Source organism: Triticum urartu, chromosome 2 (genome assembly GCF_003073215.2).
Source record: "Triticum urartu cultivar G1812 chromosome 2, Tu2.1, whole genome shotgun sequence".
NCBI lineage: Eukaryota > Viridiplantae > Streptophyta > Magnoliopsida > Poales > Poaceae > Triticum > Triticum urartu.
The window spans coordinates 632161868-632233956 of record NC_053023.1 but is presented as its reverse complement, the minus strand read 5'-3'; the positions used below and the strand labels follow the sequence as shown (position 1 = coordinate 632233956).

The following is a 72089-nucleotide window of genomic DNA, read 5'->3' as shown; positions in this document are numbered from 1 at the left end:
GATGCGGACTAGCTCCGTGATCTAAGGATTATCCTCATTGCTGCACAGAAGAATTATGTCCTTGATACACCGCTAGGTGACACCTATTGCAGGAGCAGATGCACACGTTATGAGCATTTGGCAAGCTCGGTATGATGACTACTTGATAGTTTAGTGCGCCATGCTTTATGGCTTAGAACCCGGACTTCAAAAACGTTTTGAATGCCACGGAGCATATAAGATGTTCCAAGGGCTGAAATTAGTATTTTGGACTCATGCCCGGGTCGAGAGGTATGAGATCCCTGACAAGTATTTTGCCAACAAGATGGAGGAGAATAGCTCAACCAGTGAGTATGTGCTCAGAATGTCTGAGTACTACAATCGCTTGAATCGAGTGGGAGTTAATCTTCCAGATAAGATAGTGATTGACAGAGTTCTCTAGTCACTATCACCAAGTTACTAGAACTTCGTGATGAACTATAGTATGTAAGGGATGACTAAAACAATTCCCGAGCTCTTCGCAATGCTGAAATCAGCGAAGGTAGAAATCAAGAAAAACATGAAGTGTTGATGGTTGACAAGGCCACTAGTTTCAAGTAAAAGGGCAAGGGAAAGAAAGGGAACTTCAAGAAGAATGGCAAGCAAGTTGCCACTCCCATGAAGAAGCCCAAAACTAGACCCAAGCCTGAAACTGAGTGCTTCTACTGCAAAGGAAATGGACACTGGATGTGGAACTGCCCTAGATACTTGGCGAATAAGAAGGATGGCAAAGTGAACAAAGGTATATTTGATATACATGTTATTGATGTGTACTTTACTAGTGTTTATAGCAACCCCTCGGTATTTGATACTGGTTCAGTTGCTAAGAGTAGTAGCTTGAAACGGGAGTTGCAAAATAAACAGAGACTAGTAAAGGGCGAGGAGATGCTGTGAGTTGGAAGTGATTCCAAGGTTGATAAGATCACCATCGCACACTCCCTTTACCTTCGGGATTAGTGTTGAACCTAAAATAAAAGTTATTTGGTGTTTGCGTTGAGCATGGATATGATTGGATCATGTTTATTGCAATACAGTTATTCATTTAAGTCCAAAGAATAATTGTTGTTCTATTTACATGTATAAATCCTTCTATGGTCATACACTCAAAATAAATGGTTTATTGAATATCGATCATAATGATACACATATTCATAGTATTGAAGCCAAAAGATGCAAAGTTAATAATGATAGTGCAACTTATATGTGGCACTGCCGTTTAGGTCATATTGGTGTAAAGCGCATGAAGAAACTCTATGCTGATGGATTTTTGGAATCACTTGATTATGAATCTCTTGATGCTTGCGAATCAAGCCTCATGGGCAAGATGACTAAAACTCCGTTCTACGGAACAATGGAGCGAGCAACTGACTTATTGTAAATAATACATACTGATGTATGCGGTCCGATGAGTGTAGAGGCTCGCGGCAGGTATCATTATTTTCCAACCTTCACAGATGATTTGAGCAGATATGGGTATATCTACTTGATGAAACATAAAGTCAGAAACATTTGAAAAGTTCAAATAATTTCAGAGTGAAGTGGAAAATCATCGTAACAAGAAAATAAAGTGTGTACGATCTGATCGCAGAGACGAATATTTGAGTTACGAGTTTGGTCTTCATTTGAAACAATGTGGAATAGTTTCGCAACTCACACCACCTGGAACACCACAGCGTAATGGTGTGTCCGAACGTCATAACCATACTTTATTAGATATGGTGTGATTTATGATGTTTCTTACCGATTTACCACTATTATTTTGGGGTTATGCATTAGAGACAGGTACATTCATGTTAAATAGGGCACCATCTAAATCCGTTGAGACGACACCATATGAACTATGGTTTGGCTAGAAACCTAAGCTGTCGTTTCTTAAAGTTTGGGGCGGCGATGCTTATGTGAAAAGGTTTCAACCTGATAAGCTCGAGCCCAAATCAGAGAAATGTGTCTTCATAGAATACCCAAAGGAAACTGTTGGGTACACCTTCTATCACAGATCCAAAGGCAAGATCTTTGTTGCTAAAAGTGGATCCTTTCTAGAGAAGGAGTTTCTCTCAAAAGAAGTGAGTGGGAGGAAAGTAGAACATGATGAGGTAATTGTACCTTCTCTCGAATTGCAAAGTAGCTCATCACTGAAATCAGTTCCAGTGATGCCTACACCGATCAGTGAGGAAGTTAATGATGATGATCATGAAACTTCAGATCAAGTTACTACCGAACTTCATAGGTCAACCAGAGTAAGATCCGCACCAGAGTGGTACGGTAATCCTGTTCTGGAGGTCATGTTACTTGACCATGTCAAACCTACAAACTATGAGGAAGCGATGATGAGCCCAGATTCCATGAAATGGCTTAAGCCATGAAATCTGAGATGGCATCCATGTATGAGAACAAAGTATGGACTTTGATTGACTTACCCGATGATCGGTGAGCCATTCAGAATAAATGGATCTTCAAGAGGAAGATAGACATTAATAGTAGCGTTACTATCTAGAAAGCTCGAATTATCGCAAAAGGTTTTCGAGAAGTTCAAGGTGTTGACTACGATGAGATTTTCTCACTTGTATCGATGCTTAAAAGTCTGTCCGAATCATGTTAGCAGTTGCCGCATTTTATGAAATCTGGCAAATTTATATCAAAACTACATTCCTTAATGGATTTACTAAAGAAGAGTTGTATATGATGCAACCAGAAAGTTTTGTCAATCTGAAAGATGCTAAGAAAGTGTGCAAGCTCCAGCGATCTATCTATGGACTGGTGCAAGCATCTTGGAGTTGGAATATACGCTTTGATAAGTTGATCAACGAATATAATTTTAAGACTTGCGGTGGAGACTGTATTTACAAGAAAGTGAGTGGGAGCACTACAACCTTTCTCATAAGTATATGTGAATGACATATTTGTTGATCGGAAATGATGTAGAATTTTCTGGAAAGCATGAAGTAGTGTTTGAAAGGAGTTTTTAAAAGAAAAACCTTGGTAAAGCTGCTTACATATTGAGCATCAAGATCTATAGATATAGATCAAGACGCTTGATAAGTTTTTCAATGAGTACATACCTTGACAATGTTTTGAAGGAGTTCAAAATGGATCAGTCAAAGAAATAGTTCTTGCCTGTGTTGCAAGGTGTGAAGTTGAGTAAAGACTCAAAACCCGACCATGGCAAAAAATAGAAAGAGAATGAAAAGTCATTCCTTATACCTCAGCCATAGGTTCTATAAAGTATGCTATGCTATGTACCAGACCTATTGTATACCTTAGCATTTTGGCAAGGGAGTACAATAGTGATCTAGGAGTAGATCACTGGACGGCGGTCAGAATTATCCTTAGAGGACTAAGGGAATATTTCTCGGTTATGGAGGTGATCAAAGAGTTTGTCATAAAGAGTTACATCGATGCAAGCTTTTGACACCAATCTAGATGACTCTAAGTCTCAATCTAGATACATATTTAAAGTGGGAGCAATTAGCTAGAGTAGCACCGTGCAGAGTATTGTAGACATAGAAATTTGCAAAATACATACAGATCTGAATGTGGCAGACCTGTTGACTAAACTTCTCTCACAAGAAAAACATGATCACACCTTAGTACTCTTTGGGTGTTAATCACATAGCGATGTGAACTAGATTATTGAATCTAGTAAACCCTTTGGGTATTAGTCACATGGAGATGTGAACTAATCACATAAAGATGTGAACTATTGGTGTTAAATCACATGACGAAGTGAACTAGATTATTGACTCTAGTGCAAGTGGGAGACTGAAGGAAATACACCCTAGAGGCAATAATAAAGTTGTTATTTATATTTCCTTATATCATGATAAATTTTTATTGTTCATGCTAGAATTGTATTAACCGGAAACTTGATACATGTGTGAATACATAGACAAACAGAGTGTCCCTAGTATGCCTCTACTTGACTAGCTCGTTAATAAAAGATGGTTAAGTTTCCTAGCCATAGACATGTGTTGCCATTTGATGAACGGGATCACATCATTAGAGAATGATGTGATGGACAAGACCCATCTGTTAGCTTAGCACTATGATCGTTTAGTTTGTTGTTATTGCTTTCTTCATGACTTATACATGTTCCTATGACTTTGAGATTATGCAATTCCTCAATATCGGAGGACACCTAGTGTGCTATCAAACGTCACAGCGTAACTAGGTGACTATAAAGATGCTCTACAGGTGTCTCGGATGGTGTTTGTTGAGTTGGCATAGATCAAGATTAGGATTTGTCACTCTGTGTATCGGAGAGGTATCTCTGGGCCCTCTCGGTAATGCACATCACTATAAGCCTTGCAAGCAATGTGACTAATGAGTTAGTTGTGGGATGATGCATTACGGAACGAGTAAAGAGACTTGCCGGTAACGAGATTGAACTAGGTATGATGATACCGACAATCGAATCTCGGGCAAGTAACATACCGATGACAAAACGTATGTTGTTATGCGGTTTGACCGATAAAGATCTTCGTAGAATATGTAGGAACCAATATGAGCATCCAGGTTCCGCTATTGGTTGTTGACCGGAAGTGAGTCTCGGTCATGTCTACATAGTTCTTGAACCCGTAGGGTCCGCACGCTTAACGTTCGATGATGATTTGTATTATGAGTTTATGTGTTTTGATGTACCGAAGGTTGTTCGGAGCCCCGGATGTGATCGTGGACATGACGAGGAGTCTCGAAATGGTCGAGACATAAAGATTGATATATTGGATGACTATATTCGGACACCGGATGAGTTGCGGGGGTCACCGGGTACATACCGAAGTGCAGGAAGGGTTATCGGAACCACCGGAGAAGTAATGGGCCTTATTGGGCCTAGGGGAGAGAGAGGGGCTACCAAGGGCTGCCCCCCCATGGGCCTAGTCCGAATTGGACTAAGGGGAGGGGCGGTGCCCCCTCCGTCCTTCTCTTCCCCCTCCTTCCTTCTTCTCCTAGTAGGACTAGGAAAGGGGGGAGTACTACTCCTAATAGGAGGAGGATTCCTCCCCCCTTGGCGCGCCTATGAGGGCCGGACGGCCTCTGTCGGTGTCAAAACCAGCAGATCTCGGGTAGGGCGTCCCGAACTATGTGTCTGAGGATCGAAGGTAACAGGAGACAGGGACACGATGTTTACCCAGGTTCGGGTCCTCTTGATGGAGGTAATACCCTACTTCCTGCTTGATTATCTTGGATGAATATAGGATATACAAGAGGTGATCTACCTCGAGATCGTAATGGCTAAACCCTAGTAGTCTAGCCTGTATGATTATGATTGCCTCTACGGACTAAACCCTCCGGTTTATATAGACACCGGAGGGACCTAGGGTTGTATAGAGTCGGTTTACAGAGGAAGGAATCTTCATATCTAAATGCGAAGCTTGCCTTCCACGTAAAGGAGAGTCCCATCCGGACATGGGAGGAAGTCTTATGTCTTGTATCTTCATGGCACATTAGTCCGGCCCATGTCACATAGCCCGGACGCCCGAGGACCCCTTAATCCAGTACTCCCTCAGTAGCCCCTGAACCAGGCTTCAATGACGATGTGTCTGGCGTGCAGATTATCTTCGGCATTGCAAGGCGGGTTCCTCCTCCGAATACTTCAAAGTAGTCCTTGAACACAGAAAATGTGTCTGGTTCTGTGAAACAGACACCACATACAACCACAACAGGGTATAATATTTAACAAGTCCCATCTACTGAGGGCTTTCATGGCGAGACGTTTCGTCCCTTGCCTGGTTATTATTTCGAACCGTCTTTCAGCCTCCCGCTCCACGTTAGGAGACACGGTCTTTACTGGCACTTCTTTTTAAAGCAGAGATCGTGCCCCTTTATCACGGGATTCTTACCAATATGGGCGTGGGTAATTCAACCATGTCGTTTGCACGATCCCTTCGGAATAGGCGAGCTTTAAGGCCTGTGAGGAGGCGTTCAATATCCATCACCTTTATAAAGGGGTACAGACCCGTCTTTGTCCCCCACACCTACCTCTTCCTCAGCCCTTCCAGCCCCAAGCTCCAGCGCCTAGGTCTCGATTTCTTTCATTGCTACCAAGCCTTCTGGTCATGTCCGGACCCCACTCCCAAGGCAGGTGGACAGCCTCCTCGGTCACCGAGGAAGATATCGTGAAGCTCCGGGAGGCTAGGTACCTGACTGCGGAAATCCCCCACAGACTCCCTGCCAAGGGGCAGGTTATCCCCACGCCTAAATCCAGCGAGAGGGTTGTATTCCTCTCTCACTTCCTGCGCGGGCTAGGGTTCGCTCTCCACCCCTTCGTACATGGCCTTATGTTCTATTATAGGCTAGATTTTCACGATCTAGTTCCGGACTCCTTTCTCCACATTTCGGCGTTTATCGTCATGTGTGAAGCTTTTCTCCGCATCCCCCCACACTTCCGCCTATGGCTTAAGACCTTCAACGTGAAGCCGAAAATAGTCGATGAGGAGTAGGCAGAGTGCGGTGGTGCTATGGTGAGCAAGCTCGCCAATACTATCTGGCCAAAAGGCACCTTCATGGAAACCTCCAACTTATGGCAGCGGGGGTGGTTCTATATCACCGAACCCCGCGGTACCAAATGGGCAACTGATAAGTCTCCAACGTATCTATAATTTTTTATTGTTCCATGTTATTATATTATCTGTTTTGGATGTTAATGGGCTTTGTTTTACACTTTTATATTATTTTTGGGACTAACCTACTAACCCAAGGCCCAGTGCAAATTGTTGTTTTTTGCCTATTTTAGTGTTTCGCAGAGAAGGAATATCAAACGGAATCCAAATGGAATGAAACCTTCAAGAGAGTTATTTTTGGAACAAACGTGATCCAAAGGACTTGGAGTGGACGTCAAGAAATAAACGAGGAGTCCATGAGGCAGGGGGCGCGCCCTCCCCCCTCCTGGGCCCCTCGTAGCTCAACCGACCTACTTCTTCCTCCTATATATGTCCACATACCCCGAAAACATCCAGGAGCACCACGAAACCCTATTTCCACTGCCGCAACCTTCTGTACCCAAGAGATCCCATCTTGGGGCCTTTTTCGGAGCTCCATCGGAGGGGGAATCGATCACAAAGGGCTTCAACATCAACACCATAGCCTCTCCGATGATGTGTGAGTAGTTTACTTCATACCTTCGGGTCCATAGTTATTAGCTAGATGGCTTTTCTCTCTCTTTGGATCTCAATACAAAGTTCTCCTCGATCTTCTTGGAGATCTATTTGATGTAACTCTTTTCGTGGTGTGTTTGTCGAGATCCGATAAATTGTGGGTTTATGATCAAGATTATCTATGAACAATATTTGATTCTTCTCTGAAATCTTTTATGTATGATTTGTTATCTTTGCAAGTCTCTTTGAATTATCAGTTTGGTTTGGCCTACTAGATTGATCTTTCTTGCAATGGGAGAAGTGCTTAGCTTTGGGTTCAATCTTGCGGTGCTCGATCCCAGTGACATAAAGGGAAACGACACGTATTGTATTGTTTCCCTCGAGGATAAAAAGATGGGATTTATATCATATTGCTTGAGTTTATCCCTCTACATCATGTCATCTTGCCTAATGCGTTACTTTGTTCTTATGAACTTAATACTCTAGATGCATGCTGGATAGCGGCTGATATGTGGAGTAATAGTAGTAGATGCAGGAAGGAGTCGGTCTACTTTGTCACGGACGTGATGCCTATATTGTTGGGGAACGTAGTAATTTCAAAAAAATCCTACGCACACGCAAGATCATGGTGATGCATAGCAATGAGAGGGAAGAGTATCGTCCACGTACCCTCGTAGACCGTAAGCGAAAGCGTTATGAGAACGTGGTTGATGTAGTCGAACGTCTTCACGATCCGACCGATCCAAGTACCGAATGCACGGCACCTCTGAGTTCAGCACACGTTCAGCTCAATGACGTCCCACGAACTCCGATCCAGCATAGCTTCACGAGAGAGTTCCATCAGCACGACAGCGTGATGACGGTGACGATGTTGCTACCGACGCACGGCTTCGCCTAAGCACCGCTACGATATGATCAAGGTGGATTATGGTGGAGGGGGCACCGCACACGGCTTGGAACAATCAACTTGTATATTCTAGGGTGCCCCGTATATAAAGGAGCAAGAGGGGAGGCCGGCCAGCCCTCCTAGGGCGCGCCAGGAGGAGGAGTCCTCCTCCTAGTAGGAGTAGGACTCCCCTTTCCTACTCCTACTACGAGGAGGAAAGGAAGGAGGAGAGGGAGAAGGAAGGAGAGGGAGGAAAGGAGGAAAGGGGGCCGGCCCCCTAGTCCAATTCGGTTTGGGCTAGAGGGGCCGCGCGCCCTTGCCTCCTCTCTTCCACTACTTGGCCCATGAGGCCCAATACTTCTTCCCCGTATTCCCGTAACTCCCCGGTACTCCGAAAAATACCTGAATCACTCGGAACTTTTCCGATGTCCGAATATAGTCGTCCAATATATCGATCTTTACGTCTCAACCATTTCAAGACTCCTCGTCATGTCCCTGATCTCATCCGGGACTCCAAACTACCTTCGGTACATCAAATCACATAAACTCATAATACTGATCGTCACTGAACGTTAAGCGTGCGGACCCTACGGGTTCGAGAACTATGTAGACATGACCGAGACACGTCTCCGGTCAATAACCAACAGCGGAACCTGGATGTTCATATTGGCTCCTACATATTCTACGAATATCTTTATCGGTCAAACCGCATAACAACATATGTTGTTCCCTTTGTCATCGGTATGTTACTTGCCCGAGATTCGATCATTGGTATCTCAATACCTAGTTCAATCTCGTTACCGGCAAGTCTCTTTACTCGTTTACGTAATGCATTATCCCGCAACTAACTCATTAGTTGCATTGCTTGCAAGGCTTATTGTGATGTGCATTACCGAGAGGGCCCAGAGATACCTCTCCGACAAACGGAGTGACAAATCCTAATCTTGATCTATGCCAACTCAACAAGTACCATCGGAGATACGTGTAGAGCACCTTTATAATCACCCAGTTATGTTGTGACGTTTGGTAGCACCCAAAGTGTTCCTCCGGTAATCGGGGGTTGCATAATCTCATAGTCATAGGAACATGTATAAGTCATGAAGAAAGCAATAGCAGTAAACTAAAACGATCAAGTGCTAAGCTAACGGAATGGGTCAATTCAATCACATCATTCTCCTAATGATGTGACCCCGTTTATCAAATGACAACTCATGTCTATGGTTAGGAAACATAACCATCTTTGATCAACGATCTAGTCAAGTAGAGGCATACTAGTGACACTCTGTTTGCCTATGTATTCATACATGTATTATGTTTCCGGTTAATACAATTCTAGCATGAATAATAAACATTTATCATGAAATAAGGAAATAAATAATAACTTTATTATTGCCTCTAGGGCATATTTCCTTCAGTCTCCCACTTGCACTAGAGTCAATAATCTAGTTCACATCTTTATGTGATTAGTTCACATCTCCATGTGACTGATACCCAAAGGGTTTACTAGAGTCAATAATCTAGTTCACATCGCTATGTGATTAATACGCAAAGAGTGATCATGTTTTGCTTATGAGAGAAATTTAGTCTATGGGTCTGCAACATTCAGATCCGTATGTATTTCACAAATTTCTATGTCTACAATGCTCTGGACGGAGCTACTCTAGCTAATTGCTCCCACTTTCAATATGTATCCAGATCAGGACTTGGAGTCATCTAGATCGATGTAAAAAGCTTGCATCGACGTAAATCTTTACGGCGAACTATTTTATCACCTCCATAACCGAGAAATAATTCCTTAGTCTTCTAAGGATAATTTTGACCACTGTCCAGTGATCTACTCCTAGATCACTATTGTACTCCCTTGCCAGAAAGATGCTAAGGTATACAATAGGACTGGTAAACAGCATAGCATACTTTATAGAACCTATGACTGAGGCATAGGGAATGACTTTTCATTCTCTTTCTATTTTCTATCGTGGTCGGGTTTTGAGTCTTTACTCAACTTCACACCTTGCAACACAGGCAAGGACTCCTTCTTTGACTGTTCCATTTTGAACTACTTCAAAATCTCGTCAAGGTATGTACTTAGTGAAAAAACTTATCAAGTGGCTTGATCTATCTCTATAGATCTTGATGATCAATGTGTAAGCAGCTTCATCGAGTTCTTTCTTTGAAAAACTCTTTTCAAACACTCCTTTACGCTTTCCAGAAAATTCTACATTATTTCTGATCAACAATATGTCATTCACATATACTTATCAGAAATGTTGTAGTGCTCCACTCACTTTCTTCTAAATACAGGATTCACCACATGTCTGTATAAAACCACATGCTTTGATCACTTTGATCACTTTGTTAGCACTTTTAGGATCGACAAAACCTTCTGGTTGCATCATATACAACTATTCTTTAAGAAATCCATTAAGGAATACAGTTTTGGCATCCATTAGCTAGATTTCATAAAATGCAGCAACTGCTAACATGATTCGGACAGACTTTTAGGCATCGATACGAGTGAGAAAATCTCATCGTAGTCAACACCTTGATCTTGTCGAAAACATTTTGCGACAATTCGAGCTTTGTAGATAGTAACACTACTATCAGCGTCCGTCTTCCTCTTGAAGATCCATTTATTCTTAATGACTCAACGATCATCGGGCAAGTCAATCAAAGTCCATAATTTGTTCTCATACATGGATCCCATCTCAGCTTTCATGGCCTCAAGCCATTTCGCGGAATCTGGGCTCATCATCGCTTCCTCATAGTTCGTAGGTTTGTCATGGTCTAGTAACATGACTTACAGAAAGGATTACCGTACCACTCTGGTGTGGACCATACTCTGGTTGTCCTACGAGGTTCGGTAGTAACTTGATCTGAAGTTTCATGATCATCATCATTAGCTTCCTCACTAATTGGTGTAGAGATCACTGGAACTGATTTATGTGATGAACTACTTTCCAATTCGGGAGAAGGTACAATTACCTCATCAAGTTCTACATTCCTCCCACTCACTTCTTTTGAGAGAAACTCCTTCTCTAGAAAGGATCCACTTTTACTAACAAAGATCTTGCCTTTGGATCTGTGATAGAAGGTGTACCCAACAGTTTCCTTTTGGGTATTCTATGAAGACACATTTCTCCGATTGGGGTTCGAGCTTATCAGGTTGAAACTTTTTCACATAAGCATCGCAGCCCCAAACTTTAAGAAACGGCAGCTTAGGTTTCTAGCCAAACCATAGTTCATATTGTGTCGTCTCAACGGATTTAGATGGTGCCCTATTTAACGTGAATGCAGCTGTCTCTAATGAATAACCCCAACATGATAGTGATAAATCGGTAAGAGACATCATAGATCACACCATATCTAATAAAGTATGGTTATGACGTTCGGACACACCATTACGTTGTGGTGTTCCAGGTGGCGTGAGTTGCGAAACTATTCTGCATTGTTTCAAATGAAGACCAAACTCATAACTCAAATATTCTCCTCCACGATCAGATCACAAAAACTTTATTTTCTTGTTACGATGATTTTCCACTTGACTCTGAAATTATTTGAACTTTTCAAATGTTTCAGACTTATGTTTCATCAAGTGGATATACCCATATCTGCTCAAATCATCTGTGAAGGTCAGAAAATAACGATACCCGCCGCGAGCCTCAACACTCATCAGACCGCGTACATCAGTATGTATTATTTCCAATAAGTGAGTTGCTCGCTCCATTGTTCCAAAGAATGGAGTCTTAGTCATCTTGCCCATGAGGCATGGTTCGCAAGCATCAAGTGATTCATAATCAAGTGATTCCAAAAACCCATCATCATGGAGTTTCTTCATGCGCTTTACACCAATATGACCTAAACGGCAGTGCCACAAATAAGTTGCACTATCATTATTAACTTTGCATATTTTGGCTTCAATATTATGAATATGTGTATCACTACGATCGAGATTCAATAAACCATTTATATTGAGTGTATGACCATAGAAGGTTTTATTCATGTAAATAGAACAACAATTATTCTTTGACTTAAATGAATAACCGTATTGCAATAAACATGATCCGATCATATTCATGCTTAACGCAAAACCAAATAACATTTATTTTAGGTTCAACACTAATCCGAAAAGTATAGGGAGTGTGCGATGATGATCATATCAATTTTGGAACCACTTCCAACACACATCTTCACTTCACCCTTAACTAGTCTCTATTCATTCTGCAACTCCCGTTTCGAGTTACTAATCTTAGCAACTGAACTAGTATCAAATACTGAGGGGTTGCTATAAACACTAGTAAAGTACACATCACTAACATGTATATCAAATATATATTTGTTCACTTTGCCATCCTTCTTATCCGCCAAATACTTGGGGCAGTTCTGCTTCCAGTGACCAGTCCCTTTGCAGTAGAAGCACTTAGTCTCACGCTTAGGTCTAGACTTGGGCTTCTTCACTTGAGCAGCAACTTGTTTGTCGTTCTTCTTGAAGTTCCCCTTCTTCCCTTTGCCCTTTTCTTGAAACTAGTGGTCTTGTCAACCATCAACACTTGATGCTTTTCTTGATTTCTACCTTCGTCGATTTCCGTATCATGAAGAGCATGGGAATCGTTTCCATTATCCCTTGCATATTATAGTTCATCATGAAGTTCTAGTAACTTGGTGATAGTGACTAGAGAATTCTGTCAATCACTATCTTATCTGGAAGATTAACTCCCACTTGATTCAAGTGATTGTAGCACTCAGACATTCTGAGCACATGCTCACTAGCTGAGCTATTCTCCTCCATTTTGTAGGCAAAGTACTTGTCAAAGGTCTCATACCTTTTGACATGGGCATGAGTTTGAAATACTAATTTCAACTCTTGGAACATCTTATATGCTCTGTGGTGTTCAAAACATTTTTGAAGTCCCGGTTCCAAGTCGTAAAGCATGGTGCACTAAACTATCAACTAGTCATCATACCAAGCTTTGCCAAACGTTCATAACGTCTGCATATGCTCCTGCAATAGGTTCATCACCTAGCGGTGCATCAAGGACATATTCTTCTATGCAGCAATGAGGATAATCCTCAGATCACGGATCCAATCAGCATCATTGCTACTAACATGTTTCAATTTCTTTTCTCTAGGAACATATCAAAATAAACGGGGAGCTACATCGCGAGCTATTGATCTACAACATAGTTATGAAAATACTATCAGGACTAAGTTCATGATAAATTTAAGTTCAATTAATCATATTACTTAAGAACTCCCACTTAGATAGATATCCTTCTAATCATCCAAGTGATTACGTGATCCAAATCAACTAAACCATAACCGATCATCACGTGAAATGGAGTAGTTTTCAATGGTGAACATCACTATGTTGATCATATCTACTATATGATTCACGCTCGACCTTTCGGTCTCGGTGTTCCGAGGCCATATCTGTATATGCTAGGCTCGTCAAGTTTAAACCGAGTGTTCTGCGTGTGTAAAACTGGCTTGCACCCGTTGTATAAGAACGTTGAGCTTATCACACCCGATCATCAAGTGGTGTCTCGGCACGACGAACTTTTGCAACAGTGCATACTCAGAGAGAACACTTGTACCTTGAAATTTTTAGTGAGAGATCATCTTATAATGCTACCGTCGAACTAAGCAAAATAAGATGCATAAAGGATAAACATCACATGCAATCAAAATATGTGACATGATATGGCCATCATCATCTTGTGCCTTTGATATCCATCTCCAAGGTACCGTCATGATCTCTATCGTCATCGGCATGACACCATGATCTCCATCATCTTGATCTCTATCAATGTGTCGTCACATGGTCGTCTCGCCAACTATTGCTCTTGCAACTATTGCTATCGCATAGAGATAAAGTAAAGCAATTGTTTGGCTCTTGCATCTTATGCAATAAAGAGACAACCATAAGGTTTCTGCCAGTTGACGATAACTTCAACAAAACATGATCATATCATACAACAACTTATATCTCAACACGTCTTGACCATATCACATCACAACAAGCCCTGCAAAAAACAAGTTAGACGTCCTCTACTTTGTTGTTGCAAGTTTTACGTGGCTGCTACGGGTTGAGCAAGAACTGTTCTTACCTATGCATCAAAACCACAACGATAGTTCGTCAAGTTAGTGATGTTTTAACCTTCAACAAGGATCGGGCGTAGTCACACTCGGTTCAACTAAAGTTGGAGAAACTGACACCCGCCAGCCACCTATGTGCAAAGCACGTCGGTAGAACCAGTCTCGCGTAAGCGTACACATAATGTTGGTCCAGGCAGCTTCATCCAACAATATTGCCGAACCAAAGTATGACATGCTGGTAAGCAGTATGACTTGTATCGCCCACAACTCACTTGTGTTCTACTCGTGCATATAACATCTACGCATAAACCTGGCTTGGATGCCACTGTTGGGGAACGTAGTAATTTCAAAAAAAAATCCTACGCACACGCAAGATCATGGTGATGCATAGCAACGAGAGGGAAGAGTATCGTCCACGTACCCTCGTAGACCGTAAGCGGAAGCGTTATGAGAACGCAGTTGATGTAGTCGAACGTCTTCACGATCCGACCGATCCAAGTACCGAACGCACGGCACCTCCGAGTTCAGCACACGTTCAGCTCGATGACGTCCCACGAACTCCGATCCAGCAGAGCTTCATGGGAGAGTTCCGTCAGCACGACAGTGTGATGACGTGATGATGTTGCTATCGACGCAGGGCTTCGCCTAAGCACCGCTGATACGTCTCCAACGTATCTGTAATTTTTGATTGCTCCATGCTATATTATCTACTATTTTGGACATTATTGGGCTTTATTATCCACTTTTATATTTTTTGGGGACTAACCTATTAACCGGAGGCCCAGCCCAGAATTGTTGTTTTTTTGCTTGTTTTAGGGTTTCGAAGAAAAGGAATATCAAACGGAGTCCAAACGGAATGAAACCTTCGGGAACGTGATTTTCTCAACAAACAAGACCCAGGAGACTTGGACACTACGTCAAGACACAAAAGAGGAGGCCACGAGGTAGGGGTGCGCCTACCCCCCCCAGGCGCGCCCTCCACCCTTGTGGGCCCCCTGTTGCTCCACTAACGTACTCCTTCCTCCTATATATACCTGCGTACCCCCAAACGATCAGATATGGAGCCAAAAACCTAATTCCACTGCCGCAACTTTTTGTATCCACGAGATCCCATCTTGGGCCTGTTCCGGAGCTCCGCCGGAGGGGGCATCAATCACGGAGGACTTCTACATCAACACCATAGCCCCTCCGATGAAGTGTGAGTAGTTTACCTCAGACCTACAGGTCCATAGTTATTATCTAGATGGCTTCTTCTCTCTTTTTGCATCTCAATACAAGGTTCTCCCCCTCTCTTGTGGAGAACTATTCGATGTAATCTTCTTTTTACGGTGTGTTTGTTGAGATCGATGAATTGTGGGTTTATGATCAAGTCTATCTATGAACAATATTTGAATCTTCTCTGAATTCTTTTATGTATGATTGGTTATCTTTACAAGTCTCTTCGAATTATCAGTTTGGTTTGGCCTACTATATTGATCTTTCTTGCAATGGGAGAAGTGCTTAGCTTTGGGTTCAATCTTGCGGTGTCCTTTCCCAGTGACAGTAGGGGAAGCAAGGCACGTATTGTATTGTTGCCATCGAGGATAACAAGATGGGGTTTTCATCATATTGCATGAGTTTATCCCTCTACATCATGTCATCTTGCTTAAGGTGTTACTCTGTTTTTAACTTAATACTCTAGATGCATGCTGGATAGCGGTCGATGAGTGGAGTAATAGTAGTAGATGCAGGCAGGAGTCGGTCTACTTGTCTTGGACGTGATGCCTATATACATGATCATACCTAGATATTCTCATAACTATGATCAATTCTGTCAATTTCTCAACAGTAATTTGTTCACCCACCGTAGAATACTTATGCTCTCGAGAGAAGCCACTAGTAAAACTTATGGCCCCCGGGTCTATCTTCATCATATTAATCTCCTACTACTTAGTTATTTCCTTTGCTTTTTACTTTGCCTTTATTTTACCTTGCATCTTTATCACAAAAATACCAAAAATATTATCTTATCATATCTATCAGATCTCACTCTTGTAAGTGGCCGTGTAGGGATTGACAACCCCTTATCGCGTTGGTTGCGAGGATTTATTTATTTTGTGCATGTACGAGGGACTCGCGCGTAGCCTCCTACTGGATTGATACCTTGGTTCTCAAAAACTGAGGGAAATACTTACGCTACTTTACTGCATCATCCCTTCCTCTTCGGGGAAAACTAACGCAGTTCTCAAGAGGTAGCAAGAAGGATTTCTGGCGCCATTGCCGGGGAGGTCTACACAAAAGTCAACATACCAAGTACCCATCACATACCCTTATCTCCCGCATTACATTATTTGCCATTTGCCTCTCGTTTTCCTCTCCCCCACTTCACCCTTGCCGTTTTATTCGCCCTCTCTCTATCCTCCCTCTCTTTCTCTATTTGCCTCTTTTTGCATGCTTGTTTGATTGTGTTAGTTTGCTTGCTTGTCGTTATGGCAAGTCCCTTATCTTCTCCGCTATCTCCCGAGAGTGAAATTCTAAATTTTAAGCAAAGGGAGGGAGAAAATCAAAAGGATGCTTGGTATAGAATTTGCAATGCTCAAAATAGATCTACCAGGAAGCAATCTACTTCCGTTCTTATTCACAATTTTTATGTAGGCATAAGTCCCTGGCACATATATATCCTTGATACTATTACCAGAGGGAACTTCTTGGGTAGCCATACTTTTGATTCTTATAATGCTATGATAGATTTGTTTGGCTCACCCCCTCTTTTGGTTAATGGAACTGTATTAACTTTGGAGCATGTAATGCAAAGGCTTGAAATTATTGAAAATAAGGTTGCCACCATAGAGTTAATTGAAAATTTGGATAAAAAGATTCACAACCGAATCTCCCAATATGGATCTAAAGTAGGAGTCACTTTGAAAATATTAAAGAGAAGGAACCCATAGTTAATGAGAAAATAAATCACGATTCCACTAGAATTGATAAACTTGAGGATATTATTACCAACTTGGGAACCGCTTTTTCTTCCGTAAAGAACACTCCAAGTCCTATCGCTAAAATTTCCAAGCTTATGCATGTTCCTGAGAATAAGGGTGAAATCCTCTAGTAAGGAAACTGCGGATCTCAAATCTGTAAGTGTTCATCCCAATCTTTTTGCTATCATTAAGGAACCATTTATTAGAAATGATTTTTTCGATCTTGTGCCTAAAAATTTGATAATCAATAAAAATAAAGAAATTCCTAAATATGGTAGATGCCTCATTGAAGAATTTCCTACCAAAGATGGCAATACCTAGATCTATCCTTGCTTGTTATGCCTAGCTAGGGGCGCTAAACGATAGCGCTTGTTGGGAGGCAACCCAATTTAATTTTTATTCCTTGCTTTTTGCTCCTGTTTAGTAATAAATAATTTATCTAGCCTGTGTTTTGGTTGTGTCTTTTGTGTTTAATTAGTGTTTGTGCCAAGTAGAACCGTTGGGAAGACTTGGGGAAAGTCTTGTTACACTTGCTGTAAAAAACAGAAATTTAGCGCTCGCGAGAAATACTGCCATTTTTATTTGGAAAGTGATATTTAGTTAATTATTTGTGCATATGATTAATAGATAAATTCCTCACGTCCAGCAATTTATTTTAGAATTTTTGGGGTTCCAGATCTTGCACTAGCTACAGATTACTACAGACTGTTCTGTTTTTGACAGATTCTGTTTTTCGTGTGTTGTTTTCTTATTTTGATGAACCTATGGCTAGTAAAATAGTTTATAAACCATAGAGAAGTTGGAATACAGTAGGTATAACACCAATATAAATAAAGAATGAGTTCATTGCAGTACCTTGAAGTGGTCTTTTATTTTCTTTCGCTAACGGAGCTCACGAGATTTTCTACTTTAAGTTTTGTGTTGTGAAGTTTTCAAGTTTTGGGTAAAGATTTGATGGATTATGGAACAAGGAGTGGCAAGAGCCTAAGCTTGGGGATTCCCATGGCACCCCTAAGATAATCTAAGGACACCTAAAAGCCAAAGCTTGGGGATGCCCCGGAAGGCATCCCCTCTTTCGTCTACTTCTATCGGTAACTTTATTTGGAGCTATATTTTTATTCGCCACATGATATGTGTTTTGCTTGGAGCGTCTTGTATGATTTGAGTCTTTACTTTTTAGTTTACCACAATCATACTTGATGTACACACCTTTTGAGAGAGCCATACATGATTTGGAATTTGTTAGAATACTCTATGTGCTTCGCTTATATCTTTTGAGTTATATAGTTTTGCTCTAGTACTTCACTTATATCTTTTAGAGCACGGTGGTGGATTTATTTATAGAAACTATTGATCTCTCATGATTCACTTAGATTATTTTGAGAGTCTTAAATAGCATGGTAATTTGCTTAAAATCCTAATATGCTGGGTATACAAGATTAATAATAAAACTTTCTTATGAGTGTGTTGAATACTATGAGAAGTTTGATACTTGATAATTGTTTTGAGATATGAAGATGGTGATATTAAAGTTATGCTAGTTGAGTAGTTGTGAATTTGAGAAATACTTGTGTTAAAGTTTGTGATTCCCGTAGCATGCACGTATGGTGAACCGTTATGTGATGAAGTCAGAGCATGATTTATTTTTTGATTGTCTTCCTTATGAGTGGCGGTCGGGGACGAGCTATGGTCTTTTCCTACCAATCTATCCCCCTAGGAGCATGCGCGTAATACTTTGCTTTGATAAATTGTAGATTTTTGCAATAAGTAGTTCTTTATGACTAATGTTGAGTCCATGGATTATACGAACTTTTCTCACCCTTCCACCTTTGCTAGCCTCTCTAATACCGCGCAACTTTCGCCGGTATCATACACCCACCATATACCTTCCTAAAAACAGCCACCATACCTACCTATTATGGCATTTCCATAGCCATTCCAAGATATATTGCCATGCAACTTTCCACCGTTCCGCTTCATCATTGTCATATTGCTTAGCATGATCATGTAGTTGACATCGTATTTGTGGCAAAGCCACCATTCATAATTCTTTCATACGTGTCACTCTTGATTCATTGCATATCCCGGTACACTGCCGGAGGCATTCATATAGAGTCATATTTTGTTCTAAGTATCGACTTGTAATTGTTGAGTTGTAAGAAAAATAAAAGTGCGATGATCATCATTATTAGAGCATTGTCCCAGTGAGGAAAGGATGATGGAGACTATGATTCCCCCGCAAGTCGGGATGAGACTCCGGACAAAAAATAAAAAAAAGAAAGAAAAGAGGCCATAAAAAAAGGGAAAAGGCCCAAATAAAAAAATGAGAGAAAAAGAGAGAAGGGACAATGTTACTATCCTTTTACCACACTTGTGCTTCAAAGTAGCACCATGATATTCATGATAGAGAGTCTCCTATGTTATCACTTTCATATACTAGTGGGAATTTTTCATTATAGAACTTGGCTTGTATATTCCAATGATGGGCTTCCTCAAAATGCCCTAGGTCTTCATGATTTCTCCATGCTATATTATCTACTGTTTTGGACATTATTGGGCTTTATTATCCACTTTTATATTATTTTTGGGACTAACCTATTAACCGGAGGCCCAGCCCAGAATTGCTTTTTTTGCCTGTTTTAGGGTTTCGAAGAAAAGGAATATCAAACGGAGTCCAAACGGAATGGAACCTTCGGGAACGTGATTTTCTCAACAAACAAGACCCAGGAGACTTGGACCCTACGTCAAGACACAAAAGAGGAGGCCGCGAGGTAGGGGGGCGCGCCTACCCCCCCAGGTGTGCCCTCCACCCTTGTGGGCCCCCTGTTGCTCCACCAACGTACTCCTTCCTCCTATATATACGTACGTACCCCCAAATGATCAGAGACGGAGCCAAAAACCTAGTTCCACCGCCGCAAATTTCTGTATCCATAAGATCCCATCTTGGGGCCTGTTCCGGAGCTCCGCCGGAGGGGGCATCGATCACGGAGGGCTTCTACATCAACACCATAGCCCCTCCAATGAAGTGTGAGTAGTTTACCTCAGACCTACGGGTCCATAGTTATTATCTAGATGGCTTCTTCTCTCTTTTTGGATCTCAATACAATGTTCTCCCCTCTCTTGTGGAGAACTATTCGATGTAATCTTCTTTTTGTGGTGTGTTTGTTGAGACCGATGAATTGTGGGTTTATGATCAAGTCTATCTATGAACAATATTTGAATCTTCTCTGAATTCTTTTATGTATGATTGGTTATCTTTGCACGTCTCTTCGAATTATCAGTTTGGTTTGGCCTACTAGATTGATCTTTCTTGCAATGGGAGAAGTGCTTAGCCTTGGGTTCAATCTTGCGGTGTCCTTTTCCAGTGACAGTAGGGGCAGCAAGGCACGTATTGTATTGTTGCCATCGAGGATAACAAGATGGGGTTTTCATCATATTGCATGAGTTTATCCCTCTACATCATGTCATGTTGCTTAAGGCGTTACTCTGTTTTTAACTTAATACTCTAGATGCATGTTGGATAGCGGTCGATGAGTGGAGTAATAGTAGTAGATGCACGGAGGAGTCGGTCTACTTGTCTCAGACGTGATGCCTATATACATGATCATACCTAGATATTCTCATAACTATGCTCAATTCTGTCAATTTCTCAACAGTAATTTGTTCACCCACCATAGAATACTTATGCTCTTGAGAGAAGCCACTAGTGAAACCTATGGCCCCCAGGTCTATCTTCATCATATTAATCTCCTACTACTTAGTTATTTCCTTTGCTTTTTTACTTTGCCTTTATTTTACTTTGCATCTTTATCACAAAAATACCAAAAATATTATCTTATCATATCTATCAGATCTCACTCTCGTAAGTGGCCATGTAGGGATTGACAACCCCTTATCGCGTTGGTTGCGAGGATTTATTTGTTTTGTGCAGGTACGAGGGACTCGCGCGTAGCCTCCTACTGGATTGATACCTTGGTTCTCAAAAACTAAGGGAAATACTTACGCTACTTTGCTGCATCATCCCTTCCTCGGGGAAAACCAATGCAGTGCTCAAGAGGTAGCAACCGCTACGATATGATCGAGGTGGATTATGGTGGAGGGGGGTACCGCACACGGCTTGGAACAATCAACTTGTGTGTTCTAGGGTGCCCCTGCCCCCGTATATAAAGAAGCAAGGGGGAGGCTGGTCGGCCCTCCTAGGGCGCACCAGGAGGAGGATTCCTCCTGCTAGTAGGAGTAGGACTCCCCTTTCCTACTCCTACTAGGAGGAGGAAAGGAAGGAGGAGAGGGAGAAGGAAGGACGGGGAGGAAAGGAGGAAAGGGGGGGCGGCCCCCTACTCCAATTCGGGTTGGGCTAGGGGGGCCGCGCGCCCTTGCCTCCTCTCTTCCACCACTTGACCCATGAGGCCCAATACTTCTTCCTCGTATTCCCGTAACTCCCCGGTATTCCGAAAAATACCCGAATCACTCGGAACCTTTCCGATGTCCGAATATAGTCGTCCAATATATCGATCTTTACGTCTCAACCATTTCGAGACTCCTCGTCATGTCCCCGATCTCATCCGGGACTCCGAACTACCTTCGGTACATCAAATCACATAAACTCATAATACCGATCGTCATCGAACGTGCGGACCCTATGGGTTCGAGAACTATGTAGACATGACCGAGACACGTCTCTGGTCAATAACCAATAGCGGAACCTGGATGTTCATATTGGCTCCTACATATTCTACGAAGATCTTTATCGGTCAAACCGCATAACAACATGCATTGTTCCCTTTGTCATCGGTATGTTACTTGCCCGAGATTCGATCGTTGGTATCTCAATACCTAGTTCAATCTCGTTACCGGCAAGTCTCTTTACTCGTTCCCATAATGCATTATCCCGCAACTAACTCATTAGTCGCATTGCTTGCAAGGCTTATAGTGATGTGCATTACCTAGAGGGCCCAGAGATACCTCTCCGACAATCGGAGTGACAAATCCTAATCTTGATCTATGCAAACTCAACAAGTACCATCGGAGACACCAGTAGAGCACCTTTATAATCACCCAGTTATGTTGTGACATTTGGTAGCACACAAAGTGTTCCTCCGGTAACCGGGAGTTGCAGAATCTCATAGTCATAGGAACATGTATAAGCCATGAAGAAAGCAATAGCAGTAAACTAAAACGATCAAGTGCTAAGCTAACGGAATGGGTCAAGTCAATCACATCATTCTCCTAATGATGTGATCCCGTTTATCAAATGACAACTGATGTCTATGGTTAGAAAACATAACCATCTTTGACCAACGAGCTAGTCAAGTAGAGGCATACTAGTGACACTCTGTTTGTCTATGTATTCATACATGTAGTATGTTTCCAGTTAATACAATTCTTGCATAAATAATAAACATTTATCATGAAATAAGGAAATAAATAATAACTTTATTATTGCCTCTAGGGCATATTTCCTTCATATATATATGATCATGCCTAGATATTCTCATAATTATTTGCTTTTCTATCAATTGCTCGACAGTAATTTGTTCACCCACTGTAATACTTATGCTATCTTGAGAGAAGCCACTAGTGAAACCTATGGCCCCCGGGTCTATCTTTTTTCATATAAGTTTCCAATCTATTTTATCTTGCAATCTTTATTTTTCAATCTTTATCATAAAAATACCAAAAATATTATCTTATCATCTCTATCAAATCTCACTCTCGTAAGTGACCGTGAAGGGATTGACAACCCCTTTATCGCGTTGGTTGCGAGGTTCTTATTTGTTTGTGTAGGTATGAGGGACTTGCGTGTGGCCTCCTACTGGATTGATACCTTGGTTCGCAAAAACTGAGGGAAATACTTATGCTACTTTGTTGCATCACCCTTTCCTCTTCAAGGGAAAACCAACGCAGTGCTCAAGAGGTAGTAGCAGCCACGCCTGCGTTCCGATCTGGCCCTCCATTGCGACTTGCATCATGGATTAATAAGGGGCTTGACTGGGGATCAACTGATGAAGTGCAGATACTGCAAAGTCGTATCCAGAGCATCCTCGAAAAGGACACTGGCATCATTAATGTGATCCAGGTGATGCTAGTCCGCCGGATACTCCCATGTTAGCGACGGCCTCTCCGCATGTGGGAGTTCAATCTGGAAGGACCGCAGACCCTTCTGCAATTCTTCGACACAACGCACAGAGGGATGTGGAAACTATTCTTCAAGACCCAAAAGCAGTGGTCGGACACATTCGAGGACATCGGCCTCGACTGCAACCATCTGGATACTTCGGTAAGCACCCAACTTCTGAACGCAACTCGGTTGATTATCCCATAGCGATGTACTGAGAAACCTATCTTCGACTAGGGGTGGATAAAGAAGGTGGAACGAATTAGGTGTTTGGCTCCACTTCCCGAAGACTCAGCTGATCCTGTGTTAATGAGGATGCTGGCCCCGGTGCCGTACCAAATGCCGGCGAGGGAGGGCAAGAAGAAGAACAAGAGGGCTGAAGGTGGACTCCGCTCTAAAGTTATACTGGACGCTATGTCCAGGGAGACTAAAGCTCCCTCTTCTGAAGATGAAGACAAAGGGGAAGAAGAAGAAAGGGATATCCCTTCCCCCCATGGGAAGAAAAGGATTGCCTCCGAAGACTTGGAGGTGGAGGCACCCAACAGAGGGAAGATATCCCTATCAGATGGTTCGGGTTCGGAAGCCGGTGTTGACGCAGAGCTCCTCTCTAGGGACAAGCCCTTTGCCGAATCGTAAGTGAACAAGGATGCTCTAGACATATCTCGTTCTTTTTGGTTTGCAAGGGTAACATTTAAACCATATGTTTGCAGTCCGGCCTGCTATCTACCTCAACAGTCCTCCTCATCGGGGGACTTGCCTCCGGAGATGATGGAAAGCGAGACGCCTCCATAAGCTTCATCGCCCCTAAGGGCGGACGACTTTGAGGTGTCGTCCCGGAGGATCTCCCCTGACCATCCAGCGGCGCGGGGGACAATGGAGACAGCACCTGAAGGTGATACTTCGACCGTCAAGGGTCCAGGGGAGGAAGCCCCCACAGGGACCAAAAATGAGGGCCCCAAACTATCCATTTTACAGCCGAAGACGATTCTAGGGTCGAGTAAGCGTACCCTTTTGAAGGGAGTTTGTACTCCCGCAACAGCCTTCGGGAATCCAGAGGTGCCGGATACACTGATGGGAACATTGCAACGTGCGTCAATCTCAGAGGAACATCATACCTTAATGGGTACGGTAGTTGAGAGGATTATGTCCGTGAGAAGCGGATTGAATGAAGCCTTCACGAGCCTGATGAGAGGCTTCGAGGTATGCAATGTAATATCTTTAACCGCTCTTTTCATGAAAAATGCGCCTATATAGATAGTAGCCCCTGAGACTATGGTCGGTTTCCACAGGGAGGCGATCAGAGGATCAAAAAAAGATATGCTTAGGAAGTAACATAATTAATTTGAAAACAGGCTGTTATGTCAAAGGCGACTGCCCAAGCTGCGAAAGTTGCAGATTTAAAGCATAAACTTGAATTAGCTGATGAGGACATTACCCTCATTAACACGCGGCTCGACGAGGCACAAGGTATGTTTTGGGATAGCCCGCTTATGCATGTATAATAGTATGAGCATGAAGCTGAAAATTATACACTGTGACATGCATAACTATAGATGGTGCTACCACGGTTGAGACCCTTCGGGCCGAGCTTGCCCAGGCCAAGGAGCAGGCCAGAGTGAGTAATGCGGCTGCCAAGAAGGCGGCTGCTGATTTAAAGGCCGAACAGGCCACTCGGCGCCAGTGCGAGGAGAGAATATCTACCATGGAGTGAGAGCTAAAGGATGCCACTGGCAAATGCAAATCACTCGAGGAGGATAACAAAGCCAAGGCAGCCGAACTCGACAAGGCCTTACAAGAGGCCAGAGAAGCACGGTCCGAGTCTAGAGAGGCTCGGGAGGAGATCCGGCAAGCTGGGGAGATAGCGGCTGGTAAGCCCTTTCTTTTACAGACTAAGTTCGGCGACCGGAAGTATGTGCTGCTTAACCAATTGTGGAGTTCTCCAGACGCATTCTTGGACCTGCCGAAGAGTGTCTCCGACGCGGCGCAGTTCTTCCAAGTGCAGGAAGGACGTGTTGCGGAGAAGCTTTTCTGGTCACAATTCAACATGCCACGGCGTCCGGCGTTGCTGAACGAACAGATGGCGCAGTGGGCCGAGCTCCACAAGATGTCCGGAACCGCCATGAAGGACGTCGTGGTCCGGCTATGGCCGGCTGAACCCATTCCGAACAGCTATTTTGGTTTGGTGCAGCGACTTGTCGATGCAGTGCCGCATATCGATGCTGTCAAGCGGTCGGCATGCATAGAAGGTGCCCGGATGGCCTTCGCCCGCGTCAAGATGTACTGGACAAAGATGAAGGCCACCGATGTTGCAGCTAAGGGCCCACCCGGAGGCAAGGACCATCGCACGCCGGAGCATTATTTGGAGGACGTCCCAGAGGGCGCTCGCTTGATAGAGGGTCAGTGCTCGAAGGATATTATGTTCGAATAAATGCACCGGAATTGTGAGAACAATATTATGATACATTAAGGTTGTGTTATATTCGTTTCTTTGCCTAAAAGTTATTTCCTCCTGTGCGGCCGTCTTTTGTAATCTGAAAGTTTGCCAATCGTCGGCTTTGGCCCCCTCGCATATAATGCGGGGGTGTTCGGAATAGCACCTGATTACTCTTGACCCAATGTCTTGGTCCGTAACGGAGGTGTCAGTGCGGCGAACTAGGCAATCGGACTATAGGGCTTTAACACTTTCACTTAGCCATAGGAATTTTACGGTGGGTCTACTATGTAGCCCCTGGTATGTACGCGGTTATGCTAATACGGTCGCGTTACATAGGTGACCAAAAAATAAAGAACGGTCCTTCATGTAGCATGGAAGAAATCGCAAAAGATTCTAATAAGTCTCTGAGTGGTTGACCAGCTCTCGCCGCATCATGACAGTCAGTTTTCAGCTTTCTCTACTGAGGCGTTTAACCAGGTGAACTGGAAACACAATCGCAGTAGTTCTCCCTTTACTACCCTAGCCGATAAGACAAAATGTAAGGTAGTAAGCACAGGAGCCGGGCAACCCAACTATTGACCAAAGACATGATTCGGAGCTGATGCATATAATGCCAAACTCGTGACGCCGAAGTATGCCATAGAGCTGTTCGGACTTTTCGGTAACCCATATGTTGCCATATCGAGCCCCTGGTGATTTGTGCCGAGGTGTGTGCGTGAAACAACCGAAAAATGCAGTTCTATGAGGAAAAGCAAATGCTGAAGACGGATTATGTTCATTGGAATCTGATTGATACGTCGAACGCAATCTTACAGATTATAACACCACTACCCAGGCCATTTTATATGCCAGGGGTCGAAGGCTGAGGAAAAAGGCTCTATACAGGTTTTAAATAGAGTGTTTGGTCTACAGAAAATCTTTTAGACCTCCTGTCGCATGTCTGCGCTGCCGTTGCCTCAGCGAAAAGTATTCCTTAAAAGGAGTAATCTTTGGTTATTTGTACGAAACCGGGCTCAAAAAGAGTCCATGTAGGTCAGTAGGATGAACCGTTTTTGATTCACCTGTGGCAAAAGATAAGATATAGTTAGAAAATAGAAAAAGGCTGTAGGAGGGCGAACCGCATTGTAGGCCTGCTCGTATTGTGCCTCCGCCGATGACCAAGGTATTTAAAGTGCATAATTATGCATGCACAATACGAACTTCGCGGGTATATGTGGCGAATGGAGGCGGAACTGCTAATCCAACTCTAGAATTGGCCGGTCCTGTGTAATAGAGGCCGGCAGCTTAATGGCCGATGAGATATGCGACTTGACGGGGCCGCTTTGTACTTCAGCTGTGATGGCCGCGGTATGCTCCTCGGCATGGGGGGAGCATTTCATGTTTCCGTTGATCGTGATAACGCCGCGTGGACCGGGCATCTTAAATTTTAGATAGGCGTAGTATGGGACCGCATTGAAACGAGCAAAAGCGGTCCGCCCGAGCAGTGCATGGTAGCCACTGCGGAATGGGACAATATTGAAGATCAAGTCTTCGCTTCCAAAGTTGTCCGATGAACTGAAGATGACTTCCAATGTGATTGAACCCGTGCAGTGAGCTTCGACGCCAGGTATTACTCCCTTGAAGGTAGTTGTGGTGGGCTTGATCCTTGAGGGGTCAATGCCCATCTTGCAAACAGTGTCTTGATAAAGTAAATTAAGGCTACTACCGTCGTCCATAAGGACCCGTATGAGATGGAATCCATCAATAATTGGATCGAGGACCAGAGCTGCCAAACCTCCGTGACGGATATTGGTTGGGTGGTCCTTGCAATCAAAAGTGATCGAGTAGGCCGTCCATGGGTTAAATTTTGGGGCGACCGGTCTTATGGCATAGACGTCTCATAGTGCGTGCTTGCGCTTCCTTGTAGGGACATGTGTCACCAGGGACGATTTCAAGGAGGGATGAGGGGGGGCGAGACCCCCCCCCCCAACGATCACGTTGGCCCTTGATAGCGATTAGGTTGCAGTAGTTTTTTGTGTACGCAACGATTTGTGGCTTGTGTCGCCCCCCTGTGCCTCCCATAGTCAAAGCCCATGTAGCCTGCAGGTCAAAGGCCCAAATACAAGGAGAAGGAAAGAAGAAAAACAGCCCACCGTGAATGAGAAGGACACAGGCTCAACCATGACGCATGCACACGGCAGTTGTTCTTTCTCCTCCGGTCGCTTGGTTTCCAATCTATTAGTTCCTGCATCGGAAACAACCTGCTCGCTGATGCCGCCCATCTAGTAGATTGTATACTGTCGAGAAGGGAAGGAGACACGCAAGAGCCGTCGCGCTGATCCATAGGCGCGTTTCGATCGGCCGGCGACACGGATGAGCGCCCCAACAAGAAAGAAAAGGTCAGTTTATTTTCAGGATTAGATTACTTTCTGCCTTATAATGTAATTGTAGACATTGCAAAGTAATTAAAAAATTCAATTGTATAATTGTATCTATGTAGAGATGAAGAGGAAGAGAGGGATTGGGGGAAGCACGGTCACCATGAACGACCATGGATTTAAGGATGCATGAGCATGACCGTCCTCTATGCCTCCATGGTACGCCATTTTTTTTGCCTAACATGAATGATCATTGATTGATGGAGATGAAAATTGGATTGGAATCAATTATTTATACTACAGTGTAGCGAATTTGGCTATATAAACTAGCAAACTGAATATGTCTTGGCAAAGATTGATAATTTGGTAGTCTTCTTCTGGTACATACTAGATTGATGAAAACATGATTTCAGTTTAGGCCTTTTTCATGGTCAAAATGTTTTATGGCTGGGTCAATCAAGTGTAGAACTCGCCCCCCCCATACCAAATTTCTGGCTCCGTCCCTGTGCGTCACATACACTTCGTTTACTGTTTTGACTTCCTGGGGAAATTGCTTCTGACCATCGTTCTTTGGTTGGTGAGTCTCTTCGTCTTTGCTGTCACTGGGCGACCCCTTCCCTTTGTGTTCGGCATTGAGCTTGCCGGCTTGTTTGAAAACCCAGCAATTTCTGTTGGTATGGTTAGCGGGTTTGTCAGGGCTGCCATGAATCTGACAAGGCCGATCCAGTATCCTGTCTAAACTGGATGGACCATCTCTGTTTGCCTTGAATAGCTTCTTCCGTTAACCGGATTTGGGGCCACTGAATCCGACATTGACCGCCGTGTCTTGGGTTCCTGCGTTATTGTTTCGACGCTTGTTTTTATTGCGTCGTGGCTTGCCGTTGCCTCCTGGCTTCAGAGGTGCCGGGATTGAAGGAAATATGCCCTAGAGGCAATAATAAAGTTGTTATTTATAGTATTTCTTTATATCATGATAAATGTTTATTATTCATGCTAGAATTTTATTAACCGGAAACTTAGTACATGTGTGAATACATAGACAAACAGAGTGTCACTAGTTTGCCTCTACTTGACTAGTTCGTTGAATCAATGATGGTTATGTTTCCTAACCATAGACATGAGTTGACATTTGATTAACGGGATCACATCATTAGAGAATGATGTGATTGACTTGACCCATCCGTTAGCTTAGCACGATGATCGTTTAGTTTGTTGCTATTGCTTTCTCCATAACTTATACATGTTCCTATGACTATGAGATCATGCAACTCCTGAATACCGAAGGAGCACTTTGTGTGCTACCAAACATCACAACATAACTGGGTGATTATAAAGGTGCTCTACAGGTGTCTCCGATGGTATTTGTTGAGTTGGCATAGATCGAGATTAGGATTTGTCACTCCGATTGTCGGAGAGGTATCTCTGGGCCCTCTCGGTAATGCACATCACTATAAGCCTTGCAAAAATGTGACTAATGAGTTGGTTGCGGGATGATGCATTACGGAACGAGTAAAGAGACTTGCCAGTAACGAGACTGAACTAGGTATTGAGATACCGACGATCGAATCTCGGGTAAGTAACATACCGATGACAAAGGGAACAACGTATATCGTTATGCGGTTTGACTGATAAAGATCTTCGTAGAATATGTGGGAGCCAATATGAACATCCAGGTTTAGCTATTGGTTATTGACCGAAGATGTGTCTCGGTCATGTCTACATAGTTCTCGAACCCGTAGGGTCCGCACGCTTAACGTTCGATGACGATCGGTATTATGAGTTTATGTGTTTTGATGAACCGAAGGTAGTTCAGAGCCCCGGATTTGATCATGGACATGACAAGGAGTCTCAAAATGGCCGAGATGTAAAGATCGATATAGTGGAAGCCTATGTTTGGACATCGGAATGGTTCCAGATGAGTTTGGGCATTTTCCGGAGTACCGGGAGCTTACCAGAACCTCCGAGGGAGTATATGGGCCTTATTGGGCTTTAGGGGAAAGAGAGAGGGGCTGCCTAGGGCAGGCCGCGCGCCCCCCAAGTCCAAGTCCGAATTGGACTAGGGGGAGGGGCGGCCCCCCTCCTTCCTTCTCTTCTCTCCTTCCCTTCCTTCTCTCCTACTCCTACTTGGAAAGGGGGGAATCCTACTCCCGGTGGGAGTAGGACTCCCTAGGGCGCGCCATAGTAGAGGGCTAACCCTCCCCCTCCTCCACTCCTTTATATACAGGGGAGGGGGGCACCCCATAGACACACAAGTTGATCATTGATCTCTTAGCCGTGTGCGGTGCCCCCCTCCACCATAATCCACCTCGGTCATATCGTAGCGGTGCTTAGGCGAAGCCCTGTTCCGATAGCATCATCATCACCGTCATCACACCGTCGTGCTAACGAAGCTCTCCCTCGACACTCTGCTAGATCGTGAGTTCGTGGGACGTCGCCGAGCCGAACGTGTGCAGATCGCGGAGGTGTCGTACTGTCGGTACTAGGATCGGTCGATCATGAAGACGTAGGACTACATAAACCGCGTTGTCATAACGCTTCCGCTACGGTCTACGAGGGTACGTGGACAACACTCTCTCCTCTCATTGCTATGCATCACCATGATCTTATGTGTGCGTAGGAAATTTTTTGAAATTACTGCGTTCCCCAACAGTTGCATCTGAGCCATGTCTATGCGTAGATGTTATATGCATGAGTAGAACACAAAGGAGTTGTGGGCGTTGGTATATACATATTGCTTACCATCACTAGTTGATTCTTGATTCAGCGGTATTGTTGGATGAAGCGGCTCAAACCGACATTACGCGTACGCTTACGCGAGACTAGTTCTACCGACGTGCTTCGCACACATGTGGCTAGTGGGTGTCTGTTTCTCCAACTTTAGTTGAATTGGATTCAATGAACATGGTTCTTTCTGAAGATCGAAAAGCAATCACTATACCACGTTGTGGTTTTTGATGCGTAGGTAAGAACGGTTCTTGCTCAGCCCGTAGTAGCCACGTAAAACTTGCAACAACAAAGTAGAGGACGTCTAACTTATTTTTGCAGGGCATGTTGTGATGTGCTATGGTCAAGACATGATGCTAAATTTTATTGTATGAGATGATTATGTTTTGTAACACAGTTATCGGCAACTGGTAGGAGCCATATGGTTGTCGCTTTATTGTATGAAATGCAATCGCCATGTAATTGCTTTACTTTATCACTAAGCGGTAGCGATAGTCATAGAAGCAATAGTTGGCGAGACGACTGCGATGCTTTGATGGAGATCAAGGTGTCAAGCCGGTGACGATGGTGATCATGATGATGCTTTGGAGGTGGAGATCAAAGGCACAAGATGATGATGGCCATATCATATCACGTATATCGATTGCATGTGATGTTTATCCTTTATGCATCTTATTTCGCTTAGTTCAACGGTAGCATTATAAGATGATCTCTCACTAAATTTCAAGGTATAAGTTTTCTCCCTGAGTATGCACCATTGCTACAGTTCGTCGTGCCGAGACACCATGTGATGATCAGGTGTGATAAGCTCTACGTTCACATACAACGGGTGCAAGCCAGTTTTGCACACGCGGAATACTCGGGTTAAACTTGACGAGCCTGGCATATGTAGATATGGCCTCAGAACACTGAGACCAAAAGGTCGAGCGTGAATCATATAGTAGATATGATCAACATAGTGATGTTCACCAAGGAAAACTACTCAATCTCACGTGATGATCGGACATGGTTTAGGTGATATGGATCACGTGATCACTTAGATGATTAGAGAGATGTCTATCTAAGTGGGAGTTCTTAAGTAATATGATTAATTGAACTTTAATTTATCATGAACTTAGTCCTGATAGTATTTGCATAACTAGGTTGTAGATCAATAGCTCGCGGTGTAGCTCCCCATTTATTTGAATATGTTCGTAGAGAAAAAATAAGTTGAAAGATGTTAGTAGCAATGATGCGGACTAGCTCCGTGATCTGAGGATTATCCTCAATGCTGCACAGAAGTATTATGTCCTTGATGCACCACTAGATGACAGAACTGTTGTAGGAGCATATGCAGACGTTATGAACGTTTGACAAGCTCGGTATGATGACTACTTGATAGTTTGGTGCACCATGCTTTACGGCTTAGAACCGAGACTTCAAAAATATTTTGAACGACGTGGAGCATATTAGATGTTCCAAGAGTTGAAATTGGTATTTCATGCTCATACCCGTGTCAAGAGGTATGACACCTCTGACAGTACTTTTCCTACAAGATGGAGGAGAATAGCTCAACAAGTGAGTATGTGCTCAGAATGTTTGAGTACTACAATCACTTGAATCAAGTGTGAGTTAATCTTGCCGATAAGATAGTGATTGACAGAGTTCTCTAGTCACTATCACCAAGTTACTAGAACTTCGTGATGAACTATAATATGGAAGGGATAATGGAAACCATTCCCAAAGCTCTTCGCGATGCTAAAATCGGCGAAGGTAGAAATCAATAAAAAGCATCAAGTGTTGATGGTTGACAAGACCACTAGTTTCAAGTAAAAGGGCAAGGGAAAGAAAGGGAACTTCAAGAAGAATGGCAAGCAAGTTGTCACTCCCATAAAGAAGCCCAAAGCTAGACCCAAGCCTGAAACTGAGTGCTTCTACTGCAAAGGAAATGGTCACTGGAAGTGGAACTGCCCTAGATACTTGGCGGATAAGAAGGATGGTAAAGTGAACAAAGGTATATTTGATATACATGTTATTGATGTGTACTTTACTAGTGTTTATAACAAACCCCTCGGTATTTGATACTAGTTCAGTTGCTAAGAGTAGTAACTCGAAACGGGAGTTGCAAAATAAACAAAGACTAGTTGAGGACAAGGTGACGAGGTGTGTTGGAAATGATTCCAAGGTTGATAAGATCACCATCGCACACTCCCTTTACCTTCGGGATTAGTGTTGAACCTAAAATAAATGTTATTTGGTGTTTGCATTGAGAATAATATGATTGGATCATGTTTATTGCAATACAGTTATTCATTTAAGTAAAAGAATAATTGTTATTATGTTTACATGAATAAAACCTTCTGTGGTCATACACCCAAGATGAATGGTTTATTGAATCTCGATCGTAGTGATACACATATTCATAATATTGAAGCCGAAAGATGCAAAGTTAATAATGATAGTGCAACCTATTTGTGGCACTGCTGTTTAGGTCATACTGGTGTAAAGTGCGTGAAGAAACTCCATGCTGATGGACTTTTGGAATCACTTGATGCTTGTGAACCATGCCTCATGGGTAAGATAACTAAGACTCCGTTCTCCGGAACAATGGAGCGAGCAACTGACTTATTGGAAATAATACATACTGATGTATGCGATCCGATAAGTGTTGCGGCTCGCGGCGGGTATCTTATTTTCTGACCTTCATAGATGATTTGAACAGATATGGGTATATCTACTTAATGAAACATAAGTCTGAAACATTTGAAAAGTTCAAAGAATTTCGGAGTGAAGTGGAAAATCATCGTAACAAGAAAATAAAGTTTCTATGATCTGATCGTGGAGGCAAATATTTGAGTTACAAGTTTGGTCTTCATTTGAAACAATGTGGAATAGTTTCGCAACTCGCGCCACCTGGAACACCACAGCATAATGGTGTGTCCAAACGTTGCAATTGTACTTTATTGGATATGGTGCGATCTATGATGTCTCTTACCGATTTACCACTATCGTTTTGGGGTTATGCATTAGAGACAGCTGCATTCACGTTAAATAGGGCACCATCTAAATCCGTTGAGATGACACCATATGAACTATGGTTTGGCAAGAAACCAAAGCTATCGTTTCTTAAAGATTGAGGTTGCGATACTTATGTGAAAAAGTTTCAAACTGATAAGCTCGATCCCAAACCGGAGTAGTGCGTCTTCATAGGATACCCAAAAGAAACTGTTGGGTACACCTTCTATCACAGATCCGAATGCAAGATAATTTGTTGCTAAGAATAGATCCTTTCTAGAGAAGGAGTTTCTCTCGAAAGAAGTGAGTGGGAGGAAAAACTTGATGAGGTAATTGTACCTTCTCCTGAATTGGAAAGTAGTTCATCACAGAAATCAGCTCCAGTGATTCCTACACCAATTAGTGAGGAAACTAATGATGATGATCATGAAACTTCATATCAAGTTACTACTGAACCTCGTAGGTTAACCAGAGTACGGTCCGCACCAGAGTGGTACGGTAATCCTGTTCTGGAAGTCATGTTACTAGACCATGACGAACCTACGAACTATGAGGAAGCGATGATGAGCCCAGATTCCGCAAAATGGCTTGAGGCCATGAAATCTAAGATGGGATCCATGTATGAGAACAAAGTATGGACTTTGATTGACTTGCCCGATGATAGGTGAGTCATTGAGAATAAATGGATCTTCAAGAGGAAGACGGACGCGGATAGTAGTGTTACTATCCATGGCTTCAGAGGTGCCAGGATTGAAGGAAATATGCCCTAAAGGCAATAATAAAGTTGTTATTTATATTTCCTTATATCATGATAAATGTTTATTATTCATGCTAGAATTTTATTAACCGGAAACTTAGTACATGTGTGAATACATAGACAAACAGAGTGTCACTAGTTTGCCTCTACTTGACTAGCTCGTTGAATCAATGATGGTTATGTTTCCTAACCATAGACATGAGTTGTCATTTGATTAACGGGATCACATCATTAGAGAATGATGTGATTTACTTGACCCATCCGTTAGCTTAGCACGATGATCATTTAGTTTGTTGCTATTGCTTTCTCCATAACTTATACATGTTCCTATGACTATGAGATCATGCAACTCCCGAATACCTGAGGAACACTTTGTGTGCTACCAAACATCACAACGTAACTGGGTGATTATAAAGGTGCTCTACATGTGTCTCCAATGGTGTTTGTTGAGTTGGCATAGATCGAGATTAGGATTTGTCACTCCGATTGTCGGAGAGGTATCTCTGGGCCCTCTCGGTAATGCACATCACTATAAGCCTTGCAAGCAATGCAACTAAAGAGTTAGTTGCGAGATGATGCATTACGAAACGAGTAAAGAGACTTGCCGGTAATGATATTGAACTAGGTATTGAGATACCGATGATTGAATCTCGTGCAAGTAACATACCGATGATAAATGGAACAACGTATATCGTTATGCGGTTTGACCGATAAAGATCTTCGTAGAATATGTGGGAGCCAATATGAACATCCAAGTTCCGCTATTGGTTATTGACCGGCGACGTGTCTCGGTCATGTATACATAGTTCTCGAACCCGTAGGGTCCGCACGCTTAACGTTTGGTGACGATCGGTATTTTGAGTTTATGTGTTTTGATGAACCGAAGGTAGTTCGGAGTCCCGGATTTGATCATGTGCATGATGAGGAGTCTCGAAATGGTCGAGGGGTAAATGTCGATATATTGGAAGCCTATGTTTGGACATCGTAATGGTTCCAGATGAGTTCGGGCATTTTTCGGAGTACCGGGAGGTTACTGGAACCTCCCGGGGAGTATATGGGCCTTATTGGGATTTAGGGGAAAGAGAGAGGGGCTGCCTAGGGCAGGCCGCGCACCCCCTTCTTCCTTCTCTTCTCTCCTTCCCTTCCTTCTCTCCTACTCCTACTTGGAAAGGGGGTGGAGTAGGACTCCCTAGAGCACGCCATAGTAGAGGGCCGACCCTCCCCCTCCTCCACTCCTTTATATACGGGGGAGGGGGCACCCCATAGACACACAAGTTGATCATTGATCTCTTAGCTGTGTGTGGTGCCCCCCTCCACCATAATCCACGTCGGTCATATCGTAGCGGTGGTTAGGCGAAGCCCTGTTCCGATAGGATCATCGTCACCGTCATCACGCCGTCGTGCTGACGATGCTCTCCCTCGACACTCTGCTGGATCGTGAGTTCATGGGACGTCACCGAGCCGAACGTCTGCAGATCACAGAGGTGTCGTACTTTCGGTACTAGGATCGGTCGATCGTGAAGATGTACGACTACATCAACCGCATTGTCATAACGCTTCCGCTTATGGTCTACGAGGGTACGTGGACAACACTCTCCCCTCTCGTTGCTATGCATCACCATGATCTTGCATGTGCGTAGGAATTTTTTAAATTACTGCGTTCCCCTACAGGGATCGCTGGTGCTATTGCTTCTACGAGCAAGCCAACTATCTTCTCCCGCGCAAAAGCGGGTCATCAGTGAGGTAAGAGCTGCCGTGGACTTAGGTTTTTCTTGGTCGAGGTGACAGGCGAGCCACTCATCTCAGATGCTATGTTTAAAGGCCGTGAGGGCTTCGGCGTCTGGACAGTCGACAATTTGGTTCTTTTTAATTAGGAACCTAGTCCAGAGTTTCTTGGCTGACTCTCCGGGCTGCTAGATGATGTGACTGAGGTCATCGGTGTCTGGGGGCCGGACATATGTACCTTGGAAGTTGTTGCGAAAGGCGTCTTCCAAGTCTTCCCAGCTGCCAATGGAGTTCTTTGGGAGGCTGTTTAGCCAGTGCCGGGCTGGTCCCTTTAATTTTAGTAGGAGGTATTTGATGGCATGGATATCATCACCGCGGGCCATGTGGATATGGAGAAGAAAATCCTCAATCCATACTGCAGGGTCCGTTGTTCCATCATATGATTCAATATTCATAGGTTTAAACCCTTCTGGGAATTTGTGCTCCATTACTTCCTCAGTGAAGCACAGGGTGTGTGCGACGCCTCTATAACGGGCGACATCACGACGGAGTTCGGCGGACGTCCCTATGTGGTTTTCACCCTGAGTGAGGTTGTGTTGATCACACCGGGCCTGATAGCCGTCCTCTCGTGTTGGGGGCACGTCCCCTTGACCCGTAGATTGATCTGGCTAGGCCTACCTTAGTGTCCAGGTTCTGTCGTAGGTCGTAGGTGTAATCCCGTGCCACTATCTCCCTGCCTTTACGACGGGGTAATGTGGGCTGGTGTTTGGCTTGGGTAGTCGTTCTGTCTTGGCCACGCGGTGGCCGGTCTGGTTTATCGGTTGCGTTACGCGCTGATGTTAGGGGCTCCCGCGCCTCAACGTCGAATTGGGGTAACAACTTGCGCTTTGGGTAGCTTTTGGTTGGTCGTGCGAGGCCGTATTCCTCAGCTGCCAGGACATTATTCCATCTGTCGTTGAGCGTATCCTGTTCGGCTTGAAGCCGTTGTTGTTTCCTTTTTAGGCTCCTTGCGGTTGCGATGAGTTGTTTCTTAAAGCGTTCTTGCTCGAGGGGTTCCTCTGGCACGATGAAGTCTTTGTTGCCGAGGTTATTTCGTCTTCGGAGGGTGGCATATAATTGCTGTCCTCCGAGTCCTCATTTCTGACTGGCTCGTCAGGGTTACCCTGCCCCTCCTCCCTATCGTCATGTTCGGATGTTGGTTCGGCGGGGGCGTCTGGGTCTTCGGCATTCTCCAGAGTGTTATTGTTTCCGTTGCCGGTATTGCTTTCTTTGTCGCAGCGTGATTTTGAACGGCACCGCTGGTGCCGCCGCTTTGATGGTTCATCAATGTTATTGTCCTTGATTGGATCCTTGCTGCCTTCATCGCCATCCTCTTTTGGCGTATCCACCATGTATACGTCGTATGTGGAGGTGGCCGCCCAACATCGGGTATGCGGCGGGTTTTGGCTTTGTTGGTCTGTGGCATCGACGTCCATACCATAGATGTCTTCGGAGGTACGGTCAAGCATGTCGGTTAGATCCTCGATAGTGGCTATGAAGTGGGTGGTGGGTGGGACGTAAAACTCCCCGCTCTCAGCCCCTAGTCTAGGATGGGCGTAGTTTGGATGTTGCCCCTCTATAATGATGAGGGATCGCATTAAGTCCAGAGCCTCTCTTAAAGGCGAGGTTTGGCTAGGGAGAAGAGAGTCCGTGGAGTATGGCGGGAAGGAGACTCCTTGACCGAGCTCACACGATGCTGACTCCGAGGGTCCGGAGCCAGTGTTCGGAGAAGAGTCCGGCTTCATGATGATTGCTGGTGACACTACTTCCTCCGGCTCTCCCATACTAGGCTCAATAGCTGCAGGGAGTCCGGCGGGCTCGGACATCCCGTCTTCGGACATGGTAATGCGCTCCAGATCTCAGGCCAGAGCGGAGGTTGGGGTCGCGAACCCTTGGAAGACCAAATCTCCTCGGATATTGGCGACATAATCTAGATTTCCAAAACTAATCTGGTGACCTGGGGTGTAGCTATCGATTTGCTCTAGATGGCCAAGCGAGTTGGCCCGCAGTGCGAAGCCGCCGAACACAAAGATTTGAACGGGAAGAAAGTCCTCCCTCAGGGCTGCATTGTTGTAGATGACTGATGGGTCCATTGATCCTTTCGACGACGACACAACGAAACTCTCAATGAAAGCACCAATGTCGGTGTCAAAACCGGCATATCTCGGGTAGGGGTCCCGAACTGTGCGTATGAGGATCGAAGGTAATAGGAGACAGGGACACGATGTTTACCCAGGTTCGGGCCCTCTTGATGGAGGTAATACCCTACTTCCTGCTTGATTATCTTGGATGAATATAGGATTTACAAGAGTTGATCTACCTCGAGATCGTAATGGCTAAACCCTAGTCGTCTAGCCTGTATGATTATGATTGCCTCTACGGACTAAAGCCTCCGGTTTATATAGACATCGGAGGGACCTAGGGTTGTACAGAGTCGGTTTACAGAGGAAGAAATCTTCATATCCGAATGCCAAGCTTGCCTTCAACGTAAAGGAGAGTCCCATCCGGACACGGGAGGAAATCTTATGTCTTGTATCTTCATGGCCCATTAGTCCGACCCACGTCACATAGCCCGGACGCCCGAGGACCCCTTAATCCAGGACTCCCTCAGCCTCCCCCTCCCTCCTTTATATATGTGGGGAGGGGGGCACCCTAGAACACATGAAAGTTGATCTTGACCGTGTGCGGTGCGTCCCTCCACAGATTTCCACCTCGGTTATATCGTTGTAGTGCTTAGGCGAAGCCCTACGTCGGTAACTTCATCATCATCGTCACCACGCCGTCGTGCTGACGAAACTCTCCCTCGGCCTCAGCTGGATCAAGAGTACGAGGGACGTCACCGAGCTGAACGTGTGCAGATCGCGGAGGTGCCGTGCGTTCGGTACTTGATCGGTTGGATCGTGAATACGTTCGACTACATCAACCGCGTTTCATAACGCTTCCGCTTTCGGTCTACGAGGGTACGTAGACATACTCCCTCCTCTCGTTGCTATGCATCTCCTAGATAGATCTTGCGTGATCGTAGGATTTTTTTTAAATACTGCGTTCCCCAACAATAGGTGTCCCTGTTGGATGGCAAAAGTGATCCGAACACTACAGTCCAGATGTATAGTGGAGGTTTGAGGGTGAGATGCCCTAAAGACCATTTAGGGAAGCTAATCACAGATGGATGGGTCGTTCTTGGAGGATGTGCACGACAAGGAACTTGGGGGGTATTATTCTCAGTGCATGTCATCATTTATTGTATTGCCATGAAGCTCTTGAGGCTGAACTATGTGCTATAAGGGATGGTTTCTTGCTTTTATCAAAAAGAGAGGGTTTCTTGCTTGCATTGCAATGGAGTGATCAATGTGTTGTCATTGAATCAGGTTGCCAGGAAGCCACTAAAATGTTGATGAAGGGAGATAAGGATAGATCTTAGCGTAGCCTCATTGTTTGTGAGATCAGACAACTCATGGAACAATGAAATTCTTGTATTGCTCACGTCCTGTAGACCGAATTTTATGTAAGCCATGTGATGACATCTTATGGTAGAACTAGTGGTTGTGCATGGTATGACTTGGTTGAGGGCCTAATGAGGTCATAAACCTATGTAATGATGATTGTAGCAAAATGGGTGATACAAGTAATTTTCACCAAAATAATAATATGGATAGCACCGCGAATGCTAGATCCCCTTAGGGATCTTCTTTATGTTGTTCACATCCATCCTACAAACATCTATTTTCACTATATTTTAATTTGTTGATCTTCTTTTCCATTGATCCCACCCATAACAACACCTTATGGAAACTTCAATTTCTAAATAGTTACAACCCACTAGCTATTTTTACTAGACATGCAAGCATGCCACATAAGCAAGTTGTGCATGTAAGTAAAAACAATATATTGTTTTTGCATTAGTCTCTATGCGTGCAACACGTCACATCATCAATTCATGCATGTTAGTCATAAGTTATTTTTTCGTTAGATTTTTGTATTTGATATGTGGGTTGGGTGATTGCAACATACATATGTAGTTAACCCTTCATATTTTTGTTAGAAATGATATTCTTGAAACGTAACTATAGTTCTTTCCTTTATACCATTTGTGTTTTATTTTTTATTCTTTAAGCTTACATTTGCTTCCCACTAGTTTTAGATGTTTCAGTAACTTTCTTGCATTCTCTTTTTAGCAAGGTACCCGCATCAACACGCGTGGCATCATTTAGTTAGGGCGCCTGCTAGGCGTCATCCGGTTGATAACTTGCAGTTATAAGCCGCATTATCTACCGTCCGATATGATTAATCAAGGCCAGCAGCTTGTATCCCCGCATCACAGCACGCCCATAGCCCCGCGACATTAATTGATACAAACCGTTCAATGGCAGACGCTACCGAGATCAGAGCGAGCAGCGCTTGCCGTCGGCCGCATGCAACACGGTCGGTGTCGTGGTGGAGCTGCAATAGAACATCGTCGGAGGTCGCCACTGCTGTAATGGAGCATCACTTGGCTGACGGTGCCGTGGTGGAGCTGCAATGAAACATCACTGGGGGTCGTCACTGCTACGGTGGAGCGTCGCCGGACTGTCGATGTCGTGGTGCTGTGATGAAGCATTGTCGAACCGCCGACGTCGGCGGTGCTTCATTGCAACCTCGCCGGAGCTTCCAACGACCGCCGCGACGCTTCACTGCAACCTCGCCGGAGCTCCAACAACCGCCGTGGCGCTTCATTGCAACCTCGCCGGAGCTTCATTGCAACCTCAGTCGTGCTCCATGGTAGCACCCCGACGGCCGCCGGCGAAGCTTCATTGCAGCGTCACCACCACCACGCGGCCGTGCTCCATCGCAGCACCGCTGCCCGCCTGCTCCGTCAAAGCTCCACCGCAGCACCAGATGGGTGCCGGCGAAGCTTCACTGCAGCGCAACGCGATGGCGTCGAGGTGCTGCGGCGAATCAGGCGACCACGATGGCGGATGTTGTGACACAACAGTGCGGCGAGCCGGCGACGGCGATGCTGCGATGCAGACGTGGTGGCGACAGAGCTCTCGAGGCCCGATGTTGTGATGCTCCTCTCCTCAACCTCCCCACTGCAGCATGTGCGGCGAGTGGTGACCCGCCTCCAACACCATCGTCTTCTGCAGCTCCGGTGGCCACACCGTACCCTCGCCCCCCTTTGGAGCAGCGATGCCCTGCGATGGATCTCTCACATGGGTCCTAGGATTTGTGTTGGAGCTTCGCCGGAGGGAGAGAAGGTGAGCAGGAAGGTTGTTGGCGCCGGCGGCATGGCTCCGGCGGTGGGTTGGATGGGATTGAGGGGTGAGAGAGAGAGGGAGGAGATGGAACAGAGAAGAGATGGGGATGAAGAGAAGCGCTCCAGGGAAGACCAGATCCTTCGGCAAAGAGATAAGGTGGAGGACGCGTGGGCATGTGGGCCTGTGGGACACGTGGCGTGCTGTGAAGGAGGTTTACGAGAGATAGAAATCATCCGGTTAATTGTAAACGTTTTCCTTTAGTTAGCCTAATACTCTTAGCTAAATCATGTTCGACATTGTCTCGGAGAGACAATGCTCATAAGTCACCTTACATGTATCTTTTTGTCTTCCAAAAAGTACATCCAAAATATATTTTAGATTAGAAAACTATCAAGTAAAATAGTAGCCAATACAATAGAGGAAAAAACATGACACAAAAATTAACAAGCGAAAAACAAAATTACATTGGAAACCATACCAACCATCCTTTTTCTTCGGTCATTTGCCGCTTGACGGATATTGAAAATTGCACTTAAGTGATAGCAAGGGGAGGGGATACTTGCTGAACACCTTTGTTATAGTAGACTTTGAAGAGTGCAGCGCTAACCGTCACATGAAATGATATTTAGAAAACATTGAAAGAATCTTGACTGGGGCATCACCCCAGGCAATACATACTTGCCTTCACTACGACCCAAATGGTTGGAGAAACAGGACCATGCAATGGAACAAAATCAAAAGAAGAGGTCGGAGTCATCGCACCAAAATCCAACCAACAACTTCGCTTGATTGACACGCCAAATGCCAAGATTCGAAGAGACACAACAAATCTGATGACAAATACCCTCATTGGCCATTCGCTAGTGTCAGATCAGACGTCGTCGAGGTAGGGAGAAGTCTTATTCCAACTCGTCTTTGCAACCACCACCTTATCATCACAGACGGGGAAACGAGACCATACTAACACTAATAACAACGCAACGGGTGAGTCCCTACTCCTCTAGCCGATAACGAGGCCACTAGAAGAGAGAAAGGAAGGGGACCGAGGCAACGACATGAGAAAACTTTTGTGACGGCTAGGGTTGACAAAAGAGCAAGTTACTTAACAAGTTGAGTCGATGAGAAATAACAATCTACCGGGCGGCGGACCTGATTAGCAATCTCAAACCTTGATATATGCAAAAAAACAAATAAGAAATGGCAATCTTGGAAATATCCTTTTTAATGGCGCGAATAAGAATTTGCAACCAGGACTAATCTGCAAATAAGAGAACCGACGTTTTTATTGTCTTTGCGAAGGCTGACTAGTTGCTCTGCGACGTCGATTTCTGATCCGACGGCAAACCTATCGCACAAGCCTTTGGATGACTGGTTGATGAGGCAGATCCGCCTCCACGCGTACCGCACGAGACGGCACGGGCACGAAACGTCGGATCCACAGCCATGGCCTCCTCCGCCCCCCAGATGGCGGCGGCCGCGCCGGAGAATAGACCTCCCCGCTCGCTCTTCGACCTCCCCTCGGACTTCTTCGACTCGTATGTACTCTTCCGGTCCCACCCCGCCTTGGCCCCTTCCCCAGCGGAGCCGTCCGAACCCTCCCGGCCGGCGCCGGCGCCGTTGCAGCAGCAGCAACCGCCGGAGGCCGCGGGGTTCCGGTGGACGTGTAACACCTGCGCCGGCGAATTCGATTCACTGCAGGAGCAACGCGAGCACTTCAAGTCCGATCTCCACCGCCTCAACGTATATATCCTCATCCCTCTTCTTTACCTGACATCGCATCTTCCTTCGTGTATATAATACGTGATTGATGTGGTAAGAAACAACTGAAGAAAAAGTGTGAATGGTGTTTAGATGTTAGTGTTGATCATAGGACACATTCTTCAGCAGATGGAAATACGAACCTGCAGCTGTATGTGCTGTTCAGTGGAGTACCTGAGAACGACAGCAGATAGTAATCAATTGAGCCTCTAGATTCATCCAATCATTCAGTTGTACCTAGGAATAGCTAACTAGAAGCCTCTTATATTGCACCGGAGCCCCAAATTCTAGATGTTAGAACTTGAAACCCTATCAGGGTGAGTTTAAAATTGCCGTCTTTGGCTACACTGTCCTGCGAAAGCTCCTTACTAACAGCTTATTTGTTTAAGTAACTATAAATTGGGCGCCATCACATAATATAACTGATATGGCCTCCACAAACTCGACATGGAAGATTTGTTTGTTACATGTGTTTGACGTTTTCTACCAAATTCAGATATTTCATAGGAGTCAATCCACTCTTTGTTGCCCTTCCTCTTGCATTGGTGCATATCTTACATCCACATGGCGTCACTCGTATCAACAGCGAAATGTTCACTAAAAAGTACACTGTTCATGTTCTACTAACTGGAAATGTTTATGCCGTCATTACTGGTCCACTTTGCATTATTTTATTTATTTATTTATTATCTACTTTACTACTCTGGTGACCCACCTGACTAAACTGGTTAGTTCGTAATCATTAATTTGATCTTGGGGTAATTTTATTTCAACATTATCTTGATGCTGTGAAGATTCAATGCAAAACTTTCTACTTGCTACATACTTGAAAGTAAAACGGTTATTGTTTAGTGTAACTTTGGATTTAAAAGCATGAATCTCCTCCTGATGTTGTTATATTTAGTCTAATTACTGTGGGGTTTGTGTAGTCATTCTCAAAAACCTATCCATGCTACATGTTTCTCATCTTATTGACACTCTTGAATCTGTTTTTCTGGCAATCCTGTCAGGTTAAGCTGAGTGTTGCTGGTAAATCTATTATCAAGGAAGAAGACTTGGAAAAAATTGATTCTGATTCTCTATTTGACGATTTGGAGGTATCTAGTGTATCTGGTTCTGAGGACGAAAGGGAAGATGTGCCTGCATCGGATCACCGGCTCTCAGTTAAAGGCAAGGAAGACTTCAGGAAGAAACTTTTTTTTCATGGTCATTCTGGTGACACAGTTTCTTTTTGGAGATGCGTGCTGTTCAAAGAACATGAAGAACCATTTTTTGACTGCAAATCTGGAAAAATGGAAAGTCACGGGTCTACATCATATGTGCATGAAGATGAGATGATAAATAGAGTGAAGCAGTTGGCATGTGAACCTCGCAATGCATCACATTTGAGGATCATTATATTAACAAGTGGTGGACATTTTGCTGGATGTGTTTTTGATGGAAACAAAATATTAGCAAATAAAACTTTTCACAGGTAACAAGATTGTCAGTCCCTAATATTGTCCATGCTTGTTAGCCATATTTTCTTTATCGACATTACCGTGATGAATTTCTGTGTACACCCTGACATGATAAAGAACATCAACACTCTCAGTTTTATGACAACATTCAGTAATTTTGCCGTATGCAGAATAAATTATTTCTAAAAAAATGACAGAGATGTTTTTCTCATTGGAACAGTAAGAAATGCTCCTAGACAATAAATATTAAAGTAGTAAAGTTTGACTGAATTAAACTAGATAATCTAGCCACTATCATTTTCCTGTCGCTTTTGATAACCATGTCAAGTTCACCTTGCAGAATAAATTTTATTCTTTCAGTCAGCATAGTTGTACCTCTGTGACTGGCAAAATTAGTTGGATTTTTTGTTTGTCAAGCAAAATTAGTTGGCAATACTGTTTCTAACTTAATGTTAGTAATAACTGATAATTCTTACTTATTTATGTGTTAGGTATGTTGTAAGGGCAAAGGCTGGAAAGAGGCAGTCTGGAAAAGATGCTACCGGAAAGGTTGCACACTCAGCGGGCTCCTCTCTCCGCCGCTATAACGAAGCAGCATTGAAAAAGGTAATGTGCAGCTTAGAGCATAAGTTTATTTGGGTGCTTTTCACTGGAACTCTAGTAGATGTTAGCACCTGATTACAAGTTAGTATCCAAATTTGATCATGGTTTACTTATATTTCTTTTATTTGTTGTTGTTATTGTCGGTCTAATTGCAGGAAGTTCAAGAATTAATAGTTTCTTGGAAGCCATACTTTGACGCCTGTGTTTGTGTTTATATATACGCTCCATCAAAGAACCGCCAGATGCTCTTTGATGGGGATAAGGCTCAATCGGTATTGCAAGCATGTGATATTCGTCCACTCCCTTTGACTGTTCATCGGCCCACCTTGAAAGAAGCAAAACGCGTATACAATAACCTAACACAGCTCTATTATGAGACGGAATGCTCTATTATGGGTGAAGTATTACCCCTTGTGGAAAATGTGACAAAGTTTGAGCAAAGTACAGAAGCAAGGGAAGAAATAAGTGTGTCCCCTGAGGAACCTATTTTGGACTCATCGAATTCGCATGAAGCAATGGCTATACCATCTAATAATGCAACAACACCTCTCCATGAAGCTGCAAAGGCTGGCAATGTTGAACAAACTATGGAATTGCTCGAGCAGGGTTTGGATCCTTGTATCAAAGATGAAAGAGGAAAGACACCTTACCTGCTGGCTTCAGATAAAGAAGTCAGAAATACGTTCAGAAGATTCATGGCGCTCAACCTTGACAAATGGGATTGGCATGCTGCTGATGTGCCTAGTGCATTAACAAAGGAAATGGAAGAATCACAAGCTGCAAAACAGGTGAGTTTCATGTCCTGTGAACAAACTCTTCTTGTTCTCGTTGAATGAGGAAGAAGATGGCTGTGTAAATTGATCTGTAATTGTTCTTTAGGCAGAGAAGGATGCCAAGAAGAAAGCCAGAGCAAAGGAACTGAAGAAACAAAAGAAGGCTAGAGAGAAGGAAAAGGAAAAGGAAAAGGAAAAAGAGAAGGTTGGTAATGGTTTCATTATTATGATTGTTGTGAGTAAATATGACTGCATGTATATCTTATACTTGGTTGCACATGAATGCAATACACTATCTGGTGATATGTTGCAAGTACCATTCACTGGTTGCCCTTTTTTTAAACACCATTCACTGGTTGCCCTTTTTTTAAACACCATTCACTGGTTGCCCCAAATATAGTGCTTTGCTTTGCTGGCGTTTAATTTGTTACTTATGCCAGTATACATTCATCATCCCTAGATATGTTTTTGATCTAGCTGCTTATGTCTGACATTTAATCCTTCGAAACTGCAGGCGCTAGCAGCGCAATCACAACCTGTTGCTAAAGGCACTTCAGTTGGCCAAATGGGTAAATCAACTGCTTCTGTGCCAGGCCTGAAACATAAGAATCCCCAGGCTGTTGCTCTTTCGATGCAGGTATGTACTAAAGGGCAACCATCTTAGGCTAAGCACATCTTTGGTATATTTTCAAACCACACACATATTTATATCTCGATTCACTGTTAATCAGGAGGAACGAGACCGGAAACTCGCCGACGAAAGAGAGAAGAGAGCAGCGGCAGCGGAAAGAAGGCTCGCGGCGCTAGCAGTTCAATCAGGCGGCACATCAGGGCCCCCGGCGGCGGCGGGCAGCTCCACGCAGACTACAGCAGCGGCAAACGATGCTACATGTTCATGCTGTTTCTCGTCCCTGGCAGGCAAGGTACCATTCCATAGGTACAGCTACAAGTACTGCAGCACTACATGTATGCATCTCCATTCAGAAATGCTGGAAGATGACTGAGATTTTTGTTGTCGTGGAGAAACATACCGAGATTTTGTGGTACCTTCAATTTTAATTAACTAGTCCGGAGCTGGCCCATCTGCCAGTTTTTGCTTATGTTTTTACGCCATCTGAAGTTCTGAACTACTCCCTCCGCCCCGAAGTACTTGTTGCGAAAATAGATAGAAATGGATGTATCTAAAATTAAAAATAAATCTAAATACATGCATTTCTTGGACAAGTAATTCCGAGAGGGAGTAGTTTCTGGTTCTGAGGTCACATGCCGGTGTGTGTTCGTGCGTGGTTGCTGGGTTCCTGCACGTGAGCTTTTGCCGAAATGCCAGCCCCGAACACACTAGGCAGGGCTCCTCGACCGACCCCCTGCTTTTCACGCATCGTCGTGGCTACAAAACCTCCGAGCTTTTTCGCCGATTTTGTGACCGGCGCGACGGCAACGGCAGCGCACACCCAGTGGATGCCACGGCCCGTGACCTCGCCATGGCCATCTCCCCTTTGGCGCAAAAGGCGTGGCTGGCAGAGATCCATGGTGTCCTCGGCATCGGCCAACCACTTGGACAGCAATGGCCTCTCCGTGTGCATGCATGGACGCGGTGACGGCACACGTGAAAGCACCCGCTCACGGCTCACGTTGACATCCTCCCCGGAGCCCGGAGCTTTTATATCGGCACTGGACGGCGACGCCGCCAACATTTCGAGCACCTGAGTTCTTGCTGCCATCGAGTAGCTAGCCGCGGGATGTCGGGAGCGGAGCCATCGTCGGCGGGGGCGGGGGCGGGCAATGGCCAGCACGCGGCGGTGGACATCCGCGCGGCGGCGCAGCACGAGGAGCCGAGGCAGACGTCCATGAGCGGGCCGCTCAACCTCCGGAGCGACCGGAGGCCGCCGCCGGCGCAGAGGGCCTTCAGCCGGCAGGTGTCCCTGGGCAGCGGCGTCACGGTGATGGGCATGGACAGAGGCGGGAGGAACGGCGGCAGGCCCGGGCAGCGCGCGCTCCCGCGCAGCGGCAAGAGCCTCGGTGTGCTCAACCACAGCGGCGGCCTCGGCCCGGACGGCGCCCCGCGCAGGGGCGGCGACTTCAGCATGTTCCGGACCAAGTCCACGCTCAGCAAGCAGAACTCCATGCTGCCGTCGAGGATCAAGGAGGAGCTCGACGGCGTCGACCTGGACCGCGTCGAGGGCCAGCCCGCCGGCAGGCCGGCCGACGTGGACCCTCTCAACAAGAGCGTCCCCGCCGGCCGCTACTTCGCCGCGCTCCGCGGCCCCGAGCTCGACGAAGTCCGCGTAAGTCATCCATCCATCCATCTTGTCCTTGCTGATCAGTATGATTTTGCTGAAAAATCACACTGACTGAACTGTCTGCACGTAGGACTACGAGGACATCCTGCTGCCCAAGGACGAGGTGTGGCCGTTCCTGCTGCGGTTCCCGATCGGCTGCTTCGGGGTCTGCCTGGGGCTCGGCAGCCAGGCCATCCTGTGGGGCGCGCTGGCGGCGAGCCCGGCGATGGGGTTCCTCCGGGTGACGCCCATGATCAACGTCGCCGTGTGGCTGCTGGCGACGGCGGTGCTGGTGGCCACGTCCGTCACCTACGCGCTCAAGTGCGTCTTCTACTTCGAGGCCATCCGGCGCGAGTTCTTCCACCCGGTGCGCGTCAACTTCTTCTTCACGCCGTCCATCGCCGCCATGTTCCTCGCCATCGGCCTGCCGCGTGCCTTCGCGCCGGCGAGGCTGCACCCGGCGGTGTGGTGCGCGTTCGTGGCGCCGCTGTTCGCGCTGGAGCTCAAGATCTACGGGCAGTGGCTGTCGGGCGGCAAGCGGAGGCTGTGCAAGGTGGCCAACCCGTCGTCCCACCTGTCCGTGGTGGGCAACTTCGTGGGCGCCATCCTGGCGGCGAGGGTCGGGTGGGAGGAGGCCGGCAAGTTCCTGTGGGCCATCGGGGTGTCCCACTACATCGTCGTCTTCGTCACGCTCTACCAGCGGCTGCCCACCAACGAGGCGCTGCCCATGGAGCTGCACCCGGTCTACTCCATGTTCATCGCCACGCCGTCCGCCGCCAGCCTCGCCTGGGCGGCCATCTACGGCAGCTTCGACGCCGTCGCGCGCACCTTCTTCTTCATGGCGCTCTTCCTCTACATGTCCCTCGTCGTGCGCATCAACTTCTTCCGTGGCTTCCGGTGAGCACCATCCCATCCATGACCCATATCCGCTTGCACTCCACCGTCCGATCCGATCATCTGATGATCATTCGCCGTGTCAATTCAACAGGTTCTCCATCGCGTGGTGGTCCTACACGTTCCCCATGACGACGGCGTCGCTGGCCACCGTCAAGTACGCCGAGGCCGTGCCGTGCTTCACGAGCAGAGCCCTGGCGCTGAGCCTCTCCCTCATGTCGACGACCATGGTGTCGCTGCTGCTCGTGTCGACGCTCCTGCACGCCTTCTACTGGCGCTCGCTGTTCCCCAACGACCTCGCCATCGCCATCACCAAGGACCGGCAGGGCGGCGCGGGGAGGCCGCACGGCAAGGGGAGGAAGGCCGGCAAGAGGGTGAACGACATCAAGCGGTGGGCCAAGCAGGTGCCGCTCTCGGTCGTCTCCTCCATCACCAAGAGCAACTCTGCAGACAAGGAAGAAGAGGAGAAAACAGACTAGTTGTACATACTATGTGTGGTTAAACAGCATTACAGGATTCCATGGCTTGATCAGCATAAATAAGACACTTATAATACTATATGAATTGTAGTAAGCTAGAGCTAGAAGGAATACTATCTATGGATTGATCACAAGAGTGTTGTACATATCTTAGCTTATTCTCATTTCTCACTAGAACTGGCATTATAGGGTGCAAAGAAACCCCACAGGGTTCCAAATTAACTTCCAAGCATAGAAAAGATAAACATGCGACTCTTGAACAAATAAAATGTCTAAAAGGAGAACCGCCGCTGTTTGTCAACGTACATTGCGCACAATGAACTCACTTATTTAATACCTACTGATCAACACAAAATCATCATCATCCAGAACCTGCACCTCTTTCTGTCCCACAAAGTTCTCCCGCCCGATTGCTTCAACAATCCGGACAAACTCGGTCCTCTTTTCAAGAGAAAGAGGGGCATACGGTCTCCTGAAAACTGGCCGCACTACACCGAGCTGAGCCAGGGCAGTGTTGAGACCAATCGGATTAGGCTCAGAAAATAACCATTTCATCAGAGGCTGTAGCTTCTCATTTAGCGTTGTGTTCTCCCCTTCAAACATGAGACTGTGCATGAGACCAGGAACAAGGTTGCTAGTTACAGAAATGACTCCAGTAGCACCATATTTCCACCTTGAATCATGGCATTCGTCATCATTGCCACTCCATATTGCTATACCTTTGTCAGTGTAGCACTTCACCCGTTCATGTCCAACACATTCTTTCACTCCTGCCATGTTTGGATAACCTGAGAGAGCCTCAATGACCGCAGGAGGTATGTCCTGACCAGTCCTGGCTGGCACATTGTAAATGATTGTTGGACCCATCGGGAGTACTTCGTCGAAATGAGAGATCAGTCCTGCAGTTGAGGTCTTCCCATAGTAAGGATTGACATGGAGAGCTGCATGCATGCCAACAGCAAATCCCTGCTCTGAAGCGTGAATAGCTTCTCTAGTTGAGTTACTTCCCGTGTTGCCTATCACTTTAATGTTAGTTCCAAAGCAGTTAACAGTGTGCCCGATGAGCATGATGTGTTCATCCCAGCTCATAAGATGACCTTCTCCTGTTGTACCACCAACTATTACACCTTCAGCACCCCCGTTTATTTGTGTGTTTATCAAAGAATCATATGCTTCAAGATCAAATCTCCCATCTGGCAAATAGGGGGTTTTGACTGCTGTGATTAGTCTGAGACTTTTGATTCCATCCACTGATGTCCTGCAGGCAGGGAAAGATCAGATATAAGCAGCAGACATCGACATGTATCAAAGTCGTCAAATACTTGTGTGCAAACAGGATGGTCCATGTTAGTCATGTGGCTACTAAGCAACTAAATCCCTCGGTTAGCCATTCACTAGGATTGTACAAGCATCATTTGTTTAGCAGAATGAACCAAGCATATAATATCCTTAGTTTAGACTCTCATATCTACAACAATTGACTAGATTATCGAGACAAGGGATAATTCACAAAAACTAGGTTAGTTTTACAGAATTGGCTTAATAAAGGAAGATAATAAGAAGTTAAGAACATCCTTTGTTTCTCTATTAGCAAAACAATAATTCAGGGGCTATACCTGGACTTATTGTAATTCGCTAGAGAAATGGTGCAGAAGTACATGTGGCAATTTAGCAAAAGGTACAAACTGCAGAAGATAATAGTTATGCCAGTGGGCCCTGATGTTACAACAATAAACCGAGTGATGGTTGAAACAGGATTGATCACACAAACACAATAACTTTGACTTGGTAAACATCTTCTCCCAGTATGCTTTCATCCCTTGTCTCTGAGACAATAAATTTAACTTCACATTTCTACTTCTCAGTAGCTTTGGGGAGTTGTCATATTCCTCCCATGCAACAGAAAACAGCAGGAAGCAAACATGATCATCAATTGGTGTGCCAGTAAAGCATCTGGCCCTCAAGACTTTATCCAGGCTGCCATAGTACCATGCCATAAAAAAAGGGCCAAATTGATGTAATCTCCGTCAGTTTAAGTAAGAATATATTTCTTGTTTGACCTAACTCAATGAACAGCGATATCAAAATTTACAGATACTGACCATTGCAAGAAGTTGCCCAAGACATTCTAAATTTTGAAATGAATAAAACAAGAAACCAAGGCTTTCTAAATTTAGAGATAGAAAAGTCACCGATTTTTCACTTCAGTACTTCGCATTGGAAGATAATCATCAGTAGTGATGGCCGCAGCTGAAAACTTTCCTCTGCCAACCCTGTACAAGCACTTTTTGGCATTAGTGTGTTGCTTTTGGAAGTAGAGCAGCATATCAGGCAGAATAGACAGGCTGAAACAAGTGTGCAAAAATGAAAGCTAAAACCCATGTCCAGTTCTAACAATGGAAGGAAAACTGCACATTACAGAAGGATGACAATCCTGAATAATCAAGATGGGAAGCTGTGCATATTGTATGACAAATGAAACATATTATAAACACAGCCTCTTGAATAAAACAAGTGCAAAATATAACACTGCAATGGAACCTTCTTGAGTACCTACCAAGATGTGTGTGGCTCAGGAAATACGTTGGCGCCGCCTACTGGTACTACTTATTTCTTGTTTTTTCCTTGAGAAAGAGGCTTCATAGCTTCTGATTCTATTACTAGAAACAAAGGATTTGCAAAGATTGACTAATTATAGCTCAAATACAGACTCGGTCCACCCACCACATTGTCTGGTGCCTCCTATTTGATAAGTTGCTAGTATAAAATCTGCTTCCTTAATAAATAAATAAAAGGCAACCATCACACTGGAATAGTTTTACAGCCAAACAGCTCCCCACATGTTTGGTGCCAACTAAAGTAAGAGCAAACACGCTGTCATTATCCTTAATTTAGCACTCAAAACAAAATACACCAACTATTCTGAGGTCCAAGTCTAGAACTACAGCTGAATAACTAATCCAGTTCTGTTCATTTCTGCCGGGGGGGGGGAAGCCAATTCTCGCTGGCCTTCTATTCACTATCCACCCAATCTCACTGTCTCACTGACTAGTATCCAATGGCCGAACAAATCCAGGAATCTCAACCGAAATTCGCACATGAGTACTCTCATCAGACTGTTCCGATTTTAGTAATCAACAAATCGGTTATATACACTAAAAAAACGTAGTCACAGAGACCGGGGGGCAACCTGTGTGACGCGAGCGCCGCGGCGGCGGAGCGAGAGAGCGCCAGGCGCGGCGGGGACGCTAGAGCGCCAAGGCCCTTCCAGCCGAGGCGGACCCCCGGGGTAGCCGTCGGCTGCGCCGCCATCATTGTTTCGTCCCTCGAGTGAAACCAGCGAACCAGGCGAGGGTTTTGGAATTTGGGTGTGGGCGTGGCTGACGCGGTGACGCCGTAGGCAGACGGGACTAACGGCTTCTAACCCGTCTGGATGCGCTGGGCTGGGTTGGGCTGGTCACGTCTGGACGGCACGGTACGGTGTGGCCTGGGCCCCTTTTTTATAGAACAGTGGCCTGGGCTTTTCGACTCGCCCGTGGAAGAGGGAAAAGAGGGAAGTACATAGTTTTTTTCTTGCGAAATGTGGAAGTACATAGTAGTTTTCACTCCTGATTCTCAAAAAAAAAAAACCCTCCTGATTCTAAAAAAAAATCAATTCTGATGAAATCCTCTGTGATGAATCACATCCATAGTGGTTTTGGGGCTGTTTGGATGGGACCCAGAGCCGCCCTGCCAATTTTTCGGTTGTTGACCGATGGGCTGATAGGTGTTTTGAAGGGCAGTTTGGATCGTGGCCCACGGTCACCACGCCAAAATCTTGGCGTTGACTAACTGCATGGGTGAATGTTGGATTAAAGCCTAGCTTCCCTTTCCATGCCAATATTTTGGTCGTCTAGTTTAGATATGATGCCCATGCGCCGACGATGCGCCGACGAAGCGCGGGCGGTCGATTCCTCCGGCAAATTTTTGGATCACCCTGATTTGGCGTGGCCATCCTAGGTGTAATCCAAACGTCCCCCTAATTTTTCATATCCTTGCCATTTTTTTGGTCATCTCTTGAGATTCTGCTGCAACCTGTGGGTGAAACCCTGGTAGCAAAATCTTGTGCCAAAATTTTGACAAACCCTCGTTTTTGTAGGGGTGGCATGGGCACCAACCAAGTAGCCCCATAGTTTTCACTCTTGAAATCCCCTGTGATGAGTCACATCCATAGTTGTTTTGGGGTTGTTTGGATGGGTGCCTAGAGCTATCCGGGCAATTTTTGATCGTTCACCGATGGGTTGGTAAGTGTTTGGATCGCGCCTATCACTGCCAATTATTTGGTCACCCCTTGAGATTCTGCTGCAACCTGCGGGCGAAACCCTGGCGATAAAATCCTGTGCCAAAATTTTGGGGCAAGCCCTCGTTTGGTAGGGTTGGCATGGGCACCAACCAAACAACCCCTTTAACTCATTATGCTGACTGGGTTATGACATGTTAGATGACGTGGCAGCGAACGGGTTGGGATGAAATTTCCTCATTTGTAGGCATGCAAATTTGAAACACGTGCCCTCAAATCAAATGAAATTTGGAACACGTACACTCAATTAAATCAAATGAATTAAAATTTAAATATAATGTGAATTTTAGTTCATTTAGTCGAACTAAGGAGAGTCAAAGGGTACCTTCAAGATTCCAGATTTGCATCCTACCCATTTGCTACTCCTCTCCTCTCACGCACAGAAGGCAATTTGTGACAACCCTAGCTCCCATCACGCGCAACTCTCTCACTTTTAGAGATGACATTGTTCCTGCTAAAATCTCCACAAAGAACATTCTGCAAGTTTTCTCTCTTTGCATTTTTTGGTTCAAAAACTTGGACCAAAGGGACGCAGCTAGGTCCTAGCTGCTGTTCCTCACTTCCCATCTTGGTGCTCTATAGTAGTATGTTGATGCAATATGTTAAAATAAGAGCTACAAAAGACAAACATATGGCTTTTTAGCACATACACCGTTCATCATTCACTCTTACAGTACACGATTTTATTCTTTGGTGCAGCTTGCAATTCAAGGTATTTCATTTACCTAAAAAAAAGGTATTTCATCATGAAATTTGCACACATATACGTTACATCCTTATATATAATTTTTTAGCGATATTTGAAACAGAAAAATTTCAAACTGATTTATTTTTATTAACAGGCTCCATGAAGCTGCCGTCCGAAACACCTTACTAATATTTTTCCCTATTCCTGGGTTTGCAAACAAAGGACGCCCTTCCCTAAAAAAAGAAGAGGCCCGACGTGGGCATCATATGCGCATAACTACGGCCATCGCCAGCGCCCAGCGAGCTAGATAGCGAGAGAATATTAGGGCATGTACAATAGTTGATAAGATAGTCTTATCTTAAGTTTTGTATGTAAATTAGAGATGACAAAAAAACATGTCTATAATGGGTCATCTTTTAGTCTTATCTTCAATAATTAGTTGTTCCTAAAAACATGGTGAAACAAATTGTGCTAAGAGATCATCTCTTGTCTTCTCTTAAATAAGACAAGACAAGCCTTTTCTTATCATTTCTCTCTCCTTCACCTCATCATTTATCCTACCTGGCACTCTTAAGATAGAACCATTGTACATGCCCTTACAAGAGACTGGCTTGAATGTTTTTTTCTAAACAGAGACAAACAGATGCAGCGACCAGTTGGTCAGGTCTTGCTTTTTTCATGACACCACATCTACCAACCTCTGTGGACGAGATTAAATGGGTCAGTGAGTTTCGTGCTGAGTTCTTGTAGGTACTTTCGGAGGCCTAAACAAATACTCCCTCTGTGAAGACAATAGGTTTCAGTAATTGTTGTTTCGTTATGCAGGGAACTCCCAAGCTTGCCCAAACTGCTCGGCCTCATCTGACATGAGATGACGTGAAGCCGTGGACAACGCTCTTGGTGCAATACTGAATTTAAGCGCTCAACTTTTATATTCTTACATTGGAGGCCACAGCGCATTGCAGAGTGATCGAATCACATAATCTGCTTGTCGAGATCAGTTAATTTCTTTTAACATCATAGAAGTTTTCCTTTCTTGGGGCAGATGACACTTCAGTGGCCCTTCTTGACAGCATGTGATACCTCCAGGGAATGTAAAGCCTCCCTGAAAAACCATATTCCAACAATTACAGCGTATACAAAAGCATATAGCATATGCATGGTGCATGTTTAGATAATGCTCTTGTGTATTCAAGCACTATTTAGCATACAGGAGTTTCATAGTAGACGGTTCGGTTCAGCTTCCCTAGGAGTTCTGGAAACATCTCACGTCCCAAATGACAGGAAATAAAATCATCTACAAACTACTGGCTAGAAGTTCTTTGCAGATAAAAGAAGTCACCAGCAAGTCAATTAATGTGTTTCTAGATGACAGCTACAGATGATATGTACGTATTTGATTGAATTATTGTGCCGCACCGAATCTAGTGAATTTTGTCCTTCCAAACTAAGAATTCAATGGACGGGGAAGAGTAGGCTACCTCAAGGCGTTCTCAATCTCAGTGTTCAATGGGTCTAATTTGAGGCCATCAAGGAATGCATCACATGCCTTTTCATAGTCCTGAAGACAGAAGGACCACGGCATAATGAAGAAAGATTTTCTACAGAAAATACAGCTGTGGAAGCCAATTATACATTTCTTTTACCTTTAACAGCATTCGAGCAGCTCCTTCCCGGAAGCAGGCCTTCGGCCAGTCACGACGCAGTGCCCTGCAAATTTGAGCATCCCGCAAAGCTTTGTCTCCTTCACCCATGTTAAGCCAGCAAACGCTTCTATTTGAAATCAATGTTACATTCTCTGGGTAGTCACCTTCTGCCTACACCAACAAATCAAACCAGTAGTTATCACTTTTGCTAACTGGTACCACTTAAATAAAAATTCATCAGGGGCATTTGTGTGAGTACAATTAAACTGGCAAAACTTTTTTGAAAGGGGTAAGTGCTAAGCTCTGCATAAATCGTATGATAAACCCACATACAGATTAGATAGGATGCAATTTTACTTTGTTATTAAGACTTTAAGCCATCCAAATTAGAGCCTTTCTAACCTACCTAAATTAAAATGGCAATTTGGTACGTATATGGCATGGCACCATATAACTCGTCAGCAAATCGGGCAGAAACATTCCCGAGGGGGTCCAATAAACCCTGGGATAATTTACGATCATTCAAGTTCACCACATTCTGAAGATCGTACCAAGCCACAACAAATGGCTGCCTTTTTTCTCCTTTTAAGCAAACAAAAGAGAAGGTAGAAGTTTAGGGCAACCTGCTTTTTAATTGACAGTACTGACTAAGGCAACAACACCTAAATCAGCAGCAGCAGCAGCAACAACAACAACAGGAAGTATGAAATACTGACAGCCAGATTGCACAAAGTTCAAGTGGCAGGAAAGGCTTTTCCTCTAATCACGATGAAAATGGCTTTCCATAGCATCCCAATCAAGAGACTGGCATTATTAACGTTTGGCAGATACCATGAACACACGTGTAAGCCATACAATTGCCGATAGATCACAATAATATTGATTTTTCTGAAACTACATAACTTTCCTTAAAATATCGCGCAATTGTAAACTAGGAGTGATAAGACAGCATCGTGGAAAATATACCATGGTGTAGAGCCTTGCTGCAGTAATATAGTCTTTTCTCTTGTATGCTTTGTTTCCTTCTATCTTCATATTAGATGGATTCAATTTTAAAATAGGGTCATCCTGTACAATTGGAGTATATCAGATACATATGGTTAAGACATATATGGGAAGGTAGCAGATATAATCAGCCAACTTAATATTAGCTTGACCTATGCGACTTGTTTATTTTTACATATCCCCCACCGGCCCACCCCCACCCAAACTCCGAACATGCACATAACGCATTCACAACTGCTTCCAAAACAGTGAAAGAACCTGTGTTACCCAATGCTGATACTTCTGCCGAGAAGCCATATCCGAAAATCTTGACCATTTAGGAATTACCACATAAACGTGGAATGGGAACACATTCAGTCATATTTCACAATTTCAGTGCTATTGTGCAAACTTCCAACTTCCCACTCGAATTATTGAAAAAGGGATGAACACACTAGGTAGCTAGACGTGACATAGTTTGTTAAATTTTAAATAAGCCACCTCACGCATTGAAATTACACCTTCTCCATGACCACTAAACTGCCGCATCCACCATCCAATGTGGAACTATCCGAGGTAAACATATGACTACACATTCATTTCTCATAGCTTTCACAAGTATCTATTTGAGATCAATTATGTGCTTGATTTGCCCCCCCCCCCCCCCCCAGAAGAGACAAGTAGCTCATAATTGCAACTACAGAATGTAATGGAACTAAGTGTGATATATTTAGAGAAAGCATAAGTCAAATTGATAGTATTCCTGTTCCTGCTACTAGACCCTTAAATCTCGATGAATTTATGGATTTACTAATTCATAGTTCATAGCAAACCAATTGCAATGCTGCCTTCAAGAAAGGTGAATGGAAATATGTGCTACTTTTGTCTACATGCTTTCAGCTCTTGAACTCAGGGGTAATAATTGAAGAATGAATTGAATAGGAAATGCTCTAGTGCAACAAATACTTTCTTTCAAGTGAGGGTACACATTGATTATTGAAGAATCTACAGAATACTGCAAGAACTGTTAAGACCAAATAATAATAAAATCTTAGATATGACAATGGTGTTCTAGTTTGTACCTTCTCTTTTGATTTTACGTAAGCCATTATCCCATCAATGCTCCAATCACGCACCGATGGAATGCGAGAAGTTACTGGAAATAGGATCTCAACGTCTTCCCGGCTATTGTAAGATGCAGCAACTTCAATTGGCAGGCGTCCAAACTGTTATGAATAAACAGAGACATATTTTACTTGAAAGGGCCCACCAGTGTCATGACAGTATCACAGTAACAACTTAACATAGCAGCCATAGGTGGCATACAACATCTGGCTAGAGCTGAACATGGCAATAATGAAAATTTCACTTATATACTGCCTTTAAATTACTACGCCCTCTGTTCACAAATGTAAGACATTTTGGCAGTTTAAATTGAACTGCCAAAACATCTTGCATTTATGAACAGAAGGAATACTTCCATCCACAAGGATAGGTCTGCATGGGATCTGTGCACTGAACCTTTGAGCCTTTGGCCACTAGTTTATGAAAATAAATAGTAGATAAAGTTATGAAAATAATGTCATCGGATTTATTGCGCAAAACCCTGTCATAACATGACTGGAAACCATAGTTAAATCTTGCATCGAAGACCGTAAACATTAAAGAACCCGCCTTTGTGCGTGCAGGGAACATCTAGTAGAGTATCGACCTATTCTAATGCATGTTAAATGCCACCCATTAACCTTGAGGTTTTGGTTGTCCTCACAAGCACTTGCAGTGTCAAGGTGGGTCTAGCAGACATAACTGATACATCATCTAAGTGCTTGATTCATCACCAAATGCAACAAAGCGATGCTATGGCGGCCACCTCAACTATGTCATGCTAGAAGGTCTCTAGTCCATCATCTAAGGCCAACAAGGGTCGAGCACACCTGACCTTGCAGATGTTCCAGATCTCAGACAGCTGTATGTAAGGGAGGGAAGTGTATACCACTACCCTGGGCATGTGGCTGTCAGGACTTTTCCCGGAAGGCATGTCAGAATGAAGACACAGCAATGCATTACAGTCTGAGTCCTAATCTTGTAATAGCCCCAGTTTGAATGGTATATGCCTAGTTACAAGGGAATTACTACTACAAAGGTCGAGTGTGCATCCTTCTCCTAGGACAAGGTTCCTAAGGTCCTAATAGCCCTGCAGATCATAACAAAATACTTCCGCATTGTGAGCAAGAACATCTTCTAGATATCTGAATGTCAACAAGAATTAGTCGTCAATTCAATTTCCATTGTGAAGAACATGCACTGGTAACTGAATGAAAAGGTCAAAACTTACATCATCAAGGACATTGGGATCAGCGCCAGCATTTAGTAAGCACTTGAGACAATCAGTTAAACCCTCATCTATAGCAACTATTACAGGATCAGCACTGCCAAGACCCTTCAAATCAGCACCGGCCTACACAGAAAATATTGCAGATGCCTCTAAATAAGACTGGCATAACTTCAGTTGGTTGCACAAACAATGTACACCACCTTAATCAGAAGCTTCACACATTTCTGCCGGTGAGCTCGGAGAGCAACAATGAGAGGTGTATCGGCGATGCAAACTGATTTGTTACACTGACAGTGAAGGTGAAGAAAATTAGCACTTCAGCTTGTTGAAAGTTGGCACATGTGGAGAACAAAAAAAGTGGTATGCACACAGAATATGAACAGGTGGAACCAAATTGGCAGAACACGGTTACAAATAGGTGGGCATAAGGAAATTAGCACCCTTACATGATGAAAGTTTGCAGACATGAGGCAAGCAAAGAAGTGGTAGTAACAGAACCACATAAAGAACCATATTGCTAAAACACGGTTACAAATTTGGAGTCATATATTACATACAAACATATAAACCTATGCACACTGTTAGTGAACACATGACATTAATCAGTCAAACCATAAGCACGCAACGAGTTTAGGAATAAGATCCATTGACTTACCTAATACGAACCAAATTTGTTCCTAATCTACTCCATTTATTTCAAGCACTTCCCTCCAATGAGCCACGGAGTATCAAGAAAAAAAAAACTAAAGTGTGTGTCTTACGATCTTCTCTTTCCAGATAGCAAATATCACAGCCAGGACAACTTGATTTAGATTTGGCACTGTGCCGGTCAGATATATCTAATCCATTGATACCCTAAATTGTACAAGTCTACTCAGTTCCAACCCCAGAAGCGAAGTTACAGCAATTGAACTTCAACATAAATATGCTATATAGCAGCATATTCATGGAGTGGATTGTGCAGTACTTGGTGCGTTAAGTACAAGGAGCAAACAAGGTAAAATAGTGAGACTTGCATCTGCATGGTGATCCAACAAAATCTTCATAGCACCATCTAACCCAAATACAGCAGCAATATGCAGTGGCGTCCCCGAGTCAGAATAACAATTGACATCAGCTCCTTTTGACAGCAAAACCTTTACTATTTCACAATTCCCTGAATTAGAAATACAGATCATGCAATAGGTCAGTATTATTACTCTTTCACAGTTTTCTTAATTAAAAGTCAGACCTTGCAATAGGCACTGTTATAGACAAGTATGATAATATAGCATATCCATAATGTAAATGTTGGTTCTATTTCCCCTTTGTGAATAGGCAATGCTCCTGCCAGTTAAAATATAAACCTCCCTGTATCTTATCACACCAGCATGTGAAAGGAACAAAAGAACTTCTTGCATGTCTGAATGTGATGTGCACCATCTCAAATGGCAAGAAAGATATAATAACAGCAAACCTGGAAAATTCTGATGACTCTGGTGATAACTGCAACACTAATGAGGACTAGCAAATCCAGATGGTCAAAGGAAGTATATGACAGCAATTCATCATAGATGTGTCATGTTCAGAGTTGGTTCAGATAGTAGCTGCAATCGAACTTACAGATTTATTTTCTTTCCCCGATAGGTATATAAATTAGTAGATCATTTCCAGCCTTAAGTAGGAATGGAATTGTTGTCTATACATCTCAAGTTCTGATCAAATTCAACTCAAATAAACAGGAATTCTGATACTACCTAGCAAAGATTTAGAAACCGGTTGCAAAATATTCTGACGAATAACAAATTTTCCTGGCTGATATTGCTAGGAAATAGTTTCCTCCTGCCTCAATCGTAAATTTAAACACAAAATTTAATTGAGCTGATATCGGTTGAATACAAAGGTTTGACCATTTTCAGACGAGAATTATTGTTCTCAAATTTAAAATCAAAATACTCAATTATCAATTTGTATTGGTAAGTCTTAGAACTACAGGATGGTCAGTTGGTAACTCTTAAAGTTTGAATGGCCACTGCTTAGGTCCAGACTTTCAGATGTTATCTACTCGGTTTATACTGAAACACATCATTTACTTGCACAAACAGAAAAAAAAAACACCAAAATCACTCACCCACCCAACCCATTCATCGTGGAGAAATCTCTACAACAAGAAGCATAAGTGAATAACCATGTCAGCCTTGAATAATAACTATGCACAACCTTGCTACTGCATGGGTAGTTCCCTGTCTTCCAACATATAATGGTTATCCCACAATTATTTACATTCAGCGAAAACAGATAAGGAAACAATTTATAAATAGTCCCAACTGAAATAGAAAATAGATAGAGACCTTGTCCAACTGCCATGTGGAGAGGAGTACGGTTTCCCGGACCAGACTTATCTGGATTGGCACCGTGATCAAGAAGATAGCGCACAACATTCACAATTCCATTAACAGCTGCATAACTCAGAGCTGTCTCGCCTATCAAAATCATCAAAAGAAAAGGCTTGTCAAAACAGAGATTTTTGCAGCAAAGCATCTTTGCTTTGCTATAATACATGAAAAGTACCTTGACTAACGACGCATGGCATAAACATACTTCATTTTGATGTGGCTCTCTAAATGAAGTGCATAGTGCTGATTTCAGCAGGATAAGTACCAAAACAATGCAATAAAAATATTAACACAAAACTAGGATAGAGATGTCAATGTGCACATAACCAATCATCCTCGTATGATTCAGCTTTGACAAATTGGCATGTCAGTCTGCTACGCAAGTCTACTAAAAATTGTTCAGTTGTATCAAATTGTAATTTATGCTATGCTTCCAAATCAGGAGTACCGCCCCCCCCCCCCCTCCCTTCCTGATTGTGTGTTATAGGCTGAGATTACGCATGCAGTCTTCATGTCTAATCCAATAAGCTAAAATCTAGGAAACAACTTATTTATCCGTTCTAGTGTATGAAATCATGGCACCAGTCTTTTCAAAAAAGGTCATGGCAGCAGAGACAATGATATCATGGGAAAATGGTTCTCCATAATCATGCATCATGCAGATCAGATTTAATTTAAATTCGATCGAGCAAGCAACCTAAGCATGCAGGTAACACTTACCTTGATCAGAATTCAGAAACATGAAATAATTGGTCGATTTATTACAGTTTACAGTAAGATACACCGACGCTAAAGCAACTACCAGTTAACCAAATTTGCCACTGAAACACAACGCTAGCAAATTCAGTATTACAATCCAGTTAATTACAATTTCCCTGCAGAACTTGTACTCTTGCCTAGTGAAAAACATACCATGAGATAAGCCAAATCAAATCGCCAGAAAAACTGAAACCAACAAGTATACTCTATATATACCTACAGGGTACAGGCAGCGTACAAACTTGGGGAAATCTGATGCGCGGCTGGAGTGCTGCTCAGTCACCCAGATTTCCCAACGTGACTAGACATTCATTTCTGACAACGGAGTGTTTCGCTTAGCACGAGATGGAACACAAGGAACAACCTGACTCGTCGGTGGCATCGACATTCACCTGGAGGTCCTCGACCAGGTAGGCGCACACGGGCATCCTCCCGTGAACGGCGGCGACGTGCAAAGCCCGAGCGCCGCAGTTACTCGCGGTCGCGCCCTCCACCGCCTCCCTCAGGCGGCCTTTCCCGCCGTCCAGCGCCCTCGCCGTCCCTGCGAGACGGAGCGAAAACCCCAAATGAGCGTCCGAGCGAGTTTAACAGAGCAGGCAGGAGGAGATAGTATCGTAGACCGCAGCGCGCGTACGTACTCTTGAAGAGGGGGAGGTCGCCGTCTTCCGCCGCCTGGAGGAGCCGCGCCTGCAGCACGGCGAGAGCTACACGGGCGAGCGGAGTTCGGTAAGAGGCCGCACTTGGGGGGTGTTGGGGCTAGGGTTTGGGGGTGCTTACCGTACTCGAGAGGCGACGCCATGGCGATGGATTTGCGGAAGTTGGGGTTCGAATTTCGATTTTGCAAAAAATAAGGAGTCGGCTAATATGCGGGAGGGAATCAAGGAACGACGAAACGGACGATACGGTGGACTGGACGGGAACGAGTGTTGACTGATCTTGGGCTTTTTGGGCTTTGATGAAAGGGAGAAAATTACTCCCTTCGTAGATAAATCTATATCTATACTTCTACACTAATATAAAAAGAGCCAAATAGGCAGATTCAATTAATTTTGATCATTAAATCATGTCAATCCAACGACCTAGACTCCTTCAATATTGAGTGTTCAACATATTTAGTATGTAGTTAATTTTATGCCAAATATAGTATTAATCACATAATAACACGTAAATAATATCTTATTTAATATCCGCATGCGTTTAATGTACTTCCAGACTAACGTGCATTGCACGTACACATTGACTAGTATAGAAAGAGAGCAACTAGTTGACGACCGCTTCTTCGAAAGCCTCACAACGATCAGCGTCACTTAGCGCGCTCTCAGCCGCCCGTCACGTGTCGCACTCTGAATGCTCCCTTCGAAAAAAATATTTTCTACACGCGTTTTTGGCTTTTTAAATGATTTTTTTGTTTTTTTTGACGTTTTGGTTTTCGCCGGTCTTAGCTTTTGTCCCGAAAAATTTACGCGAAAAAACACGCTTTTTTTGCTTCAGCGAGAGGCGCGGTTTTGCTTTTGAGAGAGGCACAACCATGCATCTTGGAAATGGAAAAAAAACGTGTTTTTTAACTTTTTTTCCTTCTGCCACAGCACGGTTTTGCTTTCGTCGGAGGCACGACCGTGCCTCTCGGAAAATGAAAAAATATATATTTTTAGTTTTTTTTCACCAGAGGCACGGTTTTGCTTTTGCGAGAGGCACGGTTTTGCTTTCACGAGAGGCACGACCGTGCCTATCGGAAACGGGAAAAAACACGTTTTCTGTTTTTTTTTTCCTTTCGCGGGAGGCACGGCCATGCCTCTCGGAAATGGAAAAAAATGTGTTTTTTGTTTTTTTTCTTTCAAGAGAGGCATGGTTTTGCTTTCACGAGAGACACGGTTGTGATTTCGCGAGAGGCATGGTCATGCCTCTTTCACAAAGGGAAAGAATCGTGCTCCCGGTTCAGTTTTCTTGTCTGGTTTTTTGTCTGGTTTTTTCATGAAAAATAAGTTCGTTAAAATCTATCAACATGGGATCTAGTTTTGAAGAACTCGGCGCGAGAAATCCAACAATGATAATGGTTCGAGATTTGGACGCACGGTTTAAGAGATAAAACGTTTTGAATAAATGGATCTATGAAAAAAGGAAAACTCCCAGGTTGCGACAAGTGGCCCGCATGCAGCGTGCCACTTGTCATAATCTGGGAAGGTGGAAGTGATCTCTGCGAGGAGTACTCCTCAATTAGTGAATTCAAGAAATATAAAAGCGTTTAGATCACTAAATCCGTAAAGAAATATAAGAGTATTTAGATCATAAAGTAGTACATGTTTGGTCCTCTAATTCTCTGGCACAAAAAAATAAAAAATGGTACCGCAACTCGAGAAACGCTTCAATACGGCCCCTATACACGAGAATACATTACATTGACGTTATCTCTATGGTCCCCTCGACGGTAGAGCGCCCTGGTGCCGTCGCGTGGCACCACGCTTTTGTGGAAAAAAACTCGCGTTTTTCGAAAACAACCCGCGCTCCCCCGATACACGTTCTCTGCCTCGTCGTCTTCGGGCACAATTGTCGGCCTCCCGCGCGAAGTAGTCAAATCATGCAACCTTATTCGGTAAGCCAGTCGCCTCCACTCCACCACTCTGAGCCAGCCGCCTCCACACCACCACTCCTCTCGATCCGTCTCTTCATCATCTCTCCGAAATCCATGACCCGAGCTTGCCCAAATCCCTAACCCTTCTCACCCTAGTCAATCGATCTTCCGGCCATCCCCATCCAATCTCCAATCCTCAATCCGTTGGCGCAAATCCTTGTTCAGGTGGTCGCCGGCAATGCGGAGAAGCTCGCCCGGCTACGCGAGATATGTGTGTGGTTCCCTAACCTGGCGATGATCTACAAGGAGGCGGTCGGCATCGTCGGTTGTCTCACGGCGCAAGGAGAAGGCCAGCATGCTCCCGAACCGCGCTCTTCCGATGAGTACCTCTACTGGGCGATGATGGAGGCGGAGAGCGACCATCCAATGCAGAGGGACCGCTGGAGGGGATGAACTTTGTGGATTATTTAAGATTGCATATCTGTCGAGGGATGAAATTAAAAAGAAATTATTCCCTTTATCTTTGGAGGGAAAAGCATTGGCATGGTATAGGCTATTGGATTATTCTGATTAATTGGACTAGAACCGAAGGAAGCTGGAATTTCATCAAAAAAATATCATATGCACTTGGTTCATCGTGATCGAAATTTTATCTATAATTTTTTGCCACGTGAAGGAGAAAGTATCGCTCAAGCTTGGGGGAGGCTTAAGGACTTAATGCTTAATTGCCCCAATCATGAGCTTTTGAGAGATATTATTGTTCATAACTTTTATGCTAGGCTTTCTCTTCATGATAAAGAAATGTTTGATTCATCTTATGAGGGTTTTTTGTCAAGAACAGTATTGAAATCAAATGGGATCTTATTGAAAGAATTAAACGCAACTCTAAAGATTGGGAGGCGGACAAAGGTAAAGAGTCAGGTATAAATGATGAATATTATTGCATTAAGTCTTTTGTAGAAATAGATGTTTTTCATGAGCTTACTGCAAAATATGGACTTGATTCTGAGATAGTAGCTACATTCTGTAAATGCTTTGATGTTCATGTTAATCTTCCTAAAGAGAAGTGGTTTAAATATCATGAATGTTGGGTAACGTAGCAGAAATTCAAAATTTTCCTACGTGTCACCAAGATCTATCTATGGAGAGACCAGCAACGAGGGGAAGGAGAGTGCATCTACATACCCTTGTAGATCGCTAAGCGGAAGCGTTCAAGAGAACGGGGTTGATGGAGTCGTACTCGTCGTGATTCAAATCACCGATGACCAAGTGCCGAACGCACGGCACCTCCGCGTTCAACACACGTGCACCGGTGACGTCTCCCACGCCTTGATCCAGCAAGGAGAGAGGGAGAGGTTGAGGAAGACTCCATCCAGCAGCAGCACAACGGCGTGGTGGTGATGGAGGAGCGTGGCAATCCTGCAGGGCTTCGCCAAGCACCACAGAAGAGGAGGGAGAGAGAGATGCAGGGCTGCACCAACGAGAGATCGAATCGCATCTTTATGGGCAGCCCTATGCCTCATATATATAGGGAAGGGGAGGGGCTGCGCCCCCTCTAGGGTTCCCACCCCTAGGGGGGCGGCAGCCCTAGATGGGAGCAAAGGGGCGGCCAAGGAGGGATGGGAGAGGGAGGCGCACCATATGGGGGCCCTAAGGCCCCATATCCCATTAGGGTTTGCCCCCTCTCCATTTAGGCGCATGGGCCTTAGTGGGGCTGGTGCCCTTGGCCCATGTAGGCCAAGGAACACTCCCTACAGCCCATGTGGCCCCCCCGGGGCTGGTGGCCCCACTTGGTGGACCCCCGGGACCCTCCCGGTGGTCCCGGTACGTTACCGATAAACCCCGAAACTCTTCCGGTGACCAAAACAGGACTTCCCATATATAAATCTTTACCTCCGGACCATTCTGAAACTCCTCGTGACATCCGGGATCTCATCCGGGACTCCGAACAACATTCGGTAACCACATACAAACTTCCTTTACAACCCTAGCGTCATCGAACCTTAAGTGTGTAGACCCTACGGGTTCGGGAGACATGCAAACATGACCGAGACGTTCTCCGGTCAATAACCAACAGTGGGATCTGGATACCCATGTTGGCTCCCACATGTTCCACGATGATCTCATCGGATGAACCACGATGTCAAGGACTTAATCAATCCCGTATTCAATTCCCTTTGTCTAGCGGTACGATACTTGCCCGAGATTCGATCGTCGGTATCCTGATACCTTGTTCAATCTCGTTACCGGCAAGTCTCTTTACTCGTTCCGTAACACATCATCCCGTGATCAACTCCTTGATCACATTGTGCACATTATGATGATGTCCTACCGAGTGGGCCCAGAGATACCTCTTCGTTTACACGGAGTGACAAATCCCAGTCTCGATTCGTGCCAACCCAACAGACACTTTCGGAGATACCTGTAGTGCACCTTTATAGTCACCCAGTTACGTTGTGACGTTTGATACACCCAAAGCACTCCTACGGTATCCGGGAGTTGCACAATCTCATGGTCTAAGGAAATGATACTTGACATTAGAAAAGCTTTAGCATACGAACTACATGATCTAGTGCTATGCTTAGGATTGGGTCTTGTCCATCACATCATTCTCCTAATGATGTGATCCCATTATCAATGACATCCAATGTCCATGGTCAGGAAACCGTAACCATCTATTGATCAACGAGCTAGTCAACTAGAGGCTTACTAGGGACATGGTGTTGTCCATGTATCCACACATGTATCTGAGTTTCCTATCAATACAATTATAGCATGGATAATAAACGATTATCATGAACAAGGAAATATAATAATAACTAATTTATTATTGCCTCTAGGGCATATTTCCAACAGTCTTCCACTTGCACTAGAGTCAATAATCTAGTTCACATCGCCATGTGATTAACACTCACAGGTCACATCGCCATGTGACAAACATCCAAAGAGTTTACTAGTGTCACTAAACTAGTTCACATCATCATGTGATTAAGACTCAATGAGTTCTGGGTTTGATCATGTTGCTTGTGAGAGAGGTTTTAGTCAACGGGTCTGAACCTTTCAGATCCGTGTGTGCTTTACAAATCTCTATGTCATCTCCTAGATGCAGCTACCACGCTCTATTTGGAGCTATTCCAAATAACTGTTCTACTATACGAATCCAGTTTACTACTCAGAATAATCTGGATTAGTGTCAAAGTTTGCATCGGTGTAACCCTTTACGACGAACTCTTTTACTACCTCCATAATCGAGAAAATTCCTTAGTCCACTAGTTACTAAGGATAACTTTGACCGTTGTCCTGTGATCCATTCTTGGATCACTCTTGTACCCCTTGACTGACTCATGGCAAGGCACACTTCAGGTGCGGTACACAGCATAGCATACTGTAGAGCCTATGTCTTAAGCATAGGGGACGACCTTCGTCCTTTCTCTCTATTCTGCCGTGGTCGAGCTTTAAGTCTTAACTTCATACCTTACAACTCAGGCAAGAACTCCTTCTTTGACTGATCCATCTTGAACACCTTCAAGACCATGTCAAGGTATGTGCTCATTTGAAAGTACTTTTAAGCGTTTTGATCTATCCTTATAGATCTTGATGCTCAATGTTCAAGTAGCTTAATCCAGGCTTTCCATTGAAAAACACTTTCCAAATAACCCTATATGCTTTCCAGAAATTCTACGTCATTTCTGATCAACAATATGTCAACAACATATACTCATCAGAAATTCTATAGTGCTCCCACTCACTTCTTTGGAAATACAAGTTTCTCATAAACTTTGTATAAACCCAAAATCTTTGATCATCTCATCAAAGCATACATTCCAACTCCGAGATGCTTACTCCAGTCCTTAGAAGGATTGTTGGAGCTTTGCATACTTATTAGCATCTTTCAGGATTGATAAAACCTTCCGGTTGTATCACATACAACCTTTCCTCAAGAAAATCGTCGAGGAAACAATGTTTTGACATCCTATCTGCAAGATTTCATAAATAATGCAGTAATCGCTAATATAATTCCAACAGACTCTTAGCATCGCTACGAGTGAGAAAGTCTCATCATAGTCAACTCCTTGAACTTGTCGGAAAACATCTTAACGACAAGTCGAGCTTTCTTAATGGTGACATTTACCATCATTGTCCGTCTTCCTTTTAAAATCCATCTGCACTCAACAGCCTTACGACCATCGAGCTGTTCTGCCAAAGTCTACACTTTGTTTTCATACATGGATCCTCTCTCGGATTTTATGGCCTCAAGCCATTTTGGAATCCAGGCCCACCATCGCTTCTCCATAGCTCGTAGGTTCATTGTTGTCTAGCAACATGACTTCCAAGACAGGATTACGTACCACTCTGAAGTAGTACGCATCCTTGTCATCCCACGAGGTTTGGTAGTGACTTGATCTGAAGTTTCATGATCACTATCATAAGCTTCCACTTCAATTGGTGTAGGTGCCACAGGAACAACTCTTTGTGCCCTGCTATACACTAGTTGTAGTGACGGTTCAATAACCTCATCAAGTCTCCACCATCCTCCCACTCAATTCTTTCGAGAGAAACTTTTCCTCGAGAAAGGACCGATTCCAGAAACAATCCCTTATTGCTTTCGGATCTGAGACAGGAGGTATACCCAACTGTTTTGGGTGTCCTATGAAGATGCATTTATCCGCTTTGGGTTCGAGCTTATCAGCCTGAAACTTTTCCACATAAGCGTCGCAGCCCCAAACTTTTAAGTAATGACAGCTTAGGTTTCTCCAAACCATAGTTCATACGGTGTCATCTCATCGGAATTACGTGGTGCCCTATTTAAAGTGAATGTGGTTGTCTCTAATGCCTAACCCATAAACTATTGTGGTAATTCGATAAGAGACATCATGGTATGCATCATATCCAATAGGGTGCAGTTATGATGTTCGGACACACCATCACACTATGGTGTTCCAGGCTGTATTAGTTGTGAAACAATTTCCACAATGTCTTAATTCCGTGCCAAACTCGTAATTCAGATATTCATCTCTATGATCATATCATAGATCTTTTATCCTCTTGTCACGACGATCTTTCAACTTCACACTGAAATTACTTGAACCTTTCAATAATTCAGACTCGTGATTCATCAAGTAAATATACTCAACATCTACTCAAATCATCTGTGAAGTAAGAACATAATGATATCCACTACACGCCTCAGCACTCATTGGACTGCACACATCAAAATGTATTACTTCCAACAAGTTGCTTTCTAGTTCCATTTTACTGAAAACGAGGCTTTCAGTCATCTTGCCCATGTGGTATGATTTGCATGTCTCAAGTGATTCAAAATCAAATGAGTCAAAACGGTCCATTTGCATGGAGTTTCTTCATGCATATACACCAATAGACATGGTACGCATGTCTCAATCCTTTCAAAAATGAGTGAGTCCAAAGATCCATCAACATGGAGCTTCTTCATGCATTTTATACCGATATGACTTAAGTGGCAGTGCCACAAGTAGTTGGTACTATCATTACCATCTTTTGGCATGAACATGTGTATCACTACGATCGAGATTCAATAAACCATTCATTTTAGGTGTAAGACCATTGAAGGTACTATTCAAATAAACAGAGTAGCCATTATTCTCCTTAAATGAATAACCGTATCACGATAGACGTAATCCAATCATGTCTATGCTCAACGCAAACACCAAATAACAATTATTTAGGTTTTAATACCAATCTCGATGGTAGAGGGAGCGTGCGATGCTTGATCATATCAACATTGGAAACACTTCCAACACATATCATCAGCTCACCTTTAGCTAGTCTCCGTTTATTCCGTAGCTTTTATTTCGAGTTACTAACACTTAGCAACCGAACCGGTATCTAATACCCTGGTGCTACTAGGAGTACTAGTAAAGTACACATCAACACAATGTATATCCAATATACTTCTCTCGACCTTGCCAGCCTTCTCATCTACCAAGTATCTAGGGTAATTCTGCTCCAGTGGCTGTTCCCTTTATTACAGAAGCACTTAGTCTCGGGTTTGGGTTCAACCTTGGGTCTCTTCACTAGAGCAGCAGCTGAATTGCCGTTTCATGAAGTATCTCTTCTTGCCCTTGCCCTTCTTGAAACTAGTGGTTTCACCAACCATCAACAATTGATGCTCCTTCTTGATTTCTACTTTCGCGGTGTCAAACATCGCGAATATCTCAAGGATCATCATATATGTCCCTGATACATTATAGTTCATCACGAAGCTCTAGCAGCTTGGTGGTAATGACTTCGGAGAAACATCACTATCTTATCTGGAAGATCAACTCCCACTTGATTCAAATGATTGTTGTACTCAGACAATCTGAGCACAAGCTCAACAATTGAGCTTTTCTCCCTTAGTTTGCAGGCTAAGAAAATCGTCGGAGGTCTTATACCTCTTGACGTGGGCACGAGCCTGAAATCCCAATTTCAGCCCTCAAAACATCTCATATGTTTCGCGACGTTTCAAAACGTCTTCGGTGCCTCAATTCTAAACCGTTTAACTGAACTATCACGTAGTTATCAAAATGTGTATGTCAGATGTTCGCAACATCCATAGACGACGTTCGAGGTTCAGCACACTAAGCGGTGCATTAAGGACATAAGCCTTCTATGAAGCAATGAGGACAATCCTCAGTTTATGAACCTAGTCCGCACAATTGCTACTATCAACTTTCAACTAATTTTTCTCTAGGAACATAT

General features: G+C 44.1%; 3 protein-coding genes across 5 annotated transcripts; 1 reads left to right on the top strand and 2 right to left on the bottom strand.

The window, feature by feature from the left end:
- The first annotated feature begins 42811 nt into the window (after nucleotides 1-42811).
- Nucleotides 42812-49750, top strand: LOC125539307 (ankyrin repeat and zinc finger domain-containing protein 1-like). 2 transcript variants are annotated; one of them, XM_048702734.1, is made up of 10 exons: nucleotides 42812-43168; nucleotides 44197-44660; nucleotides 45138-45252; nucleotides 45405-46037; nucleotides 46129-46227; nucleotides 46537-46659; nucleotides 46941-47065; nucleotides 48160-48307; nucleotides 48393-49198; nucleotides 49290-49750. In XM_048702734.1, exons 1-10 carry the CDS (start codon nucleotides 42872-42874, stop codon nucleotides 49672-49674), a joined length of 3195 nt encoding a protein of 1064 aa, XP_048558691.1. In that variant the 5' UTR covers nucleotides 42812-42871; the 3' UTR covers nucleotides 49675-49750. The 2 variants fall into 2 exon arrangements, with proteins under 2 accessions (XP_048558691.1, XP_048558690.1); XM_048702733.1 differs by lacking the exons at nucleotides 48160-48307; nucleotides 48393-49198; nucleotides 49290-49750 and having other exon boundaries at nucleotides 42817-43168; nucleotides 46754-47122.
- A 26-nt stretch (nucleotides 49751-49776) lies between these two features.
- LOC125539308 (4-hydroxy-tetrahydrodipicolinate synthase 2, chloroplastic) lies at nucleotides 49777-53084 on the bottom strand. Its single transcript, XM_048702735.1, has 3 exons — nucleotides 52865-53084; nucleotides 51867-51947; nucleotides 49777-50932 (listed from the first exon to the last, which is right to left on the bottom strand). Exons 1-3 carry the CDS (start codon nucleotides 52987-52989, stop codon nucleotides 50005-50007), a joined length of 1134 nt encoding a protein of 377 aa, XP_048558692.1. The 5' UTR covers nucleotides 52990-53084; the 3' UTR covers nucleotides 49777-50004.
- Nucleotides 53085-55097: 2013 nt separating this feature from the next.
- Nucleotides 55098-63730, bottom strand: LOC125539306 (ankyrin-1-like). Of its 2 annotated transcripts, XM_048702731.1 has the most exons (12): nucleotides 63578-63730; nucleotides 63439-63504; nucleotides 63165-63341; nucleotides 61997-62128; nucleotides 60683-60822; nucleotides 59867-59953; nucleotides 59667-59789; nucleotides 58414-58557; nucleotides 57314-57415; nucleotides 56348-56518; nucleotides 56183-56262; nucleotides 55098-55806 (listed from the first exon to the last, which is right to left on the bottom strand). In XM_048702731.1, exons 1-12 carry the CDS (start codon nucleotides 63597-63599, stop codon nucleotides 55755-55757), a joined length of 1296 nt encoding a protein of 431 aa, XP_048558688.1. In that variant the 5' UTR covers nucleotides 63600-63730; the 3' UTR covers nucleotides 55098-55754. The 2 variants fall into 2 exon arrangements, with proteins under 2 accessions (XP_048558688.1, XP_048558689.1); XM_048702732.1 differs by lacking the exon at nucleotides 56183-56262.
- Nucleotides 63731-72089: the final 8359 nt, after the last annotated feature.

Coding starts and splice junctions, on each gene's coding strand:
- LOC125539307 (XM_048702734.1), top strand. CDS start 42,872: ATGGCCTCCTCCGCCCCCCAGATGGCGGCGGCCGCGCCGGAGAATAGA. Junction 43,169..44,196: donor CCGATCTCCACCGCCTCAAC/GTATATATCCTC, acceptor CAATCCTGTCAG/GTTAAGCTGAGTGTTGCTGG. Junction 46,660..46,940: donor CTGTTGCTCTTTCGATGCAG/GTATGTACTAAA, acceptor CGTCCCTGGCAG/GCAAGGTACCATTCCATAGG.
- LOC125539308 (XM_048702735.1), bottom strand. CDS start 52,989: ATGATGGCGGCGCAGCCGACGGCTACCCCGGGGGTCCGCCTCGGCTGG. Junction 51,948..52,864: donor GCGGCGCTCGCGTCACACAG/GTTGCCCCCCGG, acceptor GTGCTTGTACAG/GGTTGGCAGAGGAAAGTTTT. Junction 50,933..51,866: donor AGTACTGAAGTGAAAAATCG/GTGACTTTTCTA, acceptor CCCTGCCTGCAG/GACATCAGTGGATGGAATCA.
- LOC125539306 (XM_048702731.1), bottom strand. CDS start 63,599: ATGGCGTCGCCTCTCGAGTACG. Junction 62,129..63,164: donor CGATGCCACCGACGAGTCAG/GTTGTTCCTTGT, acceptor TGATTTTGATAG/GCGAGACAGCTCTGAGTTAT. Junction 59,954..60,682: donor TGTTGGATCACCATGCAGAT/GCAAGTCTCACT, acceptor CTTCACTGTCAG/TGTAACAAATCAGTTTGCAT.